A 72089-nucleotide genomic window follows, 5' to 3' on the forward strand; every position below is an offset into this window, starting at 1 on the left:
TGCAGATATAAACAAGCTACATTAGAAATCAGTGCATTCGCTAGTTTTGGCCAAAGCTGGGCTGTGCCGAACCAGACTATACCGTAGCGTATAGAAGATTCGCAGCTTCAACTCACGGACTCCAGCACCAAATATAATTGGATCAACAGCAGCAAGTTTCTATTACAAGAATGACTGATGTGACCCTGTATAATACAGAATTCAAATGGTGATGTGATTCATAAATCCAAGTACATGAACTACGTATAGCAGAGCTAATCGTGCCCTTTCTCTACTCAATATCACATGAAACGTGTAATCTTAACATACTGCTACTAAAAATAAGACACCATTCCAGTGATCCCATTACCTTTATTCTTTATTTTTTAATATATGGAACATTAAAAAACAAACAGGTACCAAAACCATGAATTATGTCAATCAGTGCAGCCTTAAACATCACTTTTATGCAATATAAGGACTAATAAAACAGCTACAGTGAAGTAAAAAACCTTTTTGTTGGTAAAAAAAAATAAATCCAGGAAAAGCAGCTGTCCCCCAGACTCGTGTAACAAAACCCCGACTATACAGTGCTTGCCGTTTACTTGAATAGTATTGTTTATTACAATTAATACAATTATTAGTATGAAGAAATGCAGATTGCTTAGATGGGGAGTCATTGAAATCGTCTCTCTTCATTTATGTTTGCTATAGGTTTTACGTACAAAGCCGCTTCCATCCAACTACATGTTTATTATTGAATATATTGAGCAGTATCAAAAGACAAACAAATAGAAAACTCTAAATCTGGGCTCCTCTGTGGCACAACAATATAAATTAAAAACTAAAAAAAAAGGAAATTAAAGCACTTGTTTGAATGGAGAAAAAACAAATGTCGATATTAGTTGGCGTTGAGAGATGCACAACGCGCCTCTCTGTAAAATCATGTAAAATCTCTGCCACTTTAGCAAAAACAGTGGATTTTAGCAAAAATTGTAGAATATACTGTATATATAATATATGCATACATACACTTCTTTTAGACATTCATATTACACATTTTTTTATTGAGGAATATTGTGGATTCCATCTTACATATATGTCCTATTCTGGTCAATTTAATGTTTTGTTTTTTAGTACATAAGACTATTTTTTAGTGACAGTAATAGTTTCTCTACAGTTCTGTTCCAAGCTTTACCGTGAGATCAGGCCAGTAAATCCTCAAGCTGTTTAAGAATTTTTAAGAAGCAGTTTGCCACTGAAAAGCTTAGATCAGGTTGTAATTTAACACATGATTTAAGTCATATATCAAATATATTATATATACATATGTATGATATAAACAGGCTCATAGGGTGAAGATACCTGTTAATTATATTAAATGGAAAGGATACAAACCTTAAAAATACAGTACTAGCACTGATTGTATTGTAGCTAAAACTATTTAAAGCAAATAAATTCTGATTTACAACATCTATTTCCCCCCCAATCATATTTTATTTCCCTTTACATGCTGATTTGGAGCACGGGCAGCATTAAAAAATTAAATTACATATCCCTTCGTTTTCAGGGATATGTAATTTAAGGCTTTTTCTTGGCTGTTTATAATTATTTTAGACATTAACCCCTTAATGACAAAGCCCGTACATGTACGGGCTCAGAATGCATTGTTTTCAATGGGTTTAGGGACCACCCGTTGTCCTTAAGGGGTTAAAAATACTAGGTATTATTAACCCTTTAGAAATGAATTTACATGTAAAATACTACTATTAATATAGTGTGTATATAATATATATATATACTTCCTGCTGAGCATCAAGTCTTCAGAGACAAGGCACTCTGCAAGGAGAAAGCATGGATGTAGTTTTAGGATATTTTAATATGCTAAGACAGCTAAATACTGTACGTTTAACATTAGTAAGGTTTAATTTAACATTTTATTAATAGAAAAAAATGTAACAATAATCCAACTAGTGCTTTTTGGACAAGAATATAAACGGCCAGCCTTATTTAAGAAAACCGTTTTTCCTCTCGTTTTCAGTCTAAATTTAAGACCAGAAAAAAAACTAAACATTAACAACTTGAAGGCAGATATATATATATATATATATATATATATATATATATATATATTTCCAAAGATAGTAACTGTTTTGCAAAGATGTTCACTTATTATAGTAAATGGTGATGCTTTCTAATTCAGAACTTTTAAATTGTTCCTGAGAGAAGCTTCAAGGCATTTCATATTAAAACGACAAATTGTTAATATCAAGTTCTTTAATAATAATAAATGTTGCTGCCACCAGAAAATTGCATATGGCAAAGCAAATATTGGTTAATATAATCAGCTAGCATGATGTCTTATTAGAAAGCCATTAACCATTTCTTAAAATATTATTTGGCAAGCAGGATAATACTGTTAATTCTCATAAACTGTGCTCAGATGCTTAATCAATGAAACTAGCTCAGGGTTTCCTCCTAGAGATTCAATCTGTTCATACGCCTCATTTTCCAGTTCTTTCAAAGTTTGCCTTGTGTATGCAAAGGAGCCCACTTTCTCAAGATAATGAACGCAGTATTTCTTAATGTCTACGTTCTCCGTCCGCTGTCGCAAGATATTTTGGACCTGGGTACTTTCGGGTTTCGTCCAGATCGCGTGTATCGTTGGGAACGAAAACTTTCCTTCGGTGAGGTCTTCGCAAAAGCTTTTATTTTCGCTGTACTCTTTAGAGTTCAAATTGGCGTAATCGTCTCTGATCTGGAAGAATAACCCGAGGGTGTTGAGTAGCGGCTTTAAGTTCTTGTTGTACGTGGAGAACAACTGCATGAGACCCACGGCTAAGCCAAAAAGCCCCCCTGTCTTCTGCAGCACCATAGCCTTATATTCAGATTCTGTGGGACAGGTGTAGGTATCTCGCCAGTAGATGTCTAACCCTTGACCTCGATGGAGCTCCAGCAGCTGCTGGGTGAACACGGTGACCGCATCTGGATGGTTCAGGGTAAGAACCTTCTCCAAGCCAAGAATATAGACGTAATTTGCAGAGTTAATTACCGAAGGGATGCCATAGATACTGTGAGCCACAGGAAACCCTCGTCTAAGCTTGGAGTTGTCCTCGATATCATCGATAAGCAGGCTGGCATTGTGCAGCATCTCTGTTACTTCAATTATGACTCGTATCTTGTCTTCTGGGACGTTGAGCCAGTGGTTGAAGGCCTGAGATAGCTTCGTCCTAACTTGTTTACCGGGAAGCTGAAGCAAATACTTATAGGGCTCCAGAAGGATCCTGTCGGTTGTCTCGTTGGAGTGTGCCATTTCCTTCTGTTTTCAGCTCGGCTCTCGCTTCCCGCCAGAAATCTCACCCGAAGAGCCTCCAAACCCAAGCGAGAAACACGGGGCGCAAGTCACTGGAGGGCGCGGACTCACCGCTTGGTGCGATTGCACGAGCTCCTGAAATAATTAAAACCGTGACAAGAGAATTATATGTACCGGGAGCCTCTCATTAGAATATAAAGCTACATTTGTGTATTCTAATATCACGAGTATCGTGCAGTTAAACAGGATTCAGGATGTACAAAACCGAATTCTCACTCGCTCGCGGCTCTCATACAGCCCATTTCCTGCTTCCTTTCTTCCGTTTCCGGTTCCCTTGGCAACCGTCATAGAACGAGAATACTCATTGGGTTAACAGGAGAATCCTGCTTGTCATTGGTTGTGTACCCTGCCAATCACAAAGTGGCCGGTTTGACAAGTAGGAAGAAAGATGGCTGCGCCCGTGACAGCCGCTGTAGCTGCCGGTGAGTTCTGCTAACGCCGCGTTAGGACCGTATACTCAAGTAAGACGATGTATCAGTGATAGGAATATATATTTCTTCTTTTGCGACAGAGGTGTCCCGGGGGAAACGCGCTGCCCTCTCCATTGCTTTTATAACCGCCGTTCTGGGGCTTCCTCTTTGGTGGAAAACAACGGAGACCTACAGAGCCTCCCTGCCGTATAACGAGATCAGTCAGCTGGACATCCTCCAGGTGAGAGACGGGAGATGATAAAAAAAAAAAGACCGTGTGGTCGTAAATCAAACCCTTAAATGGGGCTTTTCTGAGACAGAGGGTATTCGGGCTCTGTGTTGTGGACTGTCACTCATGGGCGTATCCTCCCCGTTGTCTTTCTTACTAACGAGAGTTGCCACTTAGGCCATTTGAAACCCGGCAACCGTGCATTCCACGTTCTGCTAGCCGGTTTGGCAAATATCACCCAGCAGTGCATAGAATACATACATCCTATTCGGTGTGTGTGAATGCTGTGATTGGATTGCTCTGCTCAGGCTGACGCCAGCTGTGTAGCATTAATACATTAAAAAAAAAAAAAAAGTCATTTTGTGGGGTCAAAAATATCAAAGGGTAATTCTAATGGGTATAATGATGCACATCAATGGTTGTGATTTTTTGTGTGACTTGTGTGTTTACAGTAAGTATATGACAGCTGATTATGATGTATAATTTAAATGATATTCATCAGTTTAATGTTGACAGCACTTGCTTAAAGGGAATGTCTAATACAAGCCTCGTATTTCATGGTGCCATTTTTTGGGCACACTGCACGTGTCAGGTTCTGGCCCCAATATTTCTTGTTTAGGAAAGGGACAAACCCTGCATTTTAAAGTAAATTAAAAACAACAACACATAAAGCTTAAATAAGATACATATGAAAACACATAGTTCCTAATAACATGGCACCCCCTTACCTCAACATGCTTTCTATACAGCTCTTTAAAGCTGCTCTCCCTGCAAGCCATGGGCTCCCAGCTTACATCTCTGGTGCTCACTGCGTTCCCGTCTCCCTGTGCCAGTCCCAAATCATTCACAAAGGGATCAACCAATTTTCTTTTGCACCTTTCTAGCCTCCTGCAGCCACATGTATAATCAGATGGGTGGCCTCCAGACCAGAACCCCGTCTTCTGTTTATATCCCATGGTCACTGCAATTACCAGCATTAGCTCTGGGGAAATCATTGGGGGGAGAGGGCTTTTCAGACCACCTTGCATATATGTGGATTCCGCAGAAAAAAAAAAGGGCGGCTAGAATTTTGGTAGTTGGAATTTTATCTTAATTTTAAAAATACTTCCAAACCTACCAACTTACTCTAATCCACTAACACGGTTCTGAAGCAGTTCACAATGCTTAAATAAGATTTCAGAGAATCCCTAAATTTTGGTCATTAATGCTTAAAGTAACAATAACATCATTGTTTGTGCAAGATTAGTGTTCGAAACTTCAACCAGTACGACTTTTGGAGCTAAATTTGCTGGATCTGAGGCTATCATATCCCTTCCAATAGAAAATGCACTAAGGAAAGTCAAGAGGCAGAGAACTGTGTGACTTTACTGCCTTCGCGTCTTCTGTAACTTAGTTAATTAACGGTCGTGTAAACTTATTATTTGGATTTTTGGTTTAATATTACCTTATAAAAAATATCATGTGGGGTCAAAGTGTTTTTCTGTTGGCTGCCATTCAGCTTTGTATTATTCACCTGCTTGTATTGAATGTTAACGCTATTCTCATTGAGCTTCTGATTATTTATTAGCTCCAGCTCACCGTCCCTATAGAAGTCATATTTGCAAAAGGCACGTTAACAGCAGAGCAGCAAAGGAGAGTTCCTCCATCAGAACCAAAGGAGAAGCAGATTGTTCTGAACTGTGAGTATTATAAACTATTTGAAAAGAAAAGTCTGATATGTGTTACAAGCTAAGAGACGCTGTTTAAAGTTTATTCCATCATTAATTAGCATTATTTCCAGCATTACTAGTAGAATACTGAGAGAACATGGTTAGGTTGAAACGTATATTGTTTTCCAGACATAACATATGCGTCGGTTACAGTTACCAGTATTAATCGCTAATTATTCAAAACAGAGACACACGGAGACACGCTCAACCATTAGTGAAAGCTGCAAAGAATGGTATCTGACAATAGGGAGCAATGTAGGTCTATGAGAATTTCAAACAAATAATAAAGATGGATGAAAAAGATAAATGAAAATATGACGGTCAATCAATTTAACAAAGCCTATCCATGAGTGTAAATGGAATGCAAAGTAAATATATAACCACATGCTCTCGGATTTAAAGCTGCCAGAATGGTATCCACCAAAAATATCAAACTAAATTGGTAGATGTTAGTAATGCTAAATATTCTCTTCTTTTAAAAAAAGAACAGCTTTGGTTTTTTTTCCAGCACAATTTTCATTTTTATCACTGAAACGATCATTGAGCAAGTATCACTTAAAAAAAATAAGATCTCTCTTTTGCTGTAATAGTTGTGGGTTTTTGAAATGAGATAACTCTTATTTATAGTATTACCAAATTCTACAGATTTAAACTGAATGCAAGCATGAATTCTGTTTCATAAAGCCTAACACAGAGGTATCGTATTAAGGTACAGCGGCAAAGTAGATACTCAATGTCTGTGTTCTTGATAGGTCTGCTTAACCTACATTAAGAAAATACTGGAGGAGGAAAGCACTATATTAGAGCATTTTGTTTTTGCAAAATAGATTAAAATAGATAGGATTAATTGACCTAAACATTTGTCTCATTAACTAAGCAGTGCATTGAAATAACAATCACAAATTACACAGGGGGTCAACTCTGCAGTCCTTTCAGGAGAAACTCACCAGGATAGTAATACATTGACATTTTTCATCTCGCCTCAATTCTCAGACAAACTCACAGCTTAGAGAAAAAACTCCGTACCCGACGGCAATATAGCTGGGATGTTGCATATTCCAATCAAACCTGTGAAGGCGTTTGGCAGCCAGGGGCATTTTTTTTCTTTCCATTAATATTTAATATCTTTGGAAATAAAATATGTATACATCTCCTCCAATGTTTAAATCCATATTGAATGTGCAGTCCATCAAACCCTTATATAGTCATGTAAGTGTACTTTTTTTTTTTTATTTATGCTTTTTTTCACCACAGCTCACACCAGTTTCAATTGTCGTTATGAGATCAAGTACCGAAGGACAAGCAGTGAGGAAGAGGAGGCCCTGGGGCTATATACATTGCAAGGTACTCCATGTCCTCCTGATTAACATAAGATAATAGGTACTGGAAGATGTTGGTTGCGAACAGACCTTATTGTACTTACATGATGATCAAAACATTATGTGAATAAGCGACCCATAAGGTCTAAAGCCTCATGCCGGCCAATGAGTTGGCCCATGGTCTCAGAAACTAGTAAGGGAAGTTTAACCCCTTTGTAATTTCTTCTATTTTATCATATTTGTCACACTCAAATGTTGAAGATCATCAAAAAGTTATTAAAAAGATAACTGATGATTTTGTGTATAGAAGGAAAAAAAGCTATCCAACCTGCCTGGCCCTATATGAAAAAGTAATTGCCCCCTTAGTTACCAAATTAACCAAAGTGAACTGATAATTGGGTTTGAGAAAAACCCAGGCGTGATTACTGCCAGTCCTGTTGAATCTAAACCTCAATTAAATGGTAAAGTAGGCTAAAAGGTCTCAAAAAGCTGCACATTGCCACGATCTAAAGAAATTCAAGAACATGGACATCCGTCTGGAAAGTGTTACAAAACCATAATGTTCTGGGGCTCCAGCAAAGTGTGGTAAGAGACATCACCTACAGATGGAGAAAAATGGGGAAAATCGACTACTCGTCCACAAGCTCGCAAAACAACCCAGACTAACATTTAAATAACTGCCAGGCCTCATTGGGCTCAAGTAAACCACTGCTGACCAAATAACACAAAGGCTCATCTCACGTTTGCCAAAAAAAACATCTTTTTGACCCTCAAGGGATAATGTTTTGTGGACGGATGAGTCTGACGTGAAAGATTTTGGAAGCCATGGGGCCGTTACAAAAAAAGAAATAGAAGTCATCGGGAAGGGGTCAAATACGTTTTCACAGCACTCTAAAATGCTCCTGTGCAACTCTCACCACGAGAGGGCATCCCAGTTCTAGAAAGCATCATGTGGTCCTTTTACTGAATATTTTGGTCTAAATTATTGGCATTATCTTGTCAAAAGCCATTTCCAATCTACTAAATCTTTGTCATTTTTTTGAAAGATATGAGAATTTTCTAACAAAGTGCAATATTGAAATGACAATATTGTAAGTTTTCTAATGTAAGATGATAAGGTCAATTCTTTTTCTTGTCTATTAATTGAATGCCTTTATCACAATATGGTTTCGACAAAAGTAGAAACATATATCTTATCACGAGATGTGTTCGCCACGATAAATCTATATGTATGACGTGCTGAATTTTTTTTTTTTTGCTTCAGATGCTGATGAAACTCTCCAGCAGCTGAGTAAAGGAACCCTGGGCTCAATAGCCATCTTTATTGTACCAGAAACGTCTGAGCTTTATTCCAAGGTAATGCGAGAGGAGTCAAAACATTTTATCTCATGGTACTTTATCTTACCGTTTTAACCAGACATTATAATAGGTGGACCCCAGTATTAACCTATTTATTATCCTAGACCAACTCAGCCCCTCTTACGGGAAAATTTCAACAGGGTAGGCCTTTCGTAAAACTTAAGTTAGGGTGTTGAAGTGTTTTCTCCTCAACTCATAGGTTGTGGCGGAGTGAATAAGCCCCCACAGCTCTGTTTGTTAACCAGAGTTTAACTTTGAAAACCAACAGTGACTTTACAGCAGTGTCGCCATACAGTGGTAATATTCCAAAAGTAAAGTGTTTTAGGTTAAATAGGAAGGGAGACAATGCAAGATTTCATTAGTTTTTCAGGTTTTTTTATTTCTATTGTTAGAGTGAAAAAAAATTCTGACACCATGTTGATGATTTCATTAATACCAGGATAATGCACGGGATACTGATAAGTAAACCTAAATGTATTGACAATGAACAATAGGGCACATGCAGCCCCGTTTCCTCTGGGTTAGACCTAATTGGCCTTGTACTTGAATCTCATGTTTGAAGCTCCATAAACTGACATTTGATGACACATCTGGTGCTTTACCAATTGCTCCAAGTTTGGGCAGCATGGAAAATTATGATCAAACACAGAAATTAAAAATAAAAAAAATCCTTTTTGGCATATTTAGAAGAACTGTAGCAGGATGCGCAAAAGAAATGAAAAAAGAAAATGGCATACAACAGACCAGCCGTATGACAGGACCGTGTAGCCATCCACCTGTTACTATGTTACTCGTAGGATTTTAAATACAGATTACATGTAATAACAATAAAGTATAATATTTATCATAATCATTATAGATTGTGTAATGTAATAGTTGTATCAATCTATGCATAATTCAGTACACAATATTATTCAATATACACTTATGTAGTTAGTTGCAATACATTAAATATTTTCATTAATATATGGAAGTATAAGTGAATATACATGTCATCACCAAACATTCCTTCTTAAGTAAAGTTTGGTGATGCCATGTATGTATGTATGTGTATATATATATATAATGTGTATGTGTGTGTATATATATATATATATATATATATATATATATATATATATATATATGTATGTGTATATATATAATGTATTGCAGCTAAGCAATAGACAAAAATTATAACATTGTGTACGGAATGGTGTATGTTGATATAACTATTGTGTTACAGAACTGGTCATGGGAAGTTATTGTAGAAATATACCTTGGAGACTTGCAATTATCGTGAAATTGCTAAGGACCGAGAGCTTGGAAAACTATGGTGTGGTGTGCATCTTTTACACGTGGTGTGGTTCTCCGGGAGCTTTTTGGATTGGAAGTACCTATTAATTCGGCTCTTCTGTTTCCAGGGAGTCAGCGTGTATATTGGGAAACACCGGAGAGCTCTGGTTCAGTACTCACCGAATCCATCCCTTCATACTGAAGAGATCCTCCAGACCCTCTACAAGAAACTGCAGCCTGTTATTCAGACCATGTCATTCACCGAAGAGGCTGTTACAGCTGCTCTGTCTGATAGAATCCCTATCGTCAGGTTCAGCAAAGACGACTTTGAAAACAGTAGGCGAGCATTCAAAACCAGCCCAGGTATGGAAAAGCCAGCTTTCCTATAGTGCATACAGATATATTTTTGTTTCTTGGCTGTTTCTTTCATTTGTGATTTTCCTTCTACCAGGTTACGAGATCACATTCAGCTTGCTAAACCCAGATCCTAAGTCTCATGACCTGAATTGGAACATCAGCTCAGCATCAGATCAATATATCCAGCCTTTCTTGGATAAGCTGAATCCAGTGGCCAACTTCTCTGTTGATTCTCAGGTTGGTTGCAAAACCACAAAAATATGATGGAAACCTGTCTAACACCCATGACCCATTAATGTGCATTTATCCTACTACCTATTATACGGTTGGATGGATAGACCAAATAACATCTTGACATCTAGTCCTCAGGTCATATATGCATTTTGAAAAGTATTTCATGGCCACATAATGTGTTAACATGGATCAGCTTGTTTGAAATTCTGTGAATTATGAGCAAATTCGGGAAATAAGGGTGTAGTAGTTGGCCATCGTCCCCTTGTAGAATAATATTACTATGAGAGTTTGGGAGCTATATTAGTGTAAATACAGGTACGCAACACAAAACTACCATTCTTTGTGAAAGTTGAAATTTAGGGGCTTTTAGATGGGGCAATACCTCCCCAGCTGCTATATGCTGTTGTGTCAGTGGAGATGGGCGTGGGTGTCAATGTCAGAAAATAGGAGTTGATGTGGCTCCCCAGACTCGTATATGTAGCTAAATACATTCTGATGAGGACATTAATTTTGCCAGATTATTCACAAAGATCTGCGTCTGTTTCAGATATTGTATTATGCGGTCCTTGGCGTAACCCCTCGCTTTGAAAAATCTACCTCCAGCTACATCCTGAATGCACACAATCTTCCACATGTCATAAACCCGGTAGAGGCGAGGCTTGGTAAGGACATTGGGGGCATTAGAAACGTAATGGGGGGGGGGGGGGAGTTTGCATTAAATGTTTTATGTAACATGTAAAGAGGTAGAAGGTAGAATCTGAAATCTTACCATGAAATTATTGCAGGTATCACAGGGCTATGTTATCTAAAGTGCTATTGAATGCTGGAACAATATATGAAACTTACAAACCTCTATTTTTTCTTGGCAGGTTCAAGTGCTGCCTCTCTGTACCCCGTCCTGAACTTCCTGCTGTACGTTCCGGAATACTTTCACTCTCCTCTCCACATTCAGGATAAAGATGGGAGCAGAGTACCAAGCAACGCCTTTCACAGCCCGCGATGGGGAGGGATCATGGTCAGATTTACAACAAATATTATGTGTTTCTTTTTTTAATTAATTAAAGCTTGCATAATGTAGCAAATATTCCAGCTTTACACTTATAGTACATCATGTATATATTAGCCTACATACATGCATATTTTTTATACATGGAGATAATATGGATATTTTGCCTGTGTGTGCTGTTCATATTCTTCTAAGTGTCATTTATCCACATGCTGTATGAATTGCGTTAAAATGGGTCATTGAAAACCACGTGGTTTGACACTTGCCCCTGGCTGTCTTGCGTGTCTCTCAAATATACATTTCTCATTTAAAACCATCTCATTCAGTATATTTATGTGGTCAATCCTCTGACTCCTATGTGTCTTTTAGAGCTATAGAAATGCAGCTCAGTCTAAAAACATTTGAGGTTGTAGAATGGTGAATAACGGTTGTCTTTTGCCAGGTCTATAATGTGGATTACGGAAGCCAGGAAGAAGCGGAATTTCCGATACGTGTTGATATTGACATGATACGGGTGATGGAAGTTTTCCTTACACAGCTACGGTAGGTTTTTGTTAAAACTCCAGTATTTAATGCTTGTGTAACTCCTGATTTGGTGTAATTATGGAGAATACTTCTACACCACTATGTTCTGTCTAACTGTAAGAGCTGTTTTTTTGTGTCTTCTCCCTTAATACTGCTTCCTTTTACTCTTTTGTTTGCCATGTACTTGTTTTTGGAAAGAGATTACCAAAAGGGCTGGTATTTTTACTGTTCTTGTACATTCTTTGCTGCAATCTTTACCAGCCACAGGTTTTCATTATTACCCGTGTGCTTTAAAATGTATTTTGGGAGATCTCTACTTCTTTTCTCACATTCACTGGCATTGATCGGATCTCTCATATCCTAGTGTGCCCTACCAATGTACATCATTTTATTTGCAGCTATACTGTATAATGGAATTAAAATGTTGTTGGGGTGTTAAGATAATGGTGTGGAGTGGCATTTCCAATAATTGCCTTACTGAACAGTCTCTTTTGATATCCCTTTCCATTTAACTCCAGACTCCTTTTAGGCATTTCAAAGGTCTATGTGCCAGAGAACTATCTGCTTGAAAGTCCAGGCAATGAGGGATTGACTGACTGGGAACTTGACAAACTCCTCTGGTCAAGGGCTGTTGAGAATATAGCTACAGTGACCACAACTTTGACTTCCCTGGCTCAGCTTCTGGATCAGATTGGGAACATTGTTATTAATGATAATGTGGCCTCTGAGGTGAGTTGCGTGTTTACTGCTGTAACAAGCGGCGTTTACAGTCCGTTCGTAGAGGACGGGGCACCAAGAGACTGCAATCTGTGCTTCTGACACCACTGCATTATCTGTTGGGATGTATACAAATCTTCTTCGTAGGTAGAGACCAACAATGGAGCATGGAGATGTGTGCTGTATATAATGGTCCCCGTATTGTGTTAGTATTTTTCTATATTGGAAATACTGCATTGTGTTATATTAAACTTTTCACTGGGTGCATTCAGTAGGCAGGAGAGTTGGCCAAGCTCAGGGCCTGCCAAGCTCTTCCTGCAGTTCACCAGGATAAGACCTTCATAATGTATAATGTATAGTGAAATCAAGGCACTGAAGCACAACTCTCCCGCAAACTCACATTTTGGTGCATAGAGCCCATTAGTATGACCATCAGGTGGGACTGCAAACACACATACATCACAATCCTCTCTCTGTCAAAGCATGGAAGAGCGTGCACAGGATTGTGAGAAACAATAGAGGCGCACGCGCAGCCTGCCCAACCGCTTGCCTACCGGGCTGTGGCTCCAGAAGTTAAAGTAATAGACTCTCTTGTCATTCACTTTATGAATTGTGGAGAAACAAACTGTTTTACACTGCTTAAACATTTCATATTACACCTTTTATATGCAGTACTCTGTATTTAGCAGCATTCAAACATGATACCCAGAGGCTTGACTGTAAAAATCACCAAATGTTCATTAAAACATTAGCACTACCAGTCTATTACTGCCAATAATGAATGCTATATATGGTGCATGTGTGTATACGTGTGTATGTATGTATGGATTTATATAGATATGTTTCAACACATTTCACTTTTTTTGGTTTTAGGTGTACCGTGCCGTGTCCTCTGTTGAGATAGCCTTATCCGAGCTGGAAGCCGGGCGGCTGGAGTTTGCCTTCCAGGCTAGCAAAGACGCCATTGCATCTTCAGAAAAGGCGTTCTTTGATCCTTCTCTCATCCACCTCTTATACTTTCCAGATGATCAGAAATTTGCCATTTACATACCTCTGTTCTTACCCATGGCTGTCCCCATCTTGCTTTCTCTTCTAAAGATAGCCAAGGAATACAAGTCTAACAAGAAGGAATCAAACAAAAGTGACTGAGACACAACCATTCGATATCCGAATCCTCAACAGGATTACAAAGCAACCAACAAAACCACTAGAGAATGTATTTAATAATTGCCTGAGCATGTGATATTTTTTATTTTCTGCTTGGCTGTTAACTAGGACGGTGCCAAGAAAACCCATGGCTTAGCTTTTATGCATAAGTCTGATCGGTCAATGAAACGGTTTGGCTCTCTACCCCCTCCCCAGAACTATTTTTGTTTGCAAGCATGTACATATGGCTGCCTCTTAATATGTGCATATAGAGCATGCAACAGATGAACTTTACTACTGATAGAGGCTGCAGGGCGGCTTCCCAGGTTGGGTGAATTAAGAGGTACCTAACGAAGCAACCGAATCTCAGGGCATTCTTTATACAATCTGGCTTCATTGTACTTAAATGTATTTGCTATCCATCACCTTATGATATTGCCTGGGAATTTATCCTAAACGATGAACTGCATAAAGTTTGTAGGTACAATAATTACCCATCTGCAATGTGTATATTTCTTTCTTCACATAATTTTGCGGATGCATGTGGTTCTCATCCCCGTGTTGTAGTGTTGAAAATGCCCCAAAATATTTATAGTCCATCAGTATCTTTCAGCTGCAGGCAGCCTTCTGTCTTACAAAAGTTTATTGCGAGGGCTGACCAGGGGAGTATTTTTGACCTTGGTAACTGGAACTCTGCTGTAACATTAATGAAGATTAAGATATGAGTACCTGCGCTCCGCTCTGCTGAGCTACATCTCGGGAGGCTGGACACTGGAGTAATTAAAATGAGAAATTCCGATTTTTAATCTTTTACCATTCAATATGTCATTTCTCTTGTTGCTCAGAATCGCATAACCAGTGAATTCCCATGTAAGGCTTAATTTTGTACCCCAAACATTTTTCTCTTAAATAATAATAAAAAATCAAAAGCTACAGGTTGGTTACATATGTGTCTTGTGAATGAGCTGGCTATGAAACTATGATGGTGATGCTTTTAATAGGATTAATTGAATTTTGTTTGAACAAAGTCACAAGACTGCCTCAAAATATTATATTTGGAATTTCCAAGTATCTTGTAAATTTATGTACAAAAAAACATTTATTACTAAAGCCGCCATTCATCATTGTTAATATCTTTTTAAGTTTTTTTTGTGATGACTGTAAATACCAAAATAATATCTGATGAGAGCCTTAAACCAAATGATATGCATGCATGGCATTCAGTGTGGGCTTATTTTGTGTTCTTTTTTTGGGTGCAGCGTTTGGTTGTAGAAGAGATGTGCAAGTTAGATAAACCACCTCCTAAAGCGTTGTAACAGAACAAAACAAGCAAGTATATTCACTAAAGAGGATGTTGGCAGGAGAATTTCTTTCTTCATCTTCCCGACTGGTGAGCTTCTGTATAAACCTTCGAAACGCATTGAAAGTCACTTTGATGACTGCGCTATGCATTATGCAGGGTCAGCTCACGCATACTTGCAGAGAAACTTTATGGAGTTGGCCCGTCATGATGCATAGCGGAATCAGACCGTTCCAAGCACAGCCCCCCTGCAAATTTAACCTAATACATGAAATGAGTTGCATTTGTGTAAGGGCTCACTCGTATCGGTCTTGCAGTGAGGTGTATAATCATGTGTATTTAAAACAAAACAGATTGTGTTTTTTTTATGTATATAACAGAATGTTTTAATAGAGAAACAGTGAGCCTGCTGTCCCTAGTTATGGCAACTCTCATCCAATTCAGTGAGATAGCAGCTGCCATGTAAGGTTCATTACACCCACTAACTGCTTGTTATTGCACCCACCCTAGTGCCGAGTAGTAGTATGCTTGCCATAAGCAGCTTTAGTATTGGAACAAGCTGTTGTAATGCATGGTCTGTTCTGAATCCCATTGTCCCACCCCAGAGTCTGCTTCATACATGGTGAAAATCCATTGATTATGGCAATGAGTCAATTAAGATGGATTTTACCATAGATGGATATCTCTATTGCATGGTTAATATTGGTAGGTTAAGCCATTATCACTAAGCTTAAATTAAATTTTTTTTTTATACATTTCTGATGGCCCTTCCAACAAAAACTGATTCTTGAAACCAAACCAGTCCTGTCTCAATTAGTTTCTGATGTGTGATGAAATGTCCGTACAATGACACCTTATTCACAAGAGCTTGGCTGGCCCTGTATAGCATATAGTTAAATCAGTGAGAACCCATTAGTCTCCTGACCCATTGAATTATGCATTATGCATTATACAGGGCTAGCTTGCTCATTCATCCTGGAGATGAGTTGAATCCACAATAGACCCACGCAACGCTCTCATCCTCTCTAATGTAATACAGAGCTATACATTCACAAGAGTAAAAAAATAAAAAATCTGACACAAGATCGTTTTACTAAATTTTAATAAGGATATAAATTAAGTTGTTACACTGTCAGGCTAGGTTTCCACTTGGTTTTTTTATGCTAAAAACGCCAATAGCGCCACCTGGCGTTTTTTTAGTGGAAAAACGCAGCAGCCAGATGTTAGCTGTTTTTCAATAGGAAATCGCAAAATGCCATTTCCACTTGGCGTTTTTTTGTTTGGCGTTTTTTCAGTCCTCTTTGGCGTTTTTCTGCTTTTTTGGGCTCTGTGGCAGTTTTTCAAAATCGCAGCATGTTCACACTCTGGCGTTTTTTCAAGGAAATCTTGGCGTTTTTCTCCAATAGAAGTCTATGGGAGAGAAAAACGCCATGAAAAAGCCATGTGGGTTTATTGCCTTGGCGTTTTTTATGGCGTTTTTTCCACAGTTACAATGCAGAGGATGGACCCAGTATCTGTTTGTCCTACGAGAAATAGGCTGAAAACAAACAGTTTCACACAAAACAAAGTCCTGGACTTGTTCATATTGAATTTTACACCATTTGGAACAAACATGCCATTACAAACAAACATACCCGACGCATCAACTGGATCCTGCGTGCCAAAAGCAACAGCAAACAATTTGCACCAAGATTTGGGGCCAATCTTCCTAGAGGAGCAGACATTCGGAATAAAGCAGGCCTTACAAACCACAGAAAAGAGACAAAGGGGTCTACCAAGTAAATGACATCGGGGGCAGATACTTGCCATTTATCCTAATCCCTTTTAGCTGGGTGAAACTTCTAACTTGTAAAGGCTGGAAAAACTGCCTAAGGTCAAAAAAAGCAATTTCCACAGAAAGGCTAAAACGCCAGAAAAAACTCCAGAAAAAAAAACGCCAAAACGCAGGAAAATGCAGTGGCAGTTTTCTTGGCGTTTTTCATCAAGAAAAAAAACGCAGGACAAAAACCCAAGTGGAAACCTAGCCTCATAATGATTTCTGACTTCACCTTAATTTGCCCTCCCTGTTATACCAAACTCATCTCAAGCTTCAGTATAATCCGTGTGCTGCTGGGCTTTTCACCGTGTGTAGGTGGTGAGTTTCAATGGCGTGAAGAACATCATCTCCCTGTATTATGGGGACAGTAATAACCAGAATATTTTCTAGTCACCAGAGAGGCTTCATTGATGTTCCTGTATAAAAAGGAGTAGTGTTTTACCGCTTCTTGGTAGACAGCACTGCCCAATGTTCTTCGGAAACGCTATTTTCAGCTTTGAATCCTGCCAGCGTCTGCCCGACAAAATGGCTAGCTTGCTTAAAGGGACCGTCCAGCCATTACATCCACTTTAACCTCTTTGCGACAGTTGACATGCCAGGCACGTCATGGAAATGCATAGTCACTGACAATAAATGTGTCTGGCATGTCATGGGGTTAAAGTGGGCTTTAACCATTTTTTTTTTATATATATATATATATATATATATATATATATAATATATGGTAAATTAGATGACTTGATCAAAATAATAGTGTGCTAATAAAGCCCTAAAAAAAACAACAATATATGGATTGTGTGGGTGCAGTAAATGAGAGAAGAAAATTACACCTAAACACCACAAAAATGTTAAGTCATTGTCACGAAGGGTACAAATTTAAAAATTAAATACATTTATTACCTATGATCGCTCCATGGTCCCTTTACATTTTTGTGATGCCCCCTTTGCAAATGCATTGGGGATTCTGCATACTCTCTAATATGTGCCCCTTTTGCCCTACCCTCAGCTATTTTCCATGCATGAGATGTGGTTGGCCAAATATATCTCCCTGCATGTGATATAATTACCGCCAGTCAGCTCCAGCACTGGCTTGGTAAACAATACAGAGTATGGTAAAATCTCAATGAGCATGCGCAGGGCATGCTCCCATTGATTTCAATGGGAACTGCCAGATGAGGAAGGAGGAGGGCAGTAAGTAAACTGTCCCTTTTAGAGATTAAGAAACAATAAAATAAAAAGAGGCAAACCCAAGAAGCTATAACGCACAAGGGGATATGGGGTGGGGTAAAGGTTTGCTTAAAACAACACTAAAAATGCTTCCCCTTGCCACTGCGCACAAGTAATCAACACCTTTACCTTAGCTGACCTTAGGATTTACAGACACAAGGTTTAAACAAATACGTTTATGGATCAAAAATGTAAATACAAAATAAATACAAAAAAAACATTGCTTAGCCTGCCAAAGTGAGTGGAATTTCCAGTCTAGTAGGTTGGTTACAATGGTTTATTGGAAAGACTCGGTTTCTGTGTTAACATACAATTTGCATGTTATTTACTGTCAACGGCATTAGACAGGGACACAACAGGTTGAATAGACAGTTTCTTTAGAGAACAGACTTGCAAGGGTTGCAGTTTAAGGATAATGATTTATTTCCTTGTAACCCGGGTAGAAACATACATGTTCTCTGTATGCACCAGACCTTAGTGCTTGTGGGATATCCGTGATCTGTTTGTGAAAATCAGCCTTGATCAAAGTTAGCGGTCTAGTAGGCACCTTTACATAAACTATTTATGAATAGAACGTGGGGGGGGGGTCATACAAAAATATAGTTTATTATTTACCATTGAAGTTCAGCAAAAAATGGGAAATATTTTATGAAAACACAACTGATTTTGTTACAAAAAAATGTGCATTTAATGAGCTTTGGTAAATTTGATCTGAACGTGGCTTTCAAATAGTGCATAATAGCATTCAGTGTAGCCCTGCATAAATATATCCTGCAGACAGAAAGCTTTGTACATACGGTTATGAAAGAATAGTTTAATAGTGTGTTTTGTATCAAAGGATAACAGTGCCTTTATGAACCAGAGAGTCTCTGTTATAAAGTCTGTTTTCCATTGATCTGAAAACATAGTCTGTATGTTAATTGTTCAGCAGCACTGCTTGATCCTAGATCCTGTGTGGGATTTATATGCAATGATTTCAAAAGAGGCAGATTGATAATTACCAGTGACTGACACATGTATTTGTAAAAGGCTTACCATTAAAGAGACACTACAGCCATAACACACTCTCCATAGCTGGACGGTCCCTTTAATTTATCATGGTTTTCTCTATTGATTAGCTGTGAGGCAGGGGCCCACCAGACTTCACTAAGCAACATGTCCCACAGTGCCAGCTTTGCCCTCAACCAGCTTGTGAGTACCATCTTATCCCCCAAACAGCTTGTCTGTGCCATCGTTGTCACAACTGGCCAGTGTATCCAAATAGCTTATTGGTGTAATCTTAGCCCCCAAACAGCTTGTCTGCACGATATCTGTCCCCAAACAACCTGTCAGTGCCATGTTTACCATACAGCTTGTCAGTGCCCCCAAGCAGCTTGCCTGTGCCATCTTTGCCCCCTAACCTTCTGCCTGTGCCCCACACCACTTACCTGCAGGAGTGGTGTATCCCCCTTCCCCCGTGCTGTGTGCAGAGTGATCAGTGTATGTCTTTGTGAGCATGAATGTCTAAGCATTTTTGTGTTAGCATGTAAACTGCCATTAAAATGTCTGGGGTCACTTAGCTGTTTGTGTATGCATGTAAGTGTGTTAGCATGGATGTGAATGTGTCTGTGTGTGAGCATGAATGTGTGAGGAGTGTGTGAGCATGATTGTGTACGTATGTTAGTGAGTATAAGTGTATGTTAGTGTAAGTATGTGTAAGCGTGTGTTAGTGTGTAAGTTTGTATAATATGTGTGCCAATGCATATGTTGGAGGGGGCAAGGGGCCAGTTCTCTTTACTTGCCCCTGAGCCAGAAGCTGCCAGCCCTCTAACAAGACCTAGTTTAAGTAAATCTATATAATGGGAACAAGTGTTTGTTCAAATGAGAACAGCTCATGGCGATAGAAGTTTCACAGAGACTTGATCTTATCTAGATTTGCAGACCTTCACAAGACAAGTTCCGTGTCTACCTGGTCAAAATCCAAAATTGTAATGGCTCATACTTTTTAACTGCCATAGAAAGACATAAACTGCCACAGCGCATTCACATAATGTTTTACTCTTCTCTCTAATTGTAATATTTTTCACATTAAGTACTGTGAACATTGTTTGACATGGAGCGTCAACAGCAGATACAGGTTTTACAACAAGTACTGGGTTCGCCCTGCAATCAATGCCCACCCTGTGCCTAGGCCTTTAGCAATAAAACATTCTGTGGAGCAGATCACTATGCTGCCACAACACAGCCCTTGTTCTTTCTCAGCCAATCAGAGGCCAGTATGGTATTACAGGACATTATAAATAAGCGAGATTTCCCTTAAGCGTTTCTCTATTCGTACAGTAACACATCCTCTCCCTGGTTACTATGTTATTAGAAGCGCTACCCGTGTCATAATAGTGAAGCGGGCGGGCGCAAGCAGTTATTTATTTACGTTAAACCAACAGCCACAGCAATAAAAGCTTCGTGCGCCGGTGGGCGCTAGAGCATTATGCGATCCCGTGTTCTTATGTTTGTCGCACGCTAGCGGGATTTAAGACTGAGGCGGGCGGGCAGGTCATTGAGTCCCTCCTCCTCCTCCTTCTTTCCTCACTTGTGCGATCCGTCTCTCTCGTTCTCGTTTCCTTCCTCCCGGCGATTTCTCGGTTCCCCCTTCCTGGAGAATGAGCTCTTCCTCCCTGGGCACTGACACTCTCCCCGGCAGCAGGACGCAGGAGGGCGGCATGAAGGTGAAGCCAAGCGGGGGGCAGGTGGTGGCCGCGGGCAGCACGGAGGAGCAGCTGCTCCGAAAGCCGCACATCACACCGGAGGATGTACTGGGGCTGCAGAAGATCACAGCCGGTGAGTGGGGTGGGGGTCCGGGGGCATCACTCGGCACGCATTGTGACCCACCTGCCCCCCTTTTTCCTCGCTCCGAGGCGTCGGTAGGGTTCGCAGACCTGTTTTACCTGTTGAGAAAAGCGGATTAAAACCCGGACTGGATCGCTGATCACTTGAACGCCATTTGGCATCCTGCGGGTCTCATTAGATCCAGGCAGAGAGTTTGGCCCAATAATGTATCACTTAAATGATGAATTTAAACCAATTTCACCCAAAACAGCACATTGATGGGTACATACTGTGTACAAGTGGCTTCCAGCCCCAGGTGGCCTATTGCAGTTTTAAGGGGCCCCCAGTGTATTAGGGCCCCGCCGTCACCCTGCTGCTGTCATTTAGTTGTGTCCAATTATACAAACCACTTACGCTTAACATAAGAAAAAGCATTTCAGGTCAAAATACATTAATCCGGAATGAAATGATTATGTTATTAGATAAACGTCTAAAAATGTAACAAATATTATTAAATACTTTCCAGCAGAATATGGCAAATATATATTTATATAACTGTATGTAACATAACTCGGGACGCTAAAAATGTTTCATGAAAACACTAAAAAATACATGTTAAAAATGTAAATGTATACATTCGTGAATCACCCATTCAATGCTGAAATTATTATTATTTTTTGTCTATTTGATATTTTGAAGAAACACACAAAATGTAGTTTACAGACCATAACTGCCTGCCAAAAAAAGATATTTCACAAACTCTACTGTATTTAACGTATAACCTTGTTTCCAGTACTACTGGATGTCCAGTCCTCTCCCGAAAATTCTTCTTTCATCATGCAAAATGTTACCTCATTCATAAATTAGCTTAATTGCCACATGACACAAAAGCAGGCACAGATAGGCTGTTGCCATAGCAACTGTGAAAGCTTCTTAAAAGATTCTCTGTATTCACCTGATTAAACCTTCAGGGGAAAGAGAAAAAAATGACAGATCTGCTAAAGTTTTATTTGCAAGAGAAAAGCAATTAATGTTGTTTTTTGTCGAAGTGGAGCAGCATGTTATTTTAAAACACGTTGTACGTGTGTGTGTGTGTGTGTGTGTGTGTGTATATATATATATATATATATATATATATATATATATATATATATAGTCCTGAACACAGAGCGTTAATTCACTGAAGTCATCATGAAAGGCCAACGCTGACAAGTTCCAGGTTTAAGGGCTGAGTTGGCCCTGTATAATGCATAATTTAATGGGCCAGGGGACTGACACAATCTCAGAGTTAGATATACATAACTCAGGGCTCTTCTTGCTGCAGAAGCTCAATGGGGATGGGACTTATTAATGCAAAATAAAGCCAAGGCGCTGGAGCGCAAGCCGGTCATTATTGAATAGGACCGAGATACGCTTTGTATTCCCGGATTTACAGAAGTGGCTATAGTGGGTCTGTATGTTAGAACGTTGGCTTCCTGTACGACTGGCCCAAGTCACGAAACACAAGCCAACCTTGCAATGCCAAGGCGAACTTCTTGGTAAAATGTGTATAACCCGTGAAATTTACCTGCATTATTATTATTATCTTTTATTCATATAGCGCCAACAATTTACGCAGCACTTCTTACAATACATAAGATGGGCTAAGACCAGAATTGACAGACTAAGACAAACCGCTACGTTTCTGTATGAGCCGCATCTACCGTATGCCTTGGATGCCTCTGTGACTTCATCGCAAAGCTTTCCTTGCCTCCTCTGTAACGCTGTCATCTACGTGTTTCCAAACATCTTATTAAAACAAATTTTTTTTATAGTGTCCTATAGTCCACCGCCACGGAATGTGTATCAAGTTATAGTCTGTGCCTGATGGGGTCGGGAAGCTCCAGACTGTCTTTTGCATAAATGTGAACATTTTCACATAAAATCCTTATGCAAATACCATTTATGAGGCTTTTTAGTATAATTGCTCCATCTTTTTGTTCCGCTGCGTTAATGTCTTGAAATAAACTCCCCAATGTTTGTTTCCTTTTGAAACGTTCACCCGCATTAAATAACATTAGTGCCTAAAAATTAATCTAGATGGTAAAACAATAACAATAACAGACAATAACAGTCCTGATCAAATGTAAAGGTTTTTGGGTTTTTTTTGTTGGTTTTTTTAGCTATTTATTTGAAACTATATTTGCTGTTCAGAAATTAGAAAGCTCGCCAACTTTTTTCATCACAGATATCTTCCTGAATGTGGTGTCACAAAGCCGGAAGCACAAACGGGTTATGATGCCACATCCTGCATTGTGTTAGAAGTCTTGCGTTGCAGTTTTTTCCTCTTTTTTTCTGTTTTAGTGCCTCTCTGTGAGTACTTAATATGCATTCTTCCAAAACAAAAGGTTTCCCTCCACCCCTTTGGTCCATCAATTCTGGCCGCTGATTGGCTGCTTAAAGTTAGAGACCCCTCAGCTGTCCGACGCATTAAATTGTATATGACGGCTGGACTGACTCTTTTTTTGTTGCACTTTTCAAGGCATAGCTTAATTTCAATACTATTAGTTGGGTTCACAACAATTCAACATCCTTCTTGTTCTCCTATATTCTGTTCACCAGAATAACCTTTCCCTGTTCCTTTTAGCCATCCCTACAGAAAAAAACACACGTTGTGACATCATTTCATGATGTCACCCCCCCCCCCATGAACAATTTGAAGTGTCCGATGGTTTTTGGGTTACGCCAAGACCCGAATATCACTTTATCTACTTGTAAAAAAGCTTCCCATAACTTGAGTCCTGCATATTTCGTATTAGAGCATTACTGCAGGAACGGTTAAAACAATCCTCTTAATTTAACTTTAAAGGCGGAGGAGCCGGATTTGACAATTCCAGTACCTATAAGTAAGAATTATACGATGTTTTAGGTAAATATTTCTTGAGCAGCGGTTTGCCGTCACATGGTTTGTCGTCGTTCCTCCGGATGTTAGTGGATCTTTAGTGGACGTCTTAATGTTTTTTTGCAGACGATCAGGTGGCGTTACTGCAGCGCACGTCACTGGTGTTCCTTGGTTATACGTGGAACAATGTCTGGTGCCTGATGGATTAAGGGATTACCCATTATAATCTGGTTGAGGGTTCCCATACTATTTCAGCGAGTAGAGAGGCGTTAAAGGATTTTCCAGTTGCGTGTCAGCCTTGAGTATGGTTAAGGATTGATGCGTTCGCTAATCGTTTGAAAATGACTCATGCGCAGGTTTTCTAAATATGCTCTACTATTTAGAATAAAACCTTTTTTTTTATTTTTTATAGCAAGAAATGGATACATAGGGTATGAATACTATGTGTACCGATACAACGTATTTACTGCTTCGCTGTATCCATGAGTCCCTTTTTTTTAATATATAAATTAATATTTCACTATAAAGTACACATTGCATATTCTCATTTTTGAAACAAATTTTTATTTTTCTGTTGAGATTGTGGCTAGAATTTAAATCATGGTCCGAAGCCAGAAAATGGCCAGCTGATGGCAGTCACTGGCACCTATTGATTAGACACTGAGCGTATGTTAAAATAAAAAAATAATTTTAATTATTATTATTATTTTTTTTTTTTTTAGAGAGGAGGATTGATGACTGCTAGAATTATGACAATAGATGTTCAAAACTCTGCACCAATTATTTAAAGGGAGATTCTGCTGCCTCCAAACAAACTTATCAAATATGAATGCCCATTAAAGTATTTAATACACATTTTCTGTTTGGTATATAAAAAAAAAAGTGCTGAAAATGATAATCACTGGCAGGAAAAATCTCCCATTGAAAGCATGGCTGAGAGGGGTCACATTACACCCCCTGGAAATCTTGAATGCCCCAGCGACGGAGCTGCTCGGAGGCAAATACTTCAATTGCTTTCTCCTGCAAAGACAGGAGGTGGGGAGACAGGCCAACATATATGTACCCCTATATGAATCCCTCTATGTGCTCGGTTTAAAATTATCTTTAGAAATTAACGCTCAGGGATCGTATGCATTAAAGGGGGCCTTTAAGAAGGTGTCCCTTTGCTATAGAAGCAGATATATATATATATATATATATATTTATTTTTTTCCAGCTAGTTTTTGCTGGTAGTATTATTGTTTCAAGCTGATGGAAATTAATTCCAGAGGCCAGGAAGCAATTTTCAGTCCTAATTGTTTTGCAGCGGTGTTACCAAAGTCCTTTTATGAGCTGCCAATTCATTATGTGTGAGTGTTTAGTCTGATAACATAGCAGTTCAAACCATAATTCCCCCTTCCCAACATATTTAACCTGTTCTGCGCTGATATTAATAATCTATACATGCTCATTTATTATACATGAAAAAATCATTAGAACAACTAGAACAAGATTTTATCACAACATAACGTATTTTATTTATAGTTCTAATGACCAACTTGCACAGGTAACGCTGAGTCCTAAAGGGAGTTTTGGTATAAAGATGCTCCCATCACCTAAGCCAAGCATTGTCGGCATTAAATAGCAGCTGCAGTTTGCAGTGTGCCAGTACTTTGGACAGCGCCTGATGAAGGGACATTGTGGTCCTGTTTTATTAGTGGTTTTTTTTTTTTTACAACCGCTTCCTTAAAGGGAGACTTCCGTGCCCCATACAGCCCCACCAACACACATCATCTTAAAGTACTGCTCCATACAGCCTCCCGAAATCTATGGGAGCGCTTTGTATGCAAGCATATAAAGGATGGGTGGTTGAGGGGGTTCTCTTGGACCCTCTAGAAGTCTGCTATCAACATACATATGATGAGTGGAATGTCCCAGTTCATCTAAACATGGAAGGAAGGCCTGGTTGTAGTTGATAACAAGTTCTTCTGGAGCTTCTGGACCCCCTGAAAACTGGGGTCCGCTTAGAAGTCCAGGAGTAAGGACTTGACTAGGTGTTGCTAACTGCTGTTGCTGAATTATGCCAGAACTCTACAATTACCGGTACTATACTTTTACCTACATCATTTGGTATCAAAAATTGTGAACTAGACCTTTAGAGTTTGTGCTTGACTAACAACTGCTGGGTATAATCTCGCTGATTTTGCTTAGTTTTGTGGATTTAAAAGTTTTTTGTTTTTTTTAAATCCCAAATTTTATCTGATGTCCTATCAGCGATGGCTTGGTTACTGTAGTAGAGTTTGTATGGAAGTCCAAACAGATAGTTGAACAGAAGCATTGGCCCTGATTAGTAGGATTTTGTGCATTAAAATCCCTCTCCACCTGCCCGTAAAACCGCCTTGTGAGTTATACAACTGGATTAAATTTGGGATTACGTCAAGAAAATGGTATCTCATTTTAGTTTAATTAATTGCTTTAGCATTAAAAGATTGTAGCTTAAATAAGAGGATCTCCGATCTACCTGCCTGCCAGGAAAGACATTGGTCTCCTAGCTTTCAAGACCATGGTGTGGACCCCCTTTATTTAGCTCTCCTAAGACGTTGCTACTGCCAACTTAACTATTGCAAGGAACAAGAAACTTAAATATAATAATGACATTGAAGTGAAAAAATAAACCACTTTCCTGACAAAGAAGAGGCTGCCCTCCTTCTCCATAGACTGACAATTCTTGCAGGAAAATGCTCCCACTGAAATCAGTGGCAGCACCCGTTGGCAGTGTTAGCCGAGCTAACTGAAGGTGAACCAGTTGAACACATCTCCCGCGGGGCATTTACCTGGGGGGTGGGGATCGGGGCAAATTCCTATGGGGCATTCTGGGACCCAAGGACTTTGGTAAGCACTTTAATAGCATCCAGTTACCGTGTGCGTTTACAGAGCTGCTGAATATAACGAGAAGATATAATTCAATAATAATATGAAGGCTGGACTTGCCTTTTGGGAACTTTCTCATGAACTTACCTCGATATACCATGTGGCGTTAGAGCGCTAAATGTCTCCTAAGTAATGTAAAGCGGAACACCAAATAAACAATGCAAATGCAAATAAGGCTAACAATTATCACCTTTTACCTCTATATCCACTTTATACATGGATCCCTTGAAAGTAATTTCCCGCTGTACAAAATATATATACATACATACATACATACGTGCATGCGTCTCTGTCCGGACGTAGTCTTAATTGGACTTTTGTAACTTAATGCAACAAAATCTAATTTAGTACAGCGTGGCAAACTCTTCCGAGAAATAATTAATCATGGAAAATTTTTGTTTAATTTTTATATTTTCTGACAGGAATGCTTAATTGTTATATGCCTTCAACACAGGCACTGATTAGCTGTTGCTATAGAAACCAGAAGACGGTTGTTGTATTTGTTGTTTATATTGCTTCATATAGCACCAGCATATTCCACAGAACTGTACAATCGGCCTGCTGAATCTTTTAGTAACTTTAAGCTTTAAGAGGACAGAAAAGAATTGGGGAACTTGTAAGGTTTATTATCTTAACACGCAGGGGCATACGGTTAATGCTATGCAAATATATCATTACATTATGCAAACTATTCAAATGTAACTCTTCAAAGTTGAAAAGAAAAAGAAAAAAAAGCTTATGGCCCCGAATCAGACTTCTCTTGTCAAGTTTGGACCTGGATTTAGTATATGGAGCTGTGGCGGCCGCTGCGGGCATGTAAAAGCCACACACATGTTTACATGCCCATGCAGGGTACAGCGCTACAGAAATGACCGTATCATGATCTGTCCTTGGTCTTTTCTGAGATTCAGGATAGATTGATGCCTTTCCCATGCATGTTTAAATTCCCTCACTGCATTAGCCTCTACCAAATCTGCTGGGGGACCATACCATTTATCTACCACCACAACAATGCATCCAGCAAAGGAAAACCTGACAAACTGGGGGTTTCATCACCCACTGACAGTGATGTCAAACCCGCCAGCACCCTCTGTAATGGGCCCTTAAAGGAGAGTGTAGTTTGGAACTATATATATATATATATATATATATATATATCTCCATATATAATATAATGCACGCATATGTCATTGATTTATTTTGGTTGGAAGCTTTTTCCAGGGCACTCCCGGAGGGAAGGTACTGCATGTCTAGGCTGTGTACCAAGGAAGAAGAGCATTTTATCTTTCCGTTCTGTGATCCACCAACAGTGTTGCCATGGCAACAAATGCTGCCAGGGAGCTGCTCTGTTGCTATGGTGCCAGGAGAGGAGGAATTCTGTTGGAAAACATTGACTAATTAACCTGGGCACAAATAAACAACAAAAAAGCCTCCCTTTTGAGGGGCGTAACTTCCCGTTACTGTGGCCCAGCGCTTACCTTTGGGAATATACCCAGGTGCGCTATATATAACCTGATCTGGTACGGCTAGACATGGAGAAAGGGTAATCGCGGCCTGGTGTAGGTTACATCGCATCCTATATAATAGTACACTTATTGGAGAGATTGTAAGCTCGTTTGAGCAGGGCCCTCCTCACCTGTTGTCTCTGTTAGTCAATTTATGTTACATACTACTTGTTATGTCCTGTCCACCCATTGTACAGTGCTACAGAATTTGATGGCGCTATATAAAACAATAAATAATAATAATAATGTGCAAACAAATCTGTGCCCATATGGTGAGAAGAGGCTATAACATGCATGCTCTCTGTTGCCCAACAGGGGTAAATACAGAAGAGATGACCACTTACCGGGGTATTATAAGTGTGATATTACCGCTATATCTTTTGCTCGATTATAAGACGAGGTTTTTTTCAGAGCAAATGCTCTGAAAAATACCCCTCGTCTTCTAATCGGGGTCGTCTTCTAATCAGACCTCAAATAGACATCCGCGTAGACAACGTCCACTGCAGCCGGAAGGAGGTGTGGCTAGCAGGCGGGGTTTGTCTGCGTCCGTCGCGCATACCTTCCCCGACTGTCAGAGATCAGAGTTCCCCGCACCAGTTTACATGAATTAACATTTACTGGTAAAACTTTTTTCCTTTAGGGTCGTCTTATATTCAGGCTTTTTCTTTTTTTCCTAAGTTAATATTCAGATTTTGGGGGGTCGTCTTATAATCAGGGTCGTCTTATAATCGAGCAAATACGGTAGTTTCCCAACTATTATTGGGGAACCATCAGCACGGTTTCCTCCATGTTATGCCCTGGGCTGTGAAACGTGCTCATAGTTAATAGCTGTCACCAGAATTTAGGGCACCCAGGCGATGGGACTGTCCTTATAAAACAGCAATGTTTGCAACTATACTCTATGCGATAAATAGCTCTGTGACTGAAGAATAAAGTGCAAGAATCCCCTGGACATTGTTTTTTAAAGCAGTAAACGCAAGGGAACAAAAAGCTTTTAAATTCTCTTCCTAGTTTATACAGCAGCGCACGTCTTTGTGAAGATCATCTAATCGAGAGCAAGACGGTTCCAGTGTCGTCCCCCTGTGAATTTTAATTAGCCTTTCTTTAGTCCTACTACATTAGCATAGCTAAGGAGCAGAAGCAGTGTGAGCGATTTAATGGCTGGCAAATAGAAAGTGTGCTGGCAAATGTAATACCTGCCCCTGAATCTAGTTCATATATCTGGTATTATATTTATCATCCAGTGAAAGTCCCCTTATGTGGATCATGAATCCCGCTTGATGGTAGGACCTTTTAGCGGACATTTTTAATAGGCAGTGGTCCTAAGAAACAGTAATGCCTAAACAAAGGCACATTCTCTTTGCGCCCACAAAAATGTGGCACCTAAGCTCACACTCTTTGTGGCCCAGTAGCCTGCCTGAGAGCGTAGTGGGCCAGTGGCATAATCTGGGCGCCATTGGTTTCAATTCAGATCTGTTGTATTAAGGGATTGCCTAAGAACTGCCTACTGACACGTATGGGCTAGCAGCTACCTGATAAGTTAACGATAAGCCTTTTTCCCCCAAGACCCTTCTTAGATTTTACTGAAGCAGAGATCAGTGAAGCACGCATTAGCTTCACTAATCCGTGGCAATGGGCTCTTAATATTACTTTTTTCTTATAACCAATCATTTAGTTATTTTTTGTGTGTGTGTAAGGGCTCGAGACGGGTAAAAAGAGAATGTGGGTCCTGTGTTTGGGGATACAATGCCTTGTAGACGGTTACTTTGATATGGTGTTCTTAAGCTTGTTCTATTTCAGGAATGTAGGTTTACCGAAGCCGCAAAGCAGCTTACCATTTGCATGCTAGCAGTCGATCGGCATTTACAATTTACGTGATGAAAAAGCTTCTAGATTAATTTGGATCTTGGCTCGCCAGCTGTAGCTACCTTGGACCTATGGAGCTCACTTATTTCACTCCTTCTTATAACCCAGCGCTTGATGTGTTTATATTAATTTCACTATTGCCTGCTGAGTTGTGTTTGATGATGTGTTAAAATTGCCAATGTGTTTATTGAGAAGTTTAGGAAATTGCTTTAGCAAAGTATGTTTAAAATCTACCAATTTCTGCATAAAGGGTTTTTATACTCTGTCTTTAGCACTAAAACAGAAGTGTGTTTTTACGCGCATTCTATGTAAGCATAAACTTTACTATCTACAATAATTGGAACAAATGTTTTGATGAGTATCTCAGATTCAGTTTATATGCGTCTCAGGATTGTGTGGCTTATCCATGTCTGCTAAGCCTTTTTATTTTCTCTAATTATTTTGCCTAATAGTAAATGTTCCTTTTTTTACCTCCCATTTTAAAACATTGCATTTATTTATTTTGTGTTCCCTCTAAAAGAAGAAGAATAAAGGCAAACATGCTTCCCAGTGCCCCAACACGTTTAACTGGACTGTTAGTGGCCTTGTTGGGGTACACGGGTATATATACTAGACTTGGGCACCGGCCAAGTCTAAGTGTTAGTCTTCAGGAAAAAACAAATCTTCATGTTCCACGAATAATCGCCTGTTCTCATGTTGTTATTTTCCGTTTTTTTTTTTTTTAGCCGGGGTTAACACGGTAAAAATATGCAGCAGCTTTCGGCCAGGATTTTAAGTCTGTAAGAGCGACTCTATTGGTCGCCGGCAGGGGGCTCCTCTGCCATCAACCAATGAAGGGCAGCTGCTCTTCATTGGCTGATACCAGATGAGCCCCCTGGTGGCGACCAATAGAGTCGCTCTTACAGATCTTTAACTCATGATGCTGAAGCCATTAGTCTCCCCAGGCCAAGTTGCTCTGAGGTATATCTTGCCCTGCACTTTGCCAGGTAAAGGTCGGAGCAACTTGGCCTGGGGAGAGCATTGGTCTCCCTGCTCCAGGAGTTAAAGGTTTATACGAACGACGACAATAGAGTCGCACACACAGACCTTTAACTTCTGACGCAGAAACTTGGCCTGTTTCAGGAGTTGATCCCCATGCCAAGTTTTGGTGTCAGGAGTTAAAGATCCGTACGAACAACTCTATTGGTCGCCGGCAGGGGCCTCCACTGGCATCAACCAATGAAGGGCAGCAGCGGTGCCGGTGACCAATAGCGTCTCTCATACGGACCTTTAACTCCTGACACCGAAACATAGCCTGAGGATCAACTCCTGAAACCCCCAGGCCAAGTTTCGTACTTTTTTTAAAAGAAAAAAACAAACACGAAGAAGTACACTAATATTTGCTCAAAAAGAACATGAGAACGAGTGAATATTCGTGGAATACGGAGATTTGTTTTTCTCTCTCGAAGCCGAACATGTAGACTTGGCCAGCGCTCAAGTCTAACATTAACACCCTCCCATATTCCTTTAGCTCGCCTTTCCTAACCAATACTTACCTCTTGTGTAATGTACCCGAACTGCCTCTAGATTGTGAGCTCGTTTGAGCAGGGCCCTCCTCATCTGATAAGTCAAATTGTTGTTATATACTACTTGTTATGTCCTCTCTATCCATTGTACAGCGCTATAGAGTAGGACGGTGCTATATAAAATGAAAATAGGTTTGATTGTGTACTGCAGTGTGTGTGTGTCGGAGAGAACTGTACTGGAACAGACCTAGTGTCTAGAATGTTAAGATCAAGCACTTGTGGGTATTTAACATGACCTCCAATGTTCGGCCACATGGATTCAAAGGTGATGGCTATTTCTAACGCTGGCATGGGCCAAAACTTTAACCAAAACTAAGTGGGCCTAGCTTGTTTCCGCGTTGATTGCTTAAATACATTTTTATATGCAAGTTTGTGTAAACACATATTGGGATATTTGTATAAAAACTGGTTACTAAGATTGATTATACCCGTTTTTTACCAGTCTGTGCCAGTGCTGTTCTTTATACATAAATATTCTGTCAACTAAAAGTAAACTACTGTTTTTTTTTCTTATTTAAATTTAGACTATCTATGTACTCCTGAAGAAAACATCTACAAGATAGATTTTACCAGATTCAAAATTCGGGATATGGAGTCTGGAACAGTTTTGTTTGAAATCACTAAACCTCCAGCATCCGGTAAGTGAAAAAGAAGTATTGAGCAATGAGCATTTCTTCCTTCATCTTCTTCCCCATCAAATTAATATAATTTTATCTAAGAATATTATGGTTAGTTTAGAATCATTGACATTGTTTTGAGCCTGAGATATAAGAGTGATGGGAAGTTATGTCTTAGAACTGCATTGTTATTTTACTTGCCAGTTCTGTTAAACATTTGTAAATATGATTAAAAGTGCAGCTGGCCTACATAGAGTCTATGGAAGATGTACAGAGGCCCGTTGTATATTGGCCATATCATATAATTTTTTGTAGCTTCATCTATAATTCCTAAGCGCTACAGAGAACACGTGAAACAGGTGTTGGTGACCTGTGTTACTATATATTTCCAGCTTCAAATCGGCAATATCCACGTGAAAACATATTATGTTGCGTACTTATATCGCCACCTAGTGGTGAGAAATTAAAAAACAAGGCATGTTGCCTCTGATTTTCAATTCTGCTTCTGTTCTGACTTTGGGGGCCCAATCTTATTCAGGAATGCATAAACTTTGGATCCAGACAAGATTTAGTTAATCTGAGAGTATTTGTGATTAAATGCAACAGTAATAAATATCACAACCACCAATATTATTGTCCATTAGTGTCTTTAAGTGTTACAACAGTAGCAGAGATTGCATGGATCTCATTCTGGGCTCTGATCTTTTTTCCTGCTGTTTTTGTCAATACATACACTTGTTGAGCTGTATATATATGTGTGTGTGTGTGTGTGTATACATATATATGTTGTGTGTGTGTGTGTATGCTTGTATATAATATAATCATTGATAGTATATACTGTATTTGGTTCTTGTATCAAAAAACAAATCACAGGGATTACACAGTAAGATGAAGCAATTGAAAGATTCTACATCGTAAAATCGGATGGTGGAGACTCCAGGCCGCAGCAGAACGTCTATAGAATATATTTGTCGCATTCTCTCATGTTGGTGTGCCATAGTCTATATTTTTGTTACCGCTATTATTTTTCTGTTATGAGACGGCAAATGAATGTATTCACCCATCCCCTCTGTTTAATTATTTCTTATTGGGTACATTGTGTGGCCGCCATTTTACTTTACCATAAGTCTTCATGTTATTGTACAACCTGCAGACCATAATAAATAGACTTACCTTCCCTTCCTTCTCTCACGATGGATCTGTCTGTTGTCCCATTATGTAGCCCTAGTGAGCTTCAACTCACAGGATTTTTCTATTTGCAAACTGAATTGCAGTTGGAGGAGATGGTTGTGGGCAGCTGCAGAAGCTTTGGGGTAAATTATGCTTCACTCCCAGTCTACATTAGCAGGGCTAATGATCTCTGCGGCCGTCCAGCTGTTCTGTATTTTCTCAAAAAGGTTGTGGATGTTATGGCTGATCGTCATATCCCCTTTTAAAAAAAAAAAAAAAATACTGTTGGAGTACTGATGGCAATCCTTGGCTTGTGTCCGTCCTACCTTTATGGTGTATGTGGTTATCGGCCAGTTCTTACCTGAATGTCCGCCTGTGAACGCCGTGCCCCACAGTGTTGGAGTCTGCAGTAGACAGTCCTTCTCTCTGTTAGGTCTACATGGTTGTGCATTCAGTACCGTGAATGTTCTTGCAGTCTTCAGGTGTAATCCTGGGGCGTTATCGATAAGATTAGTGTCCACATCACACTGAATTGACAACACTAGCAAGTTTTTCAGCCTATTTCAGATTCATCAAATACGGTAATATGTGGGAAATGAACAGACTTGGCAAGGAGCCTACAACGCACGTCTCTTGGTCATCTCAGTCCCAGGAAGTCTAAACTTTCTGTTATGTCGTTCCTCCACGAAATAAGCAGTATACAAACATAAAACATTTAGATTTTTTTTTTTTTGGCATTTAAGTGCTTTAATTAAATGTTCTGGGACTAATTACGGATTCTTGCAAAAGTCTGTATGTGTGACTAATGCTAATTTGTATGTTCTAGAACGTGAAGGAGATAAAAAGGATGCCGACCCAAACGCTGGCCGATTTGTTCGGTATCAGTTTACGCCCGCTTTTCTCAGACTGCGCCAAGTCGGTGCCACGTAAGTTTATGCAAGCACTTTTAATGCGGATACCTGATGGCATGATTTAAACGCCGGTCCCCCATATTAGGAGTATATTTTGGTCAAGATGCCAAATGTCCAGGCAGCTCAGGTAACAGAAGGGGAGTCCACAATTTGAATCATGCCAATCGGTTGCTATTGTAGGTGTTGATTGATTATATAACTCAACTCCTTTCATGTGGTGTCATATCGGTGGCGTAACAAAAAACGCCAGGCCCTCCTGCGAGACATATGGGGCCCCCCAAGCTTCTTCCATGCACACAGTACACAAACCCACTGTAACATACTCGCAGACATTCACTGTAACTGTCAGGGTCCGGCGACCTGGCACGGTAACCGCCGGGGGCCGGCGCATCGGATCCAGCGCGTCTCCTGCTGGTCTCTCCGTCTGGCCGGCTTCTGCTAGACGCGCGCGCCCTCTAGCAACTTTATTAGTTCCCCAAACAGTGTTTGAGGGAACTCGCCGCTGTAGCCTCCCACTCGGCAAGTTTAAGCTTTGCTCAGTGCTCAGTTATTGTGCTTCCTGCCATTTCCTGAGTGCGTTCCTTGTGATTGAGTCTCCGTGTACCTACCTGGCTTTCCTCTGACCTTGCTCCTGCCTGACCCTTATCAACTAACGGCTCGTGTCCTGACTTTGATTTGCCTGATCCTCCTGTACCGCGTTGCCCGCCTGTGTACCATACCTCGGCTTCCTGACTCCGCTTGGGCCTTGTCTGCTAACGCCTCTGCCCTGCATATTGAGCTCTGTTCCTGATTTGAACTTATCCTTTCCGGTTTGTTCCTGACAGTAACATACTTGTACGCAAACACACAGTACCATATTACACACATACTAACATACACAGTAATATACATGCACACACACACGGTACCATATTACACACATACTAACATACACAGTAATGTACATGCGCACACACACACGGTACCATATTACACACATACTAACATACACAGTAATGTACATGCGCACACACACACGGTACCATATTACACACATACTAACATACACAGTAATGTACATGCACACACACACACAGTACCATATTACACACATACTAACATACACAGTAATATACACACACACACACACACACACAGTACCATACTTACGCGCACAGACACATGCACACTGTAACAAATTACATGCATACTAGCACATACAGTTTGCGCATTTGCACATGCACCCAACATACTAACATGCTTAACCACATACACACACTGCAATATCCCTCCTATTGTGTTTCTAGTGGGGAAAATGATTCTTTTTTGTGATTTCTCTATGCTTTTTTCCAGGGTTGAATTTACAGTAGGGGATAAACCCATTAATAATTTCCGAATGATTGAGAGGCATTATTTCCGTGAGCAGCTCTTGAAAAGCTTTGACTTTGAGTTTGGTTTCTGCATCCCAAGCAGTAAAAACACATGCGAACATATCTACGAGTTTCCACAGCTCTCGGAGGATCTTAGTGAGTATATACAGTGAGCTATGCAGAATTTCTACATTTACTGAAATATTATAATCTCGGGACACATAACTGGTGTCCTACACAGACTGTAAATGCCACTGGAAGGGCCAGGTAGTCACGGCATTCTACCCAAACCATTAAAAATTGGAAGATTTTCCTCAATAGAAAAGATTTCACCTTACCATTGCGCCTGTCGCATTGCAAGTACAGTAAATGTATACTGAAATGTTTTTATATACTGTTTCTCAGTGGATATGCATATGATAGCTGAATGTCCCCTTTTAAATATTTTACTTTTAATGTTTTGGTTTTTTTTACTGTTCAATTTCATTGAGGTATTTGTAAGAATCTTTTCCCATCTCCTTTGCTTGGTCGGTCCGTTTAAAGCTATAATACCAGATAATGCCTTCTTTTAAAACAAAACATTGCTGTGGTAACGATGTAAATAAGTGTGACCTTCACCAGCGCCACAGTCGTGTTGAACCTCCCAGATATAATATTATTATTATTTATTGTTTTATATAGCGCCATCAAATTCCGTAGCGCCGTACAATGGGTAGACAGGACATAACAAGTAGTATGTAACATAACAAATTGACTAACAGAGAAAACAGGTGAGGAGGGCCCTGCTCAGACAAGCTTACAATCTAGAGGATAATATTTAGACATTGAGACACAAGAAGGTGAAGATATGGTCTTAGGAATTGGTTGGGGTGTGTGTGTGGTTTTAATATAATAACTTTGTGTGGTTTTACTTTTATCTTGCAGTTCGTGAGATGATCACACACCCCTATGAGACGCAATCGGACAGTTTCTACTTTGTGGACAACAAGCTTGTGATGCACAATAAGGCAGATTATTCATATAGCGGAGGCCCGTGACCTCTCAGTAAGAAGATATAACTGAGGCAAACTATCAACAATCTCCCTTTCCCTATAGAGATTATGTATTTTTTCCCTTTTCTGTAGGCAATCAATCCAGGCGACAGTTCTACTGTTTGCTTGTAGAGGTTTTGTGATTGAGCCTCGATCTGTTTCCCCAGCATTTGTAGCGGGTGTAAGAACCTTCTCATTCAACGACTTGGACATCATGAAAGTAAGAATAGTCTTTCAGACAAGAATGTGAATTTTTTTACTCCTGCTTTAACAATCTGAAACTCCAGAGGACTATTTCGAAGTCTCTTTAGAACTATTCTGTGTCATATGATTTGTGCTGTTCAAGCTCACAACTATCATTGATCATTGACCTTTTTTCCTTCTTCTATTCATTCTACACAAAAATAGAGTCATATTTTGAAGTATAAGCTTGGACCAAACCATTGCTGTAAAGAAATCCAAGCCAAAGATCTAATCTGTTCTTCCTTTTGGGCATGTGTTCATGAATTTACACATAACTCTAAAACAATCGCAGATGTTCGGACAGCTCTGTCAAATGCTTTTAGAAGGTGTGTGTGTAGAGACGGTTAAAGTCACTGTTCATCTCTGTCCAGTACCAAGTTGGTAATAAAAGTGAACATCATTTAGAAGTCCTCGAATTCTCTGAATTAGGACAACAGTGTGACATTTTGTAACTGGGATTGTCTAGCCTTGTTGTGCTCACGTTTTTCTTTAAGGTGTATTGTATTTATTATTTTGGATGTATTGATAGATTCACAGCTGCAGAGGCTGTCCTGTATGGATTGAAACGCGTATTTTTTCCCCTAAATGAAAATATAGGCCATTTTTTTTGCAAAGGAACCATAACTGCTAAAAGGATAGATATATATATATATATATATATATATACATATACATATATACACCTATATAAGTACTTATGTCCTATACTCGACACCAGAGCAGGAGGCCTTCAACATAAATAAGATTTTCTTTTGAGTAGGTCAGGTTTTCCTTTTCTGACTTGTGTCTGGTGAGAAGGTATTTGTGCTAAACAAGTTTACAACAATTATTACACATGCTTAGATCCTTCATTGACCAAAGTCTGGAATACATAGCTATAGATTTAAGTTTAGATATGACTGCACCAATGTTAATGTAAAGTATACAGGAGAAGTGATAGATTTTTTTTAATTCCTTATAACCTTCACCATATTTCCTTATAAACTTCAACTTAAACCAAAATACTACAGAACAAAAAAAGTTTGTTTTATTTTTTGCACATACAGCCCATTTTAACCGTCTGATAATGGTCTTTGCATACTATAAATGCATTGCAGTTGGTCTCTTGCTTCAGCATTCAAATGATTAGGAACAGTCTGTAGTCTCATGCCAACATCCCAAACTTTTTTTTTCCCCTGTTCTGTTTGGTATATTCCAGATTTAATGGTTTTACATATTAGTTATATTTTTAATAGTGTTATAATTACTGGAGCTGCTCAGGAACATACATTTTGATGTCTTTTTGGGTGACATGATGCTCACGTGGTACGGAGTAACCAGCTATCCTCTAACACATTGGATTCTTGACCACGTCATGCAGAAGAGTGGTGTTTAAAGCAAGCCTTCCTGTATGCATTTCCCTGGTGAAATGCGATGAAACCATTGTGCTGAACATAACACATGAATATGTTGATTTTGCTCAGATTAAAGTATCTTGATCAGTTTACATCTAGATGCAAACCTTGCACTTTCCTATTTTAAAGGGAGGCTGATTCTGTAAGGAAGATCATTTAGTAACACTCGCAAGCACCCAAGTTTGCTTTTTGGCATGTTCAGGCTGGAGGCTGTTGTAGAACGCAGGCTGAATTTAAAGTATCTTTCCTTGCCTTCTGAAACTCTTATTGGAATAAAATGTTCTATTCAGAGCTAAATTTCCAGAGCTTTTGTTTTCAATCTAAAATATCTTTAACATTTTGTTTTTTAATTCTGTCCTTCATATCTCTAAAACGTTACAGTGTGAATTTTAGGGAGAGATGTAGTGCCCGTGTAGGTGTGCCTAGGATACAACACTGCTTGAATCTAAAAATGAGTACATTTCATGTGACGGTTACAATGTTCTTTGTATTTGATAACCCACGTTGTTATCTTTGTGAGGTCCTGTCATAAATCTGTTTTGGACTATCAAGCAAAATGGTAGCCTGTCAATAAGATGGTTGGGGTTAACGTTAATATATGTTGTAATCTGTAGCTATCCATTTGGCTGTCTGATTTGTACTTTGCAAGGAGTTGATGAGTTACATTAAGGTATAATTGGTAATCTCGAGCAATATTATATACAATTCAATTGATATTGAGGTTTTATCAGTAGAATTATCCTTAAACCAGCAGCTTCCCATTGACAGGCTATGATTTATCCTTAAGTGACACACGAGAAAGAAGTGAAAGGAGACATTTGCCTGAGAACATCATAGACTTTGTTGTATACATGTGGTAAAGCCCCAGAATTCATTTTTAGCCCTTGTGGATTTCTCATGGTATTTAAAACGGTGCATATTTCCTACGACATGTGTTTCTGCGTTCAGTGCCCATTCAAAAATGAATTCCCAAGCACTCCTGAAAGGGGTTTCCATAACTTATTCCCAAGTTTAGCAAACAGACCCCAAGGACAATCCCATGGACACATTTATTTTTATGAGACATGGCTTTTTTTTCTCTCTCGGAGTCTAATATGTATACAAAATGTGCAAAGTGATCATCAAGTTCTTAACCTTGTAAGCATCAGAGATGCATATGCATTTAAGTGCTGTGATTATACATTACCCAATTAGCGTAGATCTGTGCAGAAGCATTTTTTATATATTATAGAAAATACTGTGTAGTAAATTTACTGTTTAAAATGTTACAGATCAAATAAAAACGACTTAGAAAGAAGAGTCTAACTAGAGAAATACATAGTATTGTGCAAAGGCATATGGTTATTAAGTGGTGATCTCTTCTGTAAAGGCTTTATCACCTTGGAAAGGAAGATCCATAGATCCACACCATGTAAAGTACTATATTTTGTTTGTAATGCAAATGTTTTATATGTTGTTATGGTACATTTTACCTCTGGAACCCCTACAAATTAGATATCCGTGGAATCCCGATGTTTTTGCTTCTTGCTAAGCAAAGCTTTGTCTCCAGGGAGAAGTCAATCTACCGTAGATTTTAGTTAGGCCACAAACTCTTGCTTGTTTTATGGTGGTCCCCTGGCTTGCTAAGAGCATGGAGGTTATAGGTGAACATCTTGGGAGCCATCAGCTACAAAACTCTTCGGGAACAAATGAACCCTGGGCGTAATATTGAAGGAATCCAAAAACGTAAGTGTAGACACTCTAGAACAGTGGTTCTCAACCTTCCTTATGCCGCAACCCTTTAATACAGTTCCTCATGTTGTGGTGACCCCAACCATGATGTAATTATATATTGTGAAATATGTATTTTCAGATGGTCTTAGGCGGCCCCTGTGAAATGGTCATTTGACCCCCAAAGGGGTCGCGACCCACATGTTGAGAACCAGTGCTCTAGAAGGCTGTGTTCTGTGAGGGAGGTTGAAGAAAAAACGTGTGTACTACAGAACTAATTGGGGCTTACATTGGGCACAATATGATAGGGTTATGGTAAAACAATTCAATATTTTTGCGAGGCATTCCGTGTACCAAATTATTTAGGTTTACACTCTGTTTTTGGTAATAAATTGAGTATTTTTTTTTAAAGGTTCTTCCAGTTCATGCAGTTTTACCATTTATAGGGTGAGAGATAATGTTGACATTATAATATGCTCTGTATGTGCCGATGTATGTGCCGATGTATGTGCCGATGTATGTGCCGATGTATGTGCCGATGTGCACTCTTTCCTTCTCTGTGGCTGAAGGTGAAATAAGCATGGAGCCATGTCCAAGTTGAAATAAGGTGAAGAAGGAGAGGAAGAGAGAGAGAGATTCCTCAGTCTGGAGTATTCATGGGTGATATAGCTTATAATATGGAAAAGATGGAAATTCTTATTTTGTAAAGACTTTGCTTAGACAGAATGAAAATTCTTGTTTTTGAAGAGCAGTAGGGGCAGGAATAGTGACTTAATATTTGTATAGAGATATATTTTGTTTCCAAAGATGGGCAAAAAAGATTGATTTTATTAAATTACACGCCGACTAGTAAATTCTTGTACATTCCGCATCCTGTGGTGTCCTGTTTTGTGTAAGAACCACTATGTGACTTGTACAGTGGTTGTATGACCTGTTATTTGCCCTATAATTAGGGCCTCCTGCTCCCTTTCCCCTACTTCATTTAGTGCTGTAAGGTACGTAAAGCAATGGGTCCATGGAGATCCACAAGACACAATCAGTTTTCTGAATGCTTAAAAGAAAACAAATCCTTTTGTCGCACGCAAAAAACAATCACACAATTCTTATGACCTTTCTACACTGAGTTGGAAATGCAGCCGCATAGGCGGTATGCCATTTCCTTGGCCCATATGTTGCAATGTGACCCGAAACATTATTGGGATATTTGCTGCCTCTGTTAAGAGAATAAACCAAATTTGAGTATCATGTAAAATAATCAAATTGCACAAAAAAAAATCCACTGAACAGACAGCTCCAGTTATTTTAAGTGTTCGTTCCCCGTTGGTGAATAAATTCATTATTTTGTTTTTCAAGTGGTGAGAGATTAAAGTGTATGTATATTTTATATTAGATAACGAAGAAAAACTTCTATTGAAAATAACGTTTGGACTACTGTAAAAACAAATAAAAAATAAAATAAAATAAACAAAAACAAAAAACGTTTTCTGTTTTTTGCTTCCTTTTTAATTTTATTTAGTAGTGGTTCAGCCAATTTTTTGTTTTTGTTAACTTGGCATGTTTTGTTGGGCACATGATCACTTATACCCCATCCATCTTTTAGTTTGATCATTTCAAAACATTGGGGTACAGTATTATAATCAAAAAAGATTACATCCAGCCGGGCTGGATTGGGGATGAGAAGTAGCCCTGATGTCTTACGCGTTATGCTGTTACACTCTTGCAGCGGGTGGCCGCGCACTGAAGACCCAAGCTGTACAGGTAAGTGTCTGGCTCATTCTGCCACAGGCCCACTGGACATTTGCCTGGTATGCCAGATGGCCGATCAGGGACTGACATACAGTACCTGACAGAGCCATTTAATAAAGAATAGTCACAAAACTATCAAATTTGGGTGTAATAGACCCGTCAACTCCACCTCAAAATTCTAAGGCATTAGACTAGTTTTTTTTTCCCTTTATTAAATTCTTGTGCAAACTCTGGTTTCGTGAATAATATACCCCTAAGAGCACAGGTGCCCTTCCAACTCCTGACAATTGATCTTGGAATATGATCTGGCATTGAATCTGTGCGGTCCTGATCGGAAGACCACTTTGTAAACAATTTTGAACCGGTACAAGGAGACAGGAAGAAGGGGTTGCAAGGGTCACACCGGACCCCCTAAAGGCCCGGTCGCAGCTGCAACCCCTGTAGTTACGCCAGTGGCTCTCTCCATTAGGGATTTCATCGCAACACTTCTATTCTGGAACTTTAACATTTTCTAAAGTGCGGCTGACAAATTTACTACTAAATGATAAATTCTGCCCTTTGACTAACATTTTAAATCTCTAAACATGCTGTTTCAAGCCATCTAATATCTTACATACTTCCTTACTGAATAACACACTTGCCAAGAGTTAATTCCCAAGGGCAAGTTCTATATGAAACGTTAATATTTATCTTGTCAACCTTTGATACTTTAAAACTGCTTTACATTATGTCACTTTAATGTACAGTCTTACAAATATATTAAGCTAATTACTTTTCTGTCTAGATATTTAAAATGACAGCTGATTTTTAGAATTCTCAAAAAGGATATAAAACAGCCAAACATTACATTAAAATAAATAAACATTTGGTGGCTCCATTCAGTGATTTTTCTATTTTCCCTGCATCCCATTATGACCACCTTTTACAACCTTGTGTTTAGCTCATTTCGGATTGACTCCATTGTGGTGGTCCAGCGGTGCATGATCTGGTTAAGCTCTCTGTTACTTGCTCCGCTTAGTTTTTGCTTTATCCGTGGAGCTGGATTGTGATCTTGCACCCAGTGCTCAGCTCGGTTTCCAGGACATTGTAGAGCAAACAACTGAGACCTGTGCTAAAGCAGCAGATGCTTCTGCTCCCTCTACTATGTCTACCAACAAACTGCGTGTTCCCTGATAAAAAGGATTTCGGTAAGCCCTGATACCCTGATTCACTTTTATGTCTTGGAAACCACTGGGCCAATGGCCATGTTAGTCTACATTCAGCCTTTGGACAAGCTACACCGTAGGCTTAACCGAGTGCAAGACCACCTGTCATCCTTGCTGCTGAGCACCAGGACATGATGTCATTTCCAGCACTCCTGAATTTACGGATGTGTGGCGATGGGCAGAGATGCACTATGGAGGCCATGAAGGTACAGTCCTCCGTAGTGTTAGTGGGCTGCTTGCCTGAGATCTGCTAACTGGCCCATTGACATCTGGCGCTACAAACTCCCTCTTTCCTTTCTTGCCTCCCTTTTCCTCTAGTTTCTTTCTTCTTTCTCAAAAAAACATTTTAGCTGCCGCCAGTAAAATTCCCACAGTCATACCCTGCCCCCAACCACACTATAACATCTGCATTAAGAGCCGCAGGTAGTACGCTAGTCTTAGTACATAGATAGTATGTTTTCAGTAAAACCAGTTAGCAAAGGCAGTATTTGGCTAAAAATGTAAAATCACTTTTTCTTTTTATTGCACTACCATTGTGAACAATAACCTAGAATTATTAATAAAAAATACTTGTTTATAATTTGTTTTGCTAAAAGAGACCAACAGGTGTACTATAAAAAAAACTTTAAAAAAAAGAAAACGCAACAAGCTTAATTTTAATGCAATGCTTTTTAGTGAAGCTTTATACAAATGTGATGTTATCATACAAAACATTGGGCGGGGGGGGGAAGGAACACATCTTGTGCTTTGGTAATGCTAAGGGGGCTATGTACAAAGGAGAGTTAAATTGTGTTAATAATACCAAATGGAAACTCTACAATGCCTGTTACAACAATAACATTAACATTTATGTAGCACACAATGTCATAAGGCAACTGTTGCACTTGTGTGTTTCTATATAATCATGCAACCAATATTGCCGAGTAACTGATACATAATCCACAAAATGATGTCATTCTCTCCAGCACCACTTCATGGGCTACATCATAGCTGAAACAAAGCACCGGTTTAAGTGTAGAATTAGGAAAATATCCATATTTGCAATGTTTCCCAAGCTTTATTAATCTACTTGCTTTGCAGTATAAGTACATAGCGCCCTAAATATTTTGCTATTTTGGTTGGACCATATTTTTTTTGTTTGGTTTTTTTTTTAATTAGTGCAAAAGGTTTTACAATGCTGCAAAGGCATTTAGAAGGCCAGTTTCCAGCTCGCAATGGGATTTTTGCTTGTGTTCTTTTTGGGACCTGGGACTTCGTAGGAGGGCTGAACAAGTCCAGACTTCTACATTATGAAGGGCCAACCCCGATTACTGTCTTCTGCAAGAAAGCTGAGCTCTCGTTAGAGTGCAGGAGGGGGCCACCCAACATATAGTTCACTTTGAGGCTTTCTATCTCATTCTGTTAACCATTTTTTTATTGGTGTAATCCTGTATTACGGGCGTTTGAATACTGGTTGTATAATATATTTATCTAACAGTATTATCTTTTTTATCTTACAGTTAGGGCCGGACTGGCGATGATGGGGTGGTGCTGGCCCTTTAAGGCCTAATGATGTAAGTGCAGCCAACAGCTGAACATGCACGGCCACACATTACATTTTTATGCTCATGCAGCATGTGGCCAGGCATTGCCGCACCCAATCTGCTCGGAGAGTATGGGGCGCTTTTGGCCAGCGGCCTACAAGGCATTTGCTGATGTGCTAGAGTCCTACAGTTACTTGGAATACTGGTTTCCTGAATGCAAATGCAGATATGATTTGTGATCTATCTACAAAATATATATATATTCATTTATATTGCACATTGTTTAAGGGGGGAAAGGGATATTTTATATATATATGTATATTAATATATATATATATATATATATATATGCACTTATGTTAGAGATCAAACTCTAATTAAACAGAGGTGACATAACGATCATTATCAGAACAATTTGGACTATTACTGGTAAACATGTCTTAGACTTTTAATACTATCTCATTTATGATGTTCCCAGGTAGTGACATATGTTTATGTATGTTCACGGAGCTGTACAGTGTTGGATTTGGGAAGGTAAGAAATCATGTGAGAATGTGGGAAGTATTGATATATTTTTAAATTGATGTTAATTGAGAAAGCATATCTGCTCATTTGACTAGGGTCTTTTCGAAATAATCAAGCTTAACACGTATTATCTTGTGTTTTCAAATGGCTATATTGAGGAACACTTGTGAAATTGAAGGAATCGTAAATTTAATTATAAAGCATAAAATGTTGAAAAAGCTCTTTGAATGCACTGCTAAATTAACCATCTTGTCAAAACACTTTTGGGTCTGGTAATACTGCATCAATAAACATACTTAGAACGATCAGGACAAGGGTAGGCTCATCGGAATCGTAGTCCATCTGCCGATGGCCTATCCTTGGAAAAGAAAAAAAAAAATAGTTTGAAGGACAGAAAAAACCTTTTCCTTTATTATCTCCTATAGTGAAGACATCGTTATGTGAAAAGCAAACATTATTTAAAAAAGTGCAGTTAAAAATCCACCACAAAGCGATGAGTGCACAGCTAATACTTGGGAACGGCACGCTTGCTGTATCGATTGCATATCAACGTATACTGGATGCAAAAATGAATTTCTAACTGAAATGTTTTCGAGTTCCTTGAATTGACAAGTATGCAGGCCCAAACTGCACCACTATATTGCATATATTAGGACTCTGAAATTCTCTGAAATAGACATTTTGGTCTTCTTGGTGATCCACAAGTATTAGTGCTTCGTTATCATTGATGGGAGTCAAATGAGTCTTAAAATGTACATCCTTTTGTCCCTTTTTCCCTGTAGACAAGTGTCACATAAAGAGTAACCCTGGTGGCAACAAATTCTTCTGATATATGAATATTATTCATATTTCTGTGGATCTGAATTAGTTTTGTTTAACAAGTGCAGCCCGGGGAAACTGTTACTGACGCATCTAAAGCAGCGATGGTCTGTTAGTCTCAGCACAGGATTAGTTCATGGCTTCTTTAAAACATTTAAGAAATGGTCACTCGCTGTACTTTATTACAAACAGAGTATATCTTCTTATTCGCCAGAATACATTACAGTCATTTAGGTAACTAAAAGTATTAGCCTTTTGGATGACTAGCCCTTCAGTTGCCTAGATTGCTATAAAGAACCACTGATTCTGTCATCATCCCCTCCTTTCCCTATGGGATCTTATCATCAAGCCTGGCTTACCTATATACTAACCAGCCAATGCCTTACATGTGGATTTAGAGAGGATATGGGGATGTATTGTAATCATTACTTTTTCTTTCCTCACCCATCTTGAACATTTCATACTCTAGAGGCTCATTCCCTTTTTGCATAACTAATAATGTTTGCTTGTAGCTTTTATCCCGAACACAAAAATATGACAATGCTGATTGATATCGTATCAACCAATGTCATCAAAAGCCCATGTGAGAGCGAATTAAAGATCATTCTCAAACTAGGCTACTCAAGTGTAGTAGAATATTTTGTACGGTTTCTGAAGGTCTCCTTTGGCTAAGTTCACCTCAGTCCACTGAGACCAAATTATTTCCAGGTTGTCTAATAAATACTGACTTATACTATTGCAACGTGCTTGACTCCCGAAGTATTGATATATGATGACATTGCTGTATCCAGTTCCATGAATGAAGAATACACTGTAGTGAGACGGATGTCGCCTAATCCCATATGAGAAGTACTACTTGGGGTAGTAACCTCGTTGTTGTTGACACAATCCCCATTGGGAAAGAAATATTGTGGTGGAGGTGGCGTTTGAGCAGAAGAGATCAGGTTCAAAGGATCCATAGCCAGGCTGTCATCCTTTAGCTCTTCCCAAAGATTTCCTGTCAATATAAATTAAAACAATGGGTACTTAAACTCGACAGAAAGTGGAGCATATATGAATTTAAAATCAATTCTAAAGAAAACGAATTGTTATAATCATACCCGAGAAATATCTGGATTTCGCCTGAAGGCTCAGGAAGTTTGATCTGATTATTGGGCCTTTGGGTCGATGTGTTTAATCTCTGTTTTTTTTACTCCCATTCCCATTTTGAGGCTATTTAGAGCTAGGTTTATGCGGGAGGGTTTATTTACTGAATATGGATGCCCATGGTGGTAATAGATTCTGTATGTACAGTAAGGTCTGCTCAGTCTAAATTATTTTCTAAGAAAATTATGACAATGGTATCGACTTTGACTATAGAAGCTTTTGGAAAATGTTCTGCAAGGCTGTATTAAATCGTTCAAAAGTATCATTTATAAAAGTTCCTTCAGCAACCAATCTAGAGAATTCTGTATGTCCTCCAGCACAATTCAGACCAAAGAGCGTGTCGAACATCACTTGCTCAGGAGGGAACTTCAGTTTAATTAATGCTAAAAGACTACAGTCCACAATTTGTAGGTTTAGTTCCCCCTTCTGACAGCTGATTCTTAAAATGTGAGCTAAACTCCGATGCATGCTGAGGAGAATATTAATCGCTAGCTGTGTTGTAGGTAGGATGCTGTGTTTTCAGCTTGGCACCACCTTTCTAAAAAAAAATAGCCTGAATGTTGCACATCAATTGAACACTCTCCATAAAGAACAGAACATACATATGCATGAACTCATATTCAGTTAACAGTAAGACACGCAGATCAGTTATCAGTTACTACCTACTTAAATAAACGTCTGGGTACAATAATTAGCCTTTGATCGGAATCTCAAAATCATTACATGATCCGCTAAACCAACATCTAAGCATGGCATTAAATATATATGATCTTAATACGTTAAGGTATACTCATACCTTGAAGCTCAAAGTCAGTTAGAGACGGGTTGAGGGCATCAATGTCATTGCTGAGCTCCCCTTCATTCTCTTGTGTTGTTCTAGTGGGTGAATGGTCTACCAGCATCTTCATGTTGTGAAGGGGTGGAGTATGAGCAGGAATTGGAGAGTCTTGAGGGTTTATGGGCTGTTCTCCCACTTCATTGTGGTTCTCCAGGTTTGAGAATTGATTGTGTGGCATGGCATGAGGCTGTTGTATCATAGCAGGTGATATCTGTGGGTATCCATGGGGTACTGAAGAATAACATGGCGGCTCGTGACCTGCTAGTAGTTTTTTTGTGTGCAAAGACCCAGAGATATCATGCATGGATTGCAGCGATGCGGGCACCGTGGGAGAAAGAGTGGGTTCACAGAGTGTTGTCTGCATTGGCATTTGCATCGGAGCAGATGTATTTACTATTCCAACTGGGTTACAGGCCAGGAGTGAAGACCTCAGTTTCTCTGTCCTCTCTCCTATTAGCTTATCAAGGTCTTCTGGAGAGAAAAAAAAAGAATGTTACACTTCTTAAATTCTATACCAGAGCAGTGAAACTGCCATTAATTATTATATCATTTGTTGGGAAAATAGTTATTCTCTCTAACTAAACCACATGCTGGACAGAGTCTACAACAAGTCAGCTATACATACACAAGCGTATGTGCGGTCATTAAAATGATGTATAAAAAAATCCCTTTCACAACTCTCTGTCTCCCTCTTCTCAGTGTTTCACCATTCAGTTACGCTCCTTTTCTATCCACTGCTTCTCTCTTCCTCTCCCACTCCCTCTCCCCTCCTTCTCTCTTTTCCCTGCTACTTTCACTCACTCCCTCCCTTCCTTCTCTCCCCTCTTCTCTCCCCTCTCTTCCTTATCCCAATTACACATGGAGTGGGTCTGAGGGCCAACTAACGGCCAACAAATTGGTCTTTGAAGGATCTTCTAGATCACAGAATGAATACCTTAATCTACCTATACCTGTTAATTGGCTTTTTACATATCAGCATACAACTGGTTCCCTTTTAGTTATTTGAAACTCTCATTCTGTGAGAAAACATGACGGCTTCATTTTGCATTGAGCTCACCTGGCTTTGCCATGCTCTTTCTCACAGTTATTGGATCTTTTCTTTTCCATTTATGTAGCTCCTCTTGCATTTTATCAATTTTGGCAGGGTTTAGTGCCCACAGACACCCTTTTCGGGAAGAACTTCCAGATTTATTTTCAACTTTTTCAAAGCACTTGTTCAGGGAAAGGTTGTGACGAACCGAATTCTTCCAGCCATCTGGAGCTTTCTAATGAGACAAAATATATATTCTGTTTAGTTGGCTCTGCCACTAATGCTAATTAAAATCTGATACAGATGGACACAAGTATTTAACACATTAAGGGCTGCTACTAATAATGGAAATGTGATATAATCAAAATTACCCATGGGATGAAAATTCCTACATAAACAACAGGAGAATGTTTTCCTACATATGCCAAACCCTATTCATTCAGTGTTTTTTCTCTTTGCAAGAGTAGGAAAATGCTTAGCAACATAAGATATATTGGTGTATATGAGCAGTGAGTACCAGATTTGGACAATATATATATTTTTTTAATTTTAATATGTGAAGATGCCATCGCCCCATTTAAAAATAAAGGTAAAATGACCTTCAATTGTATACAACTTCATCTGCGTGCCCCTTCATGAATAACTGTGAATTCTTTGATAAATAAAAATTAACTTATGTTACTGAGACATTAAAAATATGTTTTCATGGAAGACCAAGACAATGGCACAACACAATTATACTTGGATACCTTGATGCATTGGAGACTGAAACACTAATGCTCTCCCCTGACCATGCGAATGGAGTGAAGACATCAAAGCCCATCACTCGGACACTGGGTACATGGACAACCGAGCAACAGTGATAGGACGGAACTAAATCTAAACTTATACCATAGCCTTTTATTTGTTAATTTTTTCATAAATTCGACATAGCTTGTCATTGTTTCTTGTTTGGAATTTTATGACGCTTTTATTTTATTATTTTCTTTTTTATTATAGAAAAAGGAAGTTAGTGTAAAATGTGGTTTTTATTACCAATGTAACCAATGCAGTGTTCCTTTGGAAATGTAGCATTCTTTTGGTTGCTATGGTGAAGAGGCCATATATTTTTTATGTTAAATGTCCAATTTTCATATACATGGGAAGAGAATACAAACGCATACATTGCTTATAAATCTATTTTTTTCTTCATGATATATACTAGTGTTGAATAGAAAAACAACACCAATTATCAATGGCTGTTCTAGAGACGCCATGTAAAACATCTTGGTATTTAAAGTTTTAGGAAAATCTAATAATATTACTTATGCAGCTTAACTGCTAATTTAACGTGACTGTCTACTGAAGATGGAGTTTTATTAATTAAAGTATAGCTGTAATGGGGAAAAATTAAAATCTATGCACTATATATACCGGTATTACGTATATTTGGAAAAGTCTTAATCTAATTTCCACTTGCCCTGCCCACAAATTGAGTCATGTCAATCAGAAAAATGTCATATTTCATGCATCATGTCTCTTTAGCTATGTCTGCGTCTTGATACATAATAACAGGTATATTCATCCGTCTATCATGAAGTTTCCACCCCAGATAATTACATGGAATTTTCATTTCCACTAATACACTGTTAAGTATTGGGAGGTGCTTGGATTTCAAGGAAGAAAGAAATTAACTGCAGTAATAAAATACTTTTTTTTTTATACGCCACTATACGCCACTATTTTAATGGGAGATTAAATCATTCTTATTTCTTGCACAAATGAAGATTAATGCAGCTCAACAAAAAATTTGTACTGTTTCTATAAATGTGTTTTTTACCTGCCAAGACCGAGGTAAACAATAAAACACACAGGTAAGCTGTCGAGGTAGCTGCAGCACAGAAATCTCATGTTCCCTTGTGGAATATACCTGAAAGGGTTAAGATTGTGGGGCAACAGTGGCGCAGTTTCAATAGCCGCCAATCAAATGTTCCCTGCGCATTGCGCCACTTTTACCACTTTGGATCAAGATCGCTCAATAGGTTTACATATACAAAGAGACTGCTATGGTTTTGAACTTTTCACCAAAAATCACTTTTTTATGCAAAACCCAACTGTGTCAGGCCATTTGTGGATGTTTCATCCCCAAAAAAGGTTAAAAAGGGTCAGTATGCTATGTTGATGGTCTTCAAAGTTGAAGCTTCTAATGTAATATTATACTTTAAATACCCTGCAGTTCAATTTTGCTTTAGATCCAATTTACAGGTTGACATCTGCAAAGTTAACTAGAACATACGCGTCTTTTCAGAATCTTCATTATAAAAAGGCTTTGGGGCAACATGTTATATCCATAATATCCTACAAGCTGCTGGTCTGTATTTGTCACTAACACATAGATCTAAAACATAATAAGTCTATCGTGATGACGACTTGGGACTAGCAAGGACAGACAGAAGGCTGATCTCCAGTACCCCTCATCCTCTAATTACTCTAATAGACTGAAAAACATTAGCATTAACATACGATTTGACATTAGCCTGTATAATCCTAGTTAAACACTGCCAGATCCAATTTAAATGACTTTCATTCTATGGTTTATAGGAGAAATGAATGGCGTGCTAGTCTTACCTTAAAGTAAGGAAAGTGTTCAGTCATAAAATTGTAGATCTCGCTCACAGGCAAGCTTCCAGTTTTACTGTTCTTCAAAGCCATGAATATCAGAATGCTTTGGAAATAAAGGCACATTGTCTTACATACTTTATTTCTAGAATAGATAAGCAATCAGTGTTTTTTATTATATTATTATTAATGACTTGATATGTAATGCCATGTACCACAAGTGTATTTATGGCAGTTCTATTACACCCTACAATAACCAATGGTACACACGGCCATTTCTAGACACATATATGTCAAATGTCTAATGCAGCTTTTGGCATGGCTGTTACCTGTAGGAATAGATGGGTTTAGGATACAGAGGCTGCTGGGACTCCATGCCGGCTTGGGGTGCGATCCTTTGATAAGGATAATGTGGCGTGGAAATGTATGTCACAGGGTAGCTTCCCCCGGTGGGATACTGAAATAGAAAGAAGTACATTAATAAAGGACTGCTATCTACATTTGGGGACAGCTAACACAATTTTGGGAGCACATAGAAAATAACCCATCATGATTTCAACACAGAGAGAAGCATAACACTTTTTTTGACTTTATAATCAAAATCCAAGAGCAGTTTGGCTGTAGGGGAACACCAGGGACCCCCTGGAAAAGCGATCCTCGCTCCATGTATCTATCCGCTTTTGGATCTGATTGGCTGTGCCATTACTCTAGTGTTAAAATAGCATTTACTTAAGCAAATTTATATTATGGAGTAAGTACATGCAATGTGCCAATGTTGCAAAAAATAAATCAGAGCTATGATGGCAAACACCTTGCGTATGCCTGATAATAGCCATTAGCAATAGATGTCATTGCCAGCGCCAAAGGGCACGCTAGTGCTTTACATTATGGCTCGTTTGCCAGCCGTTAAGTAAAAGTGCAGGTAGTGCATGTAGCGTGGCTCTAATGTGAGATTTGCCTGGAAATAATTAACATAATTTTATCAAATAAAATTTACGCTTGCTCAAGCCAGCCACTCTCCTTCTGTACCTGTATGTTTTAAGTTTTCATTCATTTTGTATTCTGCCCTCATTAAAGTAGTTCTATGGAAACTGCCAGACCTCTATCAATGAAATGTGATAATATTAAAAATAATAATAAAAATATTATCCTGTCTATGGAAACATCATCTTGAAAAAATACCCTTTTACCAATCAGGTAACGCAAGTCTGAGTCACCAGCATGAAAAATGTGAAATATTCAATATCATAGTGACCTTCATCAAGCTGAATTTTGTAAATTTGATTTTTTTTTTAAAACTCCACATACTTAATGACAAGCAGACTACAAAGGGATGTTTCAAAGTAAATGGTCACATTACATCATGTTTATTACTTTGAACTGAATGGTATCCTGGATATGAGGTACTTAAAATTAATATCTGTTTTACATCTAACAACAGAGACTTAACCAAAGACGTAAGCAACTCTATTTTCCTAACCATAATTTTCAAATGATAGCTAATGATTATCCATAAAAATACGAGCAAATCATGTTTCATAATTACTATATCTGTGGCATTAGCACCATTTGATCAATGAGGGTCTCGTAGATGCATTCACAAACCTGGGAGTTTACAGGTGGACTGGACTTTGGAAACCACCAACATCCCTGTACATTATGCAAGAGATCAAGACAGGTCAAGAGATCTCTTGAAAAGTGATCTACCCACCTGAATTCTACATTATGCTGACCCAGCTTGAACGAGCTGCTCACTGGAGTTGGCCTTTCATAATCTGTAGTATCTTTACTGAGCTCAAACATTTTACTCTCCTAAAAAGTCTGTGTTTGATCAATGCACCTTTCAGTCTTTCTGCTGGATCTACCACTGCTAAGTACCCACAAGACGAGATCCTATAACCCTGCAATGCTGAAGCTCTTCGAAAATAGGGTAACTTCAATACTTGAGGTCCTATAATCATAATGACTAACTTTGGCACTCGGGGTATTGTGGACAATAATTCTCAAAAAGGTCATAAAGCCACTTAAGATCAGTAATCTTAGTACAACTTGTCCAAAGCCTGGCCATCACATTAGGAAGAAAAATATTCTATCCATTGCCCATGGACCAGTGCTTGTAAAACGCCTTATTTCCAGATATTTACTTAAACAACGTGAAATTGCTTCAGAAATAAATAGCATTCAGGAAAACACTGAGAAAAGGAAGGCGGCAACTTAAAAATCTTATAAAAAATAAATAAAACTGTTAATTTATCTAGAAAGGAAAATGAAAAGGTGTGCGTGATAAATATAAAACATGCTTGGAAATCATGTGTTTAGTTGTGATGTTTAACTTTCATGCTTCAAAGGGTGCCTGCATATAAAAGTTTTATTATAGGTGGGAATAGCAGACGTGATCCCAGACTAGTTTTATGATGTAATGGTTGGCTACTGGCGCATGCGGAAGCCACTTCTACATGTTACGGGTTTGCTCAACAGCCAATTTCCCCAGTCTGTTTTTACAAAGACTAAAAATGGTAATTTCCATTAGAAACCGGGAGAATGTATCTTGGTCACTGCTCTTGGAGGTGCGTGACCTGTACAGGTAAATGAAGTGCCAGGAAGAGATCATACCCCTTACCATAAGGTAATGGCTACAAAAATATAAATACAATACGCCTGTAAATTTCCTGATCATCTGCTACTCAGTAGATCATTCTGAGGCTATGAACTCCGTGGCACAAGATGTGTTCATGTTCCTTGGATACCTTTTGAAGTATTTTACTTTTTTGTCTTTATTTTTAAATAATTACCAAATACTCATACTCCTTTTTGACCGTATGACCAGACTTTCTGTAAACAGTGGAGTCCTCTGTGATTCATATCTTGTAGGTCAGCAACGGATCTAACGGATCGTGGCATTAAACCACCGCTGAGCTTCTATTCCACCCATCAACTTCTCTATATAGAATTGCTCTATTCACATTACACAGAGTGAGGGCGTTAACTAGATAGTTTACATTGCGCTACACTGTCATGCTGAAATATTTACTTTTACTCACAGATAATGAATTAAGGAGATGACATCCAGGCTGTCACTCCTTCCGCTGGGAAGCTAAACGATGTAAGACGTAGTGTACAGGTGCTAAAAGTGTGCTAAAATGTGTACGTCTACACGTCTGCAATTAATCACATTCATTTTACGAAAAGTTTGGTCTTGCTTGAAAGACATCTGCGTGTGCTTTTTCTGGGTTCATTAAAAGGAAATTTTGTAATGTTGGTGTGAGTGATTTATAAAGGTGCCCGATATACTGTTACTAACCCATCGATGACTGCTGTTTAGGACAAGCGCCAAAGGGGCAATGTCACCGTTTAGGTATAGCTCCATGTCAAGTAGATAAGTACTTAGAAGATATATATATATATATTTGGAGTGCCTGTTTTGAATATTAGGTAGATAGGGCACTGAGAATACTGATGTCAAGTTTGCAGGACGTGGGTACATTCACTATAGTTTCACAAAAAAAAAATATATATAAAAATATTATAATTTCACAAAAATGACAGGAATGCACTTTAAAGTGCACAGAATTTGATCTATACATTAAGCTGGCTACACCAAAAAAAATACCTAGACGGTGTTGCCATAGAGATATACAGTTTGCAAGACCTAGCAATATATTGGCTATGTATTGCAGTAAATTATCTTTAGATTTAAATATTTGCAAGTCATTTCACTAATACAATTATACATCAGTTATTTTTTATGCACAGTAGAACATTATATATTTGACAGCAATTAAGTTAGTGCAAATATTTATAACGATGCAATGGCAATATAGTCTCTACGGCTAAGAGTCAAGTCCATTAAGCACATGACCATAAGAAACTTCGCAGGACCTCTCTCGCTAGTGGGAACATTCAGAACCAACCTTGAACATGTATGAATTAATCACATTATTAGTCAGAAGGGATGTTTCACAGGCTTGTAAATTCTTCCTTATTTGATCAATAATTCAGAAAAACATGCAAAAACTGCACAGACTTGATAGCGCATGTTTACCCTTTTCCTAAAATAGAAGTTTGAGCCTACATTTTATTATCATGTATGTGATGATGCCAAGGATATGTATTGCATAAAACCTTATGTACCTCTGCGTTATTACAACCTTTTATCCTATAATAAAGATGGCCCAATACATTTTAACAGGGTCAATATATATATATTGTTTTATGGTGATAGTTATCCTATTTTCAATAAAATAGAGACATTCCAAATTGTCAAGGCTCTGATCAACTTCCTAATCAGTAATATTTTTAGGGGTTCTATGTAAAAAGTTTTTCCGGTGACTTTGGACGATTCAATTCAAGTTGAGAAAGAGAGTCACTAAAGTGTATTGGGCCGATACAAGCTATAACCTTAGACTAAAGACGTCATCTCCTCTAAGGCTAATACGGCCATATGCATTTTCTTTCTTAACACACGTCGTAGAGTTCTTCTCAGCAGATGTGTTATGTTTTCTATATGGTAGGTGTCTCAAAGCTGACAGATTGACACTTTACGTGCCACAATATATTGTGCTGATTTTAAATGCATAAGAGTTAAACTGTAATTTAGAAAACATAGTGTTTTTAACACGAAGATTTATGCCCTAATGTATAGACCGTGCCTTGTGGCGGCTTGACACCTCATTGGAGAAGTCTCGTCAAAGTTTTAGTAGGGGTAGTTTGTCAAGCTGCCACTCCGCAGGTGGATATATGTTGGTAACTGTAGAGGTGAACATGTTCCGGCTAGTCCGTGTGATTCCTGAATGTTTTGTTTGCTACAGTATCAGAGGGTTATGCCAACATGCTGTCATCCAGCTGGCACCGCTCTAAGGGAGGTACCCCGTTCTTCTCCTACTTCAAGTATAATAATATCATTTGAAAAAAAATACAGTCCTCCAGATACGTCCAACGTAAACTTTCGGATGCGTTAACAAAATGACAGATTTTTCTGAAATCATAACATTTATAACGATTTTTTTTAAGCTGCGCCAACAGTTTAGAACATATCGTGAATTTGAAATGCATCTTTTTGTTTCCTATAAATATTGGCGTCATACGTTGGGGTCTTATAATAAAATGAGGTGGGGTCTTACCTGTGGAAATGTCTGTGCCGTGCAGTATATTTGCTGCGTTGGGGACTGGGACCAATACATTCTCTGTTCTTTTTCTTGTTGCCGCATGACCATAGACTGTGACTTCAGCTTGACCTCTGACCCCAGCTGAAAATTCGATAAATTTATCAAATTATTATGTTCGGGGAAAAAAATCTTTAAAGGTAGAATCGGGGCCTTGTGAAGCATTGTGGTTTTATGATTTCCCTTCTTGGCCTTCAACGAGGTTATGTAGTTGATTTTGGTGCAAAATGTTGTAAAGGGGAACTATGGCTAAATAAGATGCTTGATAACGTCTCATACCCATAAATATGGTTGCTTAACATGTCATTTTATTATTAGCTACACCTGAAGTTGTTGAACCTGTGACTCACCATAAATGTTTTTTAATATTCAGTTCCATGCATTTAATACACAATTATAACTTCTCCCAGTGACTAACAGCACAGTATGTATCTTTGTACTAATGTTACACTCATTAACCATATGAATGCTAAACATGCAATATACAGGGGTGTCCTTGATAATAATGGGGCCCTGGGCACGCACCCCCTGGTGTTTGCCCCTGGGAGTGCAGTATGGAAGAGGTGAAGGTTGGTCCATCTGCTGGCTGATACTTCTTTGTCATTATTGTGCCGTCTCGTTCTGGGCTCAGAAGAAGTCCATGCTGGTGGCGCAGACCTCCATCACAGCCTTAGTGTCTACTTGGTGACTGTTGAGGGTACCCAAGGGGCAGCTGCTGTGATTGCCCCTTATGCCCAACATTAAAGACAACTCTGGAAACATGGTCACTGTAATTTTACCTTTATTTTGGCTACACTAAGTGTTATGGTATGTATTTTATGTATACTTGCAGGGATATAGTTTACACGCAGAGTAAGCACATGCTGCCGTAAAAAGCATGCAGAGAGCGTACGCTGACACAGCCAGACAAGACACAGTTTGCATCATGAATTACGGTATTATCAGGGCTTAATTTCTGGGGCCAATCATTGTGATTTGCTTCATAGTTACAAACAACCCAAAAGTAGGAGAGAGAATGAGATATGGATACATTATAAATGACGTGAGATTGCCCACCTTCTTCATTTTGTGTTGTTCCTATTTCCCGATCAATATATTATACACTTTTTCTTCTTAACAGATTGCCTATTTTTTAATGTCTGCATATAGTGGGCTTTAACAATACACGTGGGTCTTGCTGGCAGAGTCCTTGAAGGTTTTCCTCCAGAAGTTAAGCATGAAATGTTATGAAACAGCCGTGGTAAAATAAGAAGCAAAGATCAAGCTTGAAGTGATTATAAGCTTTTATATCATATACCAGTCCGCTATCATGGGATCATGCGTTCCCCGTCACCATCACTCATACACGCCAAAGCAGAAGCCCTTATACTTGCCCCAAGAGATGCTGAAAAAGTGAAACCACCAGAATCCTCCTATCCAACAGCAGAATCCAAGAGTCAGCTGCAATAAGGCACTAAAAAGTTTTACAGGAGCGACTGATTTATGGCGACCCACCTTGGAAAATAACAGAACAAGCAACACCTCAGATTGTTTTGCACTAATGTGCAACTCCATTAACGGCAAAGATACCAAAGATACACGTTCAGTATTTATTTATTACATTTAGTTGTTTTAAAAGATGTAAAACTTGTTGGGAGTGATGGACAACTGAAATGCAGAATCCGCGTGCTTGAAAATGTTTAAATACACGGTGACAATACCATCATTTTTTCAGTATCATTTTTTAAAATTTTGAATGTCTTATATTTGTCAGGCTTTATAATAAAGTGTCCCTAAATCTCCTAATTTGTAACGGATGAGGGAACCCATTGTAAATTCTCCTACCTGTTAGGAAACTACCATATTTGCCCCTATTGACTAGAGGCCAGACACAATTTGAAAAGCAGAAATCGTTACATTTACATGTATTATAAAGGCATTTTGGAATGGGCACACCAATAACTTGTATTAATATTCAGTACAGAGTTATTAATTTTACACAATCTTCAGTCTCTACATGTTAGAGGAACGGGTAACAGGAGTGGAAAGGAAACACGGAGAAACCAAAGACTTGACTCTGGTGAAATAAAAGCTTACCTTCCTTTGGGTAGATTTCACATATTGGGGTTTATTCACTAAAGTGGGGTGAGGTTGCAGGACAGTGACCATTTCACTGCATTATGGAGGAACAGCAAGCTTCTGCTCCAAGAATTGTTAGATTTCCCTGTATAAAACATATGTGAGTGTCACCTCACTGATCTAGATTGTAACCTCGCAAGAGCTTTTTTCCCTTTTGTACCAGTATGTTATTGTGTGGGATTTTAAGTGATTTTTACTGCCTCTGATTGTCAAAGCGCTACGGGATCTGCTGGCGCTATATAAATGTAATGTAATTTATGTAGGGCCATCTCACCCCTTTTTGCAGAGAAATTTGCCAGAGATGGCCCTTTTATAAGGCATAGTGATTTCAGAGAATTGAAACCCTGCCACTTTAGTGAATAAACACCTTTAGATAGGATAGTACGGTTCGCAGTAACGTCTTAGTTAAACTCACCATTATCTGTGACCCTTCATCTTGAGCTGAGCTATATTGCAGAGTGTTGCACCATGTTGTCTCTGCTGAAATATCATGAGTGGAGAATGTTTCGGGATCAGAGGGCACACAGACATTGTCGAAGCTCTCCATTTCATCCATATTTTTGTAGGGTTTTTCTGTGAGGGATAGAGAATGAAGTGTCTCTGGGAAAACATCACTATACTGCCTCTTGTAGGGATGGTACTGGTTTCTGCTCTTCATGTACTTGTTGTAGCTTCTTTCTGTGTTGTCATCATAGCTGTACCTCCTATATTCCTCATCTGGAGAACGTTTCATCGTGAATCTCATGTTGCCGTGATCCTGAGGCGATGAGGACAGAATAGGACTCATTGAAGATTCGGAATTCTTTCTGTTGGCCTGGCTGTCAGCATCATGCGTCTGTCCTACATAGCTCACAGTGTCCTAACAACAACCAAATAACATTTATTTTACGGCATACATTTCAATAAAATACGTGTTATCACATAGGTTGGATAAAATGTATACACCATTATACAAACATGTGGGAAAGCTGCCGTTTACTTGTAAGTTGTGTCATTCTACCCACTGAACTCCTTTGCCCTCTCAAACTGCTACGTTAGTGCTTCCATTTTGCACCCGAAGGCAGTGCTGCATTCCAGAAATCCCAAATTGAATTGCCTTATCTTGTATAAAGGATGACACTAAGTTCAGTTATTATATTCCTGGAGGTCATTAAAAAAGCACCATGAAAATGTATAGCTGACTGTGCAGCTGCAGAATGAAACCAAAAAATACTCCTAGATGTGTGGGTCACCTTACAGTCAAGGTGTGCTGCAGGCAGTGAATGTACTGTAACCTCTACATAACTCCCTCAAACATTTCTGTATAGAGCAAAGTCCTATACAGAATGTTTGCTGTCTATTTTGGAAGTTGACAATTTTGTATTTAAGGCAAAAAAAAATAAAGTTTGAAGACCTATGCTATGTCCTACGAGATGAGCAACTGTGGATAAAAATATCACTTCTTAAGCATTACGAAAAACTCGAAGGCACTCGCAAGAACATTATAAATCTACGGAAAATAATCGAGAACACTAGTGATATCATACAAAGATATGGTAAATCTATTTTTTTTTTATTCAGATGCCCATATTCTTATGTATAAATTATTACAAAATTATTACAAAAGCGCATTATGGGGCTTATATATGGAGTTCCATGGTGTGCTTTAGTAACATGTTTTGTAATTAATGGATGCCCCAGGTCTTACTTAAGGTAGATAATCTTTTACGTACCATTTGTAAACAAGAAGATCCATTCTGATTCATTATTCCATCATCTGACTGGTTTATGGAAGTACATTCATTATCTAGAGATCCAGAAGCAAACTTCATATTTGATTGATCTTGCATTATCGAGGAAGGCACCAAATCCTGGCTGACCAAAAAATCTGTAAACAAATCACACGGAAGTTCTTAAAATGTAACACCCAGGAAAATTCATCTAACAAGTACAACATTGTGTACTATTAGTAAATGGACCACACATAAAAAATTATATTGGTGCAACACTAAAAAGTGATTATAATGCCATAGCAACCAACAGTCCAGTCAGCAGAAGATTCTCTTGGTAGCTATAATACCCCTTTTTAACTAGAATCAAATTTTACTCACAACACCCAAAGACTTAAGTATGCATCTCAGTTCTTGCATTCAAATCAATGGGAACAATGGCAGCTGATGAGAGCTTTTATCTAGCATTGGCTGTCACTAATGACTTCGATTTCAACTGGAGTTTTTCTCCCCTTGACTTTAATTGTAGTGAACATCTGAAAGTCATGAACAGTGTGAAAGAATGCAGCCAACAACCACATAAACCCCTCTTTACTTATATTAAACTACATAGTAAAGCCTGACTTACTATGGACACAGTGGATGGGATGATACAGTAATTCATATATCATAAATGTAAACAACATTTCGGGTATAAACTGTTTTACTTGAGGGTACCAAACACCCCTGAGAGAGAGTATGAAGACTCTTCACCTTGACTTTTCAGCTGTAGCTCTAAAAAAACTGACACACAATTGTCCCGGAGTATATCTAGGTTGGGAAAAAAACATTCCAACCTAACAAAACTTAAATGTTCTCGAAATTGCTTTGAGTAAAATCACTATCGGAGGTAGTTAGGGTGAAGATTTTATACATTCCATCACAGTGCCCATACAATATTCTTGAAAGAAACACTATAACAATAAAATTAATGTACTATGGGAAAAAACGTAAACAAATTAACATACTACATATTTTTATATCATTACTGTATATTTATAGTACATTTGCACACTATCATTGTATCATATAGAATCATCCTCTAAGTTTAGAAGAAAAAAAAATTTTCATTGTTTTCTCACCACCCCTTCCCTAATACATCTTAATCGTTTTAATATGTATATCAAGGCGGGCCTGGTGGCGACATGAAATAAATTATGTGAGAGAAAAACGTTATAGCATATGTATAAAATAAAAACACTACAAAAAATCCTGCAAACTATCTAAATTTCACGTAAAAATGTGTCACCCAGCCACGCAAAGGTCAATGTCACATGTAGAAGCAATGTGAACCAGTTATACCAGGTCTAGATTAGATTCCCCTTACTCAGTGGATAAACTCCAATAGGTAAAAAAAAAATCACAGAATTGATAAGTTCAACTTCAGAGAATTTTTTTTTAAAACTGCTTAGTTTTTCTTATTTTAAAAAAAATGTTTTGTTCTTGATAATTACCCAATGGAAATGCTGCAAGAGTGAATAAAATAAGCAAACCTTTTGTCATCTATTATCATTACTAGATATTTTCTCCTTTCATCTTTTAATGTAAATGGATGATTTATTAGACTGAATAAAAATGTTAATCTCCATTTTTTTCCTCAGGCAAATGATGTGCAGTAAATATTTTAAGAAATTTCTTAAAATAAAAAAAACACACCTTTTTATTGCTGACTTTTCTACATGGCCTAAGGATAGAACATAGATTTGTGATGAACCCAGAGCTGGTATGTAAAATAATAAGAAGTGTCATGTAAAGTTCATGTGTACACTATAATATGTAATTTAGAAGTGATTTGTACGTAGCTTATCGTTATAACATCCAAGGGAATTCTCCTGCTGTTTACTTTTACCACGTTGCACCAGAACTGCTCTTCAAAAAGAAGACTGGAGAAGTGTGAGGACTTAAGGCTTTAGGCTTCAGGTTAAGAATTCATTAAATTTGCCCTTTCTGAACCAGGAACCTGTTCATAGACTATAGATTTTTAGAAAGTTCCACACAGTTGAGCTTTTCTGAGTTCTCTTGATATGCAATTTGGCCAAATCAGATAGGATCTTCAGTTTGAAACTCAAGTTGAGGGTAACTAATCAAACATGAGTCAGTGGCACATTTCACCACCGATCTATTCAGGAAAGCTAGCAATGCAATGAAGAGAATGCTTCAGAGATTACCCAAGATGTAAATGCCTAAATATTACAATATGAAAACTATTAAAAATAAAATAAATAATTGCTCAATTTTTATCATGGACCTTCCAACAATATTAGTCCTACAACATGTGATTCCTTTCAACACCACTTTGTAGAATCAGTTGTTTGTATAGAGGCTTAGGTTGGGTTATATTTTTTCATTGTGTATAACGGGTTATTCATTTAAATTAAACATTTAATGTGGTAAAAGTGTAGAATGCCAACTAAAGACGATTGTCCACTTTTAGTTAGTAAAATTATTATTGTTTCTGCTCAGTATAAGCAAAAGTACTTTTTGGTGAACTTATCTGTTTAGAAAGGCAGATGTGTCTAGCACGCATGAAATCCCTCAGCTGACGTTTTAGTATTAAATATCAGTAGCTGGAAATGTCTTTGACAAATGGCTTATTTTGTTACAGCATTTTGTAAATGTCGCATGACAGCCTTATACTCTTATTACCAGGTCACTACTGAAAAATATAGCAGTGAGTGGAAATAGCTGAAGCAATGAAAGAAGCCTGGCAGTACTTCATAATAGAAACTGATTAATTAGTTTAGCATGGATAAGGAACCTCTGGCACATATCCATGGCACATATCCTCTGGCACGTTGCCATGTCCATTGTCTTCTACTACTATATTGTCACTGTCCTTCTTAACTGTTATTTTTATAAGGCCCATTTGTGAAGACACAATGCTACATTGGAAATTAGTGATACCTAAGAGGATTTTATTGGGTGATTGATAACATAGGTTGGATTACATTGCAGGCCCAGAAATGTCTTGGAGCGGTGGTTCAAACAAGTCTTTGGGACAATCAATGGTCCTGCTTTCATCTTTATCCCTACTGGAATACAACCTTGTCCTGCTTTTATTGTCATTGATCTTTCTCTTAATACAGTTGTAAATGGCCCTCCCATATAACATAGAAACATAGAATTTGATAGCAGATAAGAACCATTCAGCCCATCTAGTGTGCCCACTTTTCTTGATAATCAGTCCTTGGTCTTGTCTTACATTCAGTTAGGTTAAATTCCCTCACTGTATTAGACTTTACTAGGACCGGTGACTTACAAAGGCTAAACTAAGCGGTAAATTGTTTTTCTGTTTACAGAGTAGGTGATGTATAGGCTCTCATTGTGCAAATATACATTTAGTTCTTGTATGCCTACAATTGTACAATTACGAGGAGATTAAAATGATAGTCCCATAAGCAACATCAAGGTCTGGCTTAGACCCAGCTGAGTTCATGCTGTACACCCACCTCCCCACCCCCAACTCTGTATGCTTAATTGTGAGGTGCTGAAATAATGGAAGGTCCCGAACACGTACAATTATTAGGTTAGTATGGTTTGGGTCTGACAGTTCTGTGATGAGGACCCTATGCTGCATGCTGCAGCATACATTCTGTGCAAAAATAACCTCATGCATTATTCAATAAAAACATTCCTGACATCTCAAATCATAGAGTTATAGGATATCATTAGACATATGGGTTTCATAATTGAAGACCCTCTGGATCCCAAATTAAATAGCATCAAGAGATCTCCCAACTATGGTTACAGAGCAACAAACATTACACTATCTCAAAAGGGGTAGGATAAAAGCGCTAAAAGCAACAACAACCAAAAGAAAAAAAAAAAAAAAAAAAAAAAAGGTCCTTTTTAAAACAAAGTTATTGTAGATGATGATGTAGCAGCAGGACCACCTGCCAAGGTTTCCTCTTCTTGGCTTAGACAGGTAGAGTAGTTCACAAGGGGGTTAGTGGCTGCGCTCTCACGGATATATATGAAATATATAAAAGAAAGAAAAATACAATAGTGCAATATGTCTCAAAGCTTATTTTTGTTTGAAATGAAGGCCACAAAGGCCACAAATATCTTTAGCCTCAGCCTTTGAACCAAAGGCTGAGGCTAAAGATATTCCAAGGCAAGGACTATACCACCTAAATGCACATCTTGAGGCTAACTGAAGAAGCCCATATTACATAGTGCTGCCAAAGAAATCTTTAAGGCGAGGATTATATCGCCCAAGCGTATACTTTGGGGCTAACTGAAGAAGCCCCCACCAAATGTGAGTAGCCCTTTGTGGCCTTCATTTCAAACAAAAATAAGCTTTGAGACATATTGCACTATTGTATTTTTCTTTCTTTTATATATTTCATATATATCCGTGAGAGCGCAGCCACTAACCCCCTTGTGAATTACACTATCTCAGATTATCCAGAAACAAGATAATTCTAGCATCTCACTTTAAACAGAAATGAGAGATTCCCAGTACCTCAGGTTAACAGCAAATAGAGAAGATCCCCACGCTATTATAAAGAAACACCACCAAGATGCATTTCCATTGTTGTACTGACTAAATACTGTGAACTTTACAACCCCTATAATATATACAAAATTCACTCTAATTGTCATTTGAATTATGTGATGCTACAGCTCCCAATGATTCTCAGCCAGTGTGTTAGGGTTCCATGTGTAAGAGCAGATACTTTGATATAAGTACACTGGACAAGCCAAGGTGAAGGCAAATGTATTACTTTAAACTCCCTGTGTTGAGGAATAAGATTTCAATTCATTTTAGATCTTACTTTTCTGCAAGGCCGCAAAATTATTATCTATCACATTGGGAACTTTGGAGTGTGCAGCCTGTGTGTGTGTTTATAATGTATGACACGATAGCAAGACTACGGAGCTTCAAAATGAACATCAGTAAGGAGTTTTGAGGGCAAGGACCACCAGACAGCCTAGACCTGCCTTGTACCAGTGTAAAGACAAAGTTCAGATGCACTCTGACCGTACAACCTGAAACCAAAATGTCATTACAACCGAGCTCTAAAGAATGCTCCTTAGATACAATTAATTGCCTCAGCTGAATGCTAGTTTGTAAAGCTAAATAAATCTCCTCTTTCACCTACACACACGCCTACTACCCAAGCTTGCTGTTCTCGATGTGTAATGTGATCATTCATGCACATAATGGGATAACATATCGTTGACTTGTTATAATTAGCTTATTCCCGGTGTTCTCTGTCCCTGAAATTGTTCCTCTTTTGGCTCTGCCTTTGGTTGTTAATTAATGTCCCAGACAAAAGAACATTTTAATAAGTAGGTCAAGAAATGAGATGTATGCTTTGTACCAAATGAATCACAGGCAAACAGTTAACATAACAAACTTGAAAATGGATTTGGAGAGTTATAGAGGGTACTTCTAAACATGGTATAGTTTTACGGTATAAGAATCCAATAGATAATGCCAAAAAAGCATTTAAATTAATATAGTTTCCTGTTCTATTGATTTTTGTTGTTGCTCTTCAACTACCATCAGGTGGCATCAAGAGTTACAGTCCTCCAAAAAGCATAGCTGGGAACGCTCCCTTTTTTTGCCTGGTAGAAATTAGAACTGACTACCGTGCCCCTCGGACAGTGTAAATAATCTCTAGGGAGAGGAGTGGTATTTGGTCCCATACTAGGTGTGCCCAAATCCTGCTCCTTCTCCAGCCCCTTTTCAGTTCTTTTGTGGGGGGTGGTTTGCCTCCTTCCTACTTTTTATAATAGCCAGAAGCAGTAGTGTTATGAGGAGGGGGCTGCCATGGGTTGTTTCTAGGTGTAATTATAATAATTATTGTTTCCTAGACAATATGTTCTAAACTTGTAGTTGAGGTTGACGAATGAGGATCCTCTTTGACAAAGCTTGTTCTTCTGTTCTACTAGAATAGAGTTGAGAAACACCTGACCTACATCATGACATACTTTTGTGATGGGACAAGATACATTCATTTATGAATGAAAAGAAAAAAAATGCCTATACACAAAAGAGTGTTAATGAGTATGGGTAGTTGATTTTCAATATAATATTTTAAATGACCAGAATGTCCTTTCTATAGTCTGGCTAAGATAATTTGCTAATTATATTGTGGTTTATGAGTATTTTTTTGTGAACATACCAATACTAATATAAGATTGGAATTATTCTTATGTCTTGCTAATGAAATGGAGCCCTTGACATCTGTCCTGCCTGAGAGCGAATGTCTGATTGGTCTTAAGGTTTGGCTTTGCTGACTGGTTGCTGTTGTTTAATCTTTCCATGTTCTTCCCGATCCATCTCTAGAAGAAAAACTCCCCATTCCACTTTCTTAGTTCACTTAGCGATCGTGTGCCATCTTCCTTTTCTTTACTACAAAGGCGTGTTCCTTGTTCCACCCTAATTGTTTCTGTTCTTGGCTGTGGCAGCTTGTTTTATACTGGGTGTGGCGTAAACCCACATGAAAGTACTGCATACCCAGTTTTCCCCTGTTTTGCTTTCTTAGTACAATATTCCAAGCAGGGACTACCGTACCTGTTCAGTACATCAATTATCGACCAATCCTCAGTCACTCCCACCAACCTGCTGGGAATCGCCTAAAATCTAAGCCCTGTAATTATCTGTCTTTTGCGGCATGCAGTTCAAATCTTTTTTTTTGTTGTTGTTGTATTACATGCATTAAGTGTTGTATGTAACATTGTCTGAAATAAACCATATTAGAAAGGGAATTTCTGTCGATTTCCCAAACTGCTTTCACGTTATTAGCAGAAATATATGGAGAGGTGCAGATTATTAGCAGTATATGGGGCTAAAAATTCATTTCTAATTACTAAAAGGAAAACACTTAAGATTATGGAAAAAATAATTACGTTAAAAAGTCATTAGCAGGATTAAGGAGTTATTGAAAGTGAATTAGCCTTCTTCCTTACATTAAAAAGGTTAATATTCCTATAATACCATATAATTATCTGTGGGCATTTTTTTTCTCTTCTGTTTGCCGTCTACCGGCCCGTTGGCTATTTTGCTCACAGTAGTTTGTAAACAGCGAACCCTCTTTGAAACTCTCCAAAGACGGAGAACAGCGACGTATTAATGCCTACGGAGACTTTACCAAGGGTGGCAGGTTGCTGTGGTGCTAGCCCCTTTGCCTCAAAATGGGGGGCATATACTGCAATAGCATGATTGCACCACTACTCAATAGGCCAGTTACAAAAAATGTCTGATTTTACAATAAAAATGTGTTTTACTGTTCAGTGGAAGAATGTTAAATAGACACTGTAGTCAGATGTGTACTCTAGGCAGCCGCCACTATATGTACTATAGACAAGGAGTTATCTCTCATTGATTTTAAAGGGACCATTACAGAACATGTATTCATATAAGACATTTGTATAAGAATATAATAACTCACATATCGTATAAGATTCTTTTAATTCACGTTTGGTGAAGAGCATGGAAATATATCGCTAATAGTTTCCCTACAAATGTTTATGCTCTTACCATTCCAACCAAAAGGGCTATTGCATGATGTATCAGAAGGGAACTTAAAATATTCCCAGAACGGAGACCTTTTAAAATTGCAGTTCTAACAAACAGACAGAACTAATTAATTTGATGGTTTGTGTCTTTGGGTGTAAATATAATCGAAATGATGTTGAGAACCATTTTTTTTTTTTCAAACTTGCTGAGCAAAATTGATAGACTGAAATGTAATTATTCATACTCATAGTCTTTCTCTGTATCTCTCTCAGTGTACACTTCTCTTTCTAGATAGACAGACACACAGATAACATAAGATATGGATAAGGATCTCATGCTTCTGGATCTTGCAAATATGTCTGGTCAAACTACCAGTGCTAAAATGAAGCTTGCATTTAATGTAAATCATATTTAATCCTACATGTTTTATAAGAATATAAATTTGAAAAAGTAAATTTATTATATCATTCTCAACTATTTGCCCAATTTTAAGATTTTGACAAAAAGGATCCAGATAATAAAAAAACCCACCAGTTTGTAACTGTGGTTTGTTGCCTGTTGGTTAATGAGATGCAAATAATTTTGATATAATACATATCTGATTGCTCTCAAGTTACTCTGAAGACATGTTCCTGTTTTACACTACATTAATTTCTATGACCTTGTATTACAAAATTCTTGCCATGGTCAGTATTTCTTCTCCAAATCATCTACAGTTCACGATGCACCATAAATCAGTGTTTCTCAACTGATCTGAGCATCGATTAACAACAATGTTTTCATATCTGAACAGTCAACCCAAGAAGCAGAGATTCCGGCTATTTAAAGGCAGACCCCCACTCCATTCATATATAATAATATTTAATGTAAAAACATCTGTTTGGGAAACATGCAAAGCTTACAGATGGCTACAAATTCGAATAGATATTTAAAAATATATTTAGAGAATTCAAAAGGAAAGAAGAACAAAGCCAAAAGACAATTGGCATGCAATTAGCAGCGTTAAATGGGTCTCATACAGTACAATGGTAAAGCAGGGCTGGATAACTATTCCTGGATATCGGTTCCATTTCCGGCTTAAGATATTGGTAGCAGTTTCCCAGCTTAAGCCATGGAAATGCCAAACATCACTGGACCCAATGTCCTTTCTTCACCCAAAAGGTTATTTAATAACCACTCACATTTCCTCCTTCTGCTTGCCACCTAATGCAGGGAGCTGGGATATGACATCATATGCCGGCGATCTGAACCTGCAGGTGGTTCCCAGACCACAGGTAGGGACTTCTACCTCCCTTGCACTCAGGTACAATTGGCCAAGGTGGGGCAGCCCATGGGAGATGCTTGCCCTGAGCCCCAATATGTGTAAAGACAACCCTGGGTGAAGGCTGTTGAGGAGACCCAAGGGGGGACCTATAAGAAGCCTGGACTCCGGGCCACTGGCCATTTTGCCCTGTTTTAAAGATGCGACTGACTCTAAGTTAAATCTGTAGCTTTCAGGGGCAAAGCCTCTGGACATTTATAAAATTAGAGGTACATCTAGATTATTTGAATTAAACTGGAAATTAGTATGCACTATGTGTCAATGCAAGTATAAACTGAAGTTGTTTTTTTCTGTTAATATTAAAGTGCACCTTTATGTGTCAGATCTCTCTCCGTTTTGAAAGACTTAGCTAGAAAAGTTTCTTTAAAAAAATTCCAGACATCTGACAAGTTCCAACCTGACCACTAAATACTCATCCTACACGTTTATAGGGTGACTGTCACCTTCACAATCTTTAAGCATAACAAAATGAATTTATTAAAACTAGCCATAGCTTGCGCTTTTTGTTTTTGAATACAAAAAAACTGGAAAATTTAGGAGGAAGACACTGAGATCCGCGGAGAAGGATGGCAAAACCTGAATTTTAAATACCGTAGTTTTCTGTTCTCGGAGCTCTATGTAAACCATATTACATTGGTCGTATTACTATACTGTAGTGAACTGTAAACTCTATGATGTGGAAAACTGACGGATCTGTTTTAAATATTGTAATTGACATTAGTTACAAAAATACATATTTTTGAATAAAAGGACATACTAAAAGCAGCTGATGATTACTGATGTTAATAAAGATCAGCAATGAAACAATTGCAATACAAAAGGACAGAAGTGCTAGAAAGAAGTATATTTAGCATCACATTCTTTACTTGATAGGAATTTATGCATATTTCTTGTTATGATTAAAGAGTTAATCTGATGCAAAGTTTGAAAAGTAGCCTTATCACCATGACAACCTGCTGCATGAACTATTCTATTATTTGCTTTGGTGTTAATGCCACTTTTCAAATTTTGCATCAGAATCACTTTCATACATGAATATTTATGTATGCATATCATGAAGGTCCATATTAGTCCAGATATGTCATGTTCCTAACTAACATGGGATCCACTACCGAGAGCATCAATGCTTATTATATCTTATTATCTCAAAACACAGCCCAGATTCAATTTAATGTAGCATATATATATATATATATATATATATATATATATATATATATATATATATATATATGTATTAAAGTAAATTTCCAACAGAAGTCTGGTTTTGCCTCAGGATATGACTTGTACACTCTTTGCTGGGTTTGGCAACTCCACTCAAATCTAATCTCTTTGACTATTAGGGACACAGCCTAAAGGATAACTGAAGGAGTGGCCCTTGGTGGCACCCTGTGATATCAAACATTTCAAGCGTTTGATCTACGCGATTTATTACCACGTACACCTGTTTAATTGTTTTAATAAACTATTATATTTTTGTTTCAGCGGTAGGACTTATTGATGATGGGGCAGCACTTAGTACGAGATTAAGCCTGGGGTCTAATTTATGTGTAATAAAATGCTCAATGGGATGCCGCACTAAGCTTCCAGACTGCACTCACCCTACGTGGAAAGCCTTGGTCCATCTTTTTTTTAAATCACAAATCACCCCATCTGTGTTCTATGATGTTCTATTAGATTATATAGTCAAGAGACAGTACATTAGAGCGTCACAGTCTAATCAGCTACACAAAATTAAACGAATTCCAGAGTCTGAGAATCATATGCTGTGAAGGTGCTGTTTAAGCATCAGTTATTATGTAAAGCATATAGCTCTGCCATTCTATTCTTTTCTCTGTAGGTTTATGCACATAAAATAGCACAGAAACCTTTAAGATGTTTATTTTTTAGTTTTTGTGGCAGCAACCTGTCTAATGACAATGAAGGGTCCTCTGTAAAAAAATATGTAAAAGGCAAAATTTTTAATTATTAAAAACGTATTTCGAGGAAGGATTTGCGTATGTTTAACGAAAACTTCTAAACTAAGATGTTTATTAATGCATTTTATTTTGCACATGAACTTACATGTACAAGCTGATAAAAACAAAAAAAATCTACTTATTTTATTATAATCGATGACTCAGGCAGCTGCTCATTCTTAAATTAAAGGGGAATTCAGGAGTAATGAGCTGGGTGTAGATAGAAAAGAACATCCTTCCGCATTCGTTGATTCATATCTTACAAATAGTATCAAGGAACAGGTCAAGGTAACAGGTCGATCATAGGTTCCTTGTTGTAAGAAAAGAGTTAGAGGTGCTAGATTGTGGCCCCTGAGATACTTGGTATTATGATAAAACAAAAGTAACAGAGGTCCTTGATACTGGAATGACTGGGCTCTGTAAACGAAGTACATCTATGATCTGTATATTTGCTAACAGGTGGATCTGTGTTCATTCTGTCGAGCTGCTCTCGTGATGTCACAGAGACAAGCTGCCCAATAGTACGTATTTATTATTATTTAAAACATCTTACATCATTGTTGTCCAACTGGTGGCCCCAAAGATGTTTTGTAAGACCAGAGGTTCATTTCTATTGCATGCCTACTTTAACAGTTCCTGTCTGCCAACAATTTTTGACAAACATTGTCTTAGAAATAATGAATTTGATACATTTTTGCAGCAATACTTTTTTTAAAAACAAAAGGCTCACAAGCACTTTACTTACTGGAATGGGAGTTCACCATCTCTTTATCCAGAGGAGAGTAATCGTCCTTAGGTTCCATGAGATTACATTAAATGAAATTTGTTCTGTTATCATCCATCAGAGGATAACTGTCTGTTCTCCTGTACACAAACACAAAATATTCCTATTGTATTTTCAAGACAGCAAAATACTTCAATGAATTCGAAGTCACTGCACAAC

The 72089-nt window shown here is 38.4% G+C and overlaps 3 protein-coding genes and 1 pseudogene across 3 annotated transcripts; 2 read left to right on the top strand and 2 right to left on the bottom strand.

The window, feature by feature from the left end:
• Nucleotides 1–2398: 2398 nt before the first annotated feature.
• LOC149286115 (geranylgeranyl pyrophosphate synthase pseudogene) lies at nt 2399–3292 on the bottom strand (annotated as a pseudogene).
• Nucleotides 3293–3740: 448 nt separating this feature from the next.
• On the top strand, nt 3741–13641 carry LOC149286116 (GPI-anchor transamidase component PIGS-like). Its single transcript, XM_089494432.1, has 12 exons — nt 3741–3774; nt 3864–4003; nt 5559–5670; nt 6955–7044; nt 8284–8375; nt 9782–10016; nt 10105–10247; nt 10792–10906; nt 11114–11259; nt 11693–11793; nt 12294–12504; nt 13366–13641. Exons 1-12 carry the CDS (start codon nt 3741–3743, stop codon nt 13639–13641), a joined length of 1695 nt encoding a protein of 564 aa, XP_089350558.1.
• An 18404-nt stretch (nt 13642–32045) lies between these two features.
• LOC149286117 (protein unc-119 homolog A-like) lies at nt 32046–36597 on the top strand. The gene is given in 4 exon segments (XM_089494481.1): nt 32046–32166; nt 34139–34226; nt 35544–35716; nt 36485–36597. Coding segments are annotated over 4 exon segments (438 nt in total). The 5' UTR covers nt 32046–32102.
• A 9887-nt stretch (nt 36598–46484) lies between these two features.
• Nucleotides 46485–60477, bottom strand: LOC149286118 (forkhead box protein N1-like). The gene is made up of 9 exons (XM_089494433.1): nt 60361–60477; nt 59064–59507; nt 56489–56614; nt 51698–51825; nt 51378–51474; nt 48798–49005; nt 48105–48211; nt 47699–47894; nt 46485–46753 (listed from the first exon to the last, which is right to left on the bottom strand). Exons 1-9 carry the CDS (start codon nt 60475–60477, stop codon nt 46485–46487), a joined length of 1692 nt encoding a protein of 563 aa, XP_089350559.1.
• Nucleotides 60478–72089: the final 11612 nt, after the last annotated feature.

Source organism: Sceloporus occidentalis, unplaced genomic scaffold (assembly GCF_023333645.1).
Source record: "Sceloporus occidentalis isolate IW3139 unplaced genomic scaffold, rSceOcc1.0.p SCAF_72, whole genome shotgun sequence".
Taxonomy (NCBI): domain Eukaryota; kingdom Metazoa; phylum Chordata; class Lepidosauria; order Squamata; family Phrynosomatidae; genus Sceloporus; species Sceloporus occidentalis.

What these genes read in the sequence shown, in the direction of transcription:
- LOC149286116 (XM_089494432.1), top strand. Translation starts at nt 3,741, where the DNA reads ATGGCTGCGCCCGTGACAGCCGCTGTAGCTGCCG. An exon ending in GGGGCTATATACATTGCAAG is followed by an intron (nt 7,045 to 8,283) that starts GTACTCCATGTC and finishes TTTTTGCTTCAG; the next exon opens with ATGCTGATGAAACTCTCCAG. An exon ending in AGCATTCAAAACCAGCCCAG is followed by an intron (nt 10,017 to 10,104) that starts GTATGGAAAAGC and finishes TCCTTCTACCAG; the next exon opens with GTTACGAGATCACATTCAGC.
- LOC149286118 (XM_089494433.1), bottom strand. Translation starts at nt 60,477, where the DNA reads ATGCAAGATCAATCAAATATGAAGTTTGCTTCTGGATCTCTAGATAAT. An exon ending in AAACCCATCTATTCCTACAG is followed by an intron (nt 51,475 to 51,697) that starts GTAACAGCCATG and finishes TTATTTCCAAAG; the next exon opens with CATTCTGATATTCATGGCTT. An exon ending in AACTGACTTTGAGCTTCAAG is followed by an intron (nt 46,754 to 47,698) that starts GTATGAGTATAC and finishes TTATATTGACAG; the next exon opens with GAAATCTTTGGGAAGAGCTA.